The 59,873-nt window shown below is 45.1% G+C and overlaps 4 protein-coding genes across 4 annotated transcripts in view; 3 read left to right on the forward strand and 1 right to left on the reverse strand.

Annotated features, from left to right (window-relative positions):
- Positions 1-11,819: 11,819 nt before the first annotated feature.
- Positions 11,820-31,765, forward strand: LOC116968445 (zinc finger protein 239-like). Its single transcript, XM_033015209.1, has 2 exons — positions 11,820-12,904; positions 31,692-31,765. Exons 1-2 carry the CDS (start codon positions 12,025-12,027, stop codon positions 31,763-31,765), a joined length of 954 nt encoding a protein of 317 aa, XP_032871100.1. The 5' UTR covers positions 11,820-12,024.
- Positions 31,766-47,117: 15,352 nt separating this feature from the next.
- Positions 47,118-47,605, forward strand: LOC116968479 (histone H2B-like). The gene has a single exon (XM_033015247.1). The coding sequence runs from the start codon at positions 47,142-47,144 to the stop codon at positions 47,544-47,546; it is 405 nt and encodes a 134-aa protein (XP_032871138.1). The 5' UTR covers positions 47,118-47,141; the 3' UTR covers positions 47,547-47,605.
- A 756-nt stretch (positions 47,606-48,361) lies between these two features.
- Positions 48,362-49,177, forward strand: LOC116968481 (histone H2AX-like). The gene has a single exon (XM_033015249.1). It carries the CDS (start codon positions 48,630-48,632, stop codon positions 49,008-49,010), a length of 381 nt encoding a protein of 126 aa, XP_032871140.1. The 5' UTR covers positions 48,362-48,629; the 3' UTR covers positions 49,011-49,177.
- A 5,703-nt stretch (positions 49,178-54,880) lies between these two features.
- Positions 54,881-59,873, reverse strand: part of LOC116968446 (histone H2B-like) — a 5,831-nt gene continuing 838 nt past the window's right edge. The window contains exon 2 of the mRNA XM_033015210.1: positions 54,881-54,924. Coding sequence (XP_032871101.1) covers positions 54,881-54,924 — 44 coding nt within the window. The remainder of the gene's footprint in view (positions 54,925-59,873) is intronic.

The raw sequence follows: 59,873 nt of genomic DNA on the forward strand, positions 1-59,873 counted from the left end.
GACAGAGAGAGAGACAGAGAGAGAGACAGAGAGAGAGACAGAGAGAGGGGAGGGGAGAGGAGACAGAGAGAGAGAGTGTGCTGGAGTAACTCAGTGGGTCGTGCAGCATTTGTGGAGAAGATAGACACAAAGTGCTGGAGTAATTCAGTGGGTCAGGCAGCATCAGTGGAGAGAATGAATGGGTGACATTTTGGGTTGAGACCCTTTGGTTTAGTTTAGTTCAGAGATGCAGCGCGGAAACAGGTCTTTCGGCCACGGAGTCAGCGCCGAGCAGCGATCACCCCGTACACTAGCACTATCCTCCGCACATTAGGGACAATTTAATAATTTTGTGGAGGCCGATTAATCTACAACCCTGAACGTCTTTGAAATGTTGGAGGAAACGGAGCACCTGGAGTAAAAACCCACGCAGGTCAAGGGGAGAACGTACAAACTCCACACAGACTGCACCTGTAGTGAGGATCGAGCCCGGGTCTCTGGCGGTGAGGCAGCAGCTGTACCACTGTGCCACGTAGAATTATACTAGACTAAGGGGGACCCGTTGAGTCCCAGCATCACACGGGAGGGCTGGTCACCAACGCAATACTCCACCTCTCCACCAATTCCAATATTGCTCGCCATTGGGGGGAGTGTTGGTTGTTGCGGGCCGAAGGTACTGGTTTCCAGAGAGCTAGTATAGGCATTGTGGGCCTAATGGATTCTTGGACTGGCAGCCAACGGTTGCAACGGTTTTAAAAGGCAAACAATTGGGCAGCAAGCTGCCACCTGACAACCAAAATTCATTTTGTGAACACTAACTTTTTTTAACAACAGGCGAGGCAAACAATTGGGCAGCAAGCAGCCACCTGACAACCAAAATTCATTTTGTGAACACAAATATTTTAAACAAAAGGCGAGGCAAACAATTTGTCAGCAAGCAGCCATATAACCACATAACAATTACAGCATGGAAACAGGCCATCTCGGCCCTTCTAGTCCGTGCCGAACACTTATTCTCCCCTAGTCCCATCTACCTGCACTCAGACCATAACCCTCGATTCCTTTCCCGTCCATATAACTATCCAATTTATTTTTAAATTATAAAATCGAACCTGCCTCCACCACCTCCACTGGAAGCTCATTCCACACAGCTACCACACCCCGAATAAAGAAATTCCCACTCATGTTACCCCTAAACTTCTGTCCCTTAATTCTCAAGTCATGTCCTCTTGTTTGAATCTTCCCTACTCTCAGTGGGAAAAGCTTATCCACGTCTACTCTGTCTATCCCTCTCATCATTTTAAAGACCTCTATCAAGTCCCCCCTTAAACTTCTGCGCTCCAAAGAATAAAGAACTAACTTGTTCAACCTTTCTCTGTAACTTAGTTGTTAAAACCCAGGCAACATTCTAGTAAATCTCCTCTGTACTCTCTCTATTTTGTTGACATCCTTCCTATAATTAGGCGATCAAAATTGTACACCATACACCAGAATTGGCCTCTCCAATGCCTCGTACAATTTTAACATTACATCCCAACTTCTATACTCAATGCTCTGATTTATAAAGGCCAGCACACCAAAAGCTTTCTTTACCACCCTATCTACATGAGATTCCCCCTTCAGGGAACTGTGCACAGTTATTCCTAGATCCCTCTGTTGAACTGCATTCCTCAATTCACTACCATTTACCATGTACGTCCTATTTTGATTTGACCGGCCAAGATGTAGCACCTCACACTTATCAGCATTAAACTCTATCTGCCATCTTTCAGCCCACTCTTCCAAATGGCCTAAATCTCTCTGTGGACTTTGAAAATCTACTTCATTATCCACAACACCACCTATCTTAGTAAAATCTGCATACTTACTAATCCAATTTACCACACCATCATCCAGATCATTGATGTACATGACAAACAACAGTGGACCCAACACAGATCCCACTAGTCACTGACCTCCAACCTGACAAACAGCCATCCACCATTACCCTCTGGCGTCTCCCATTCAGCCACTGTTGAATCCATTTTGCTACTCCACCATTAATACCCAACAATTGAACCTTCTTAACCAACCTTCCATGAGGAACCTTGTCAAAGGCCTTACTGAAGTCCATATATACAACATCCACTGCTTTACCCTCATCAATTTCCCGAGTAACCGCTTCAAAAAATTCAAGAAGATTAGTCAAACATGACCTGCCAGGCACAAATCCATGTTGACTGTTCCTAATCAGACCCTGTTTATCCAGATGCTTATATATAGTATCCTTTCCATTAATTTGCCCAACACTGACGTCAAACTAACAGGTCTATAATTGCTAGGTTTACTCTTAGAACCCTTTTTAAACAAGAACAACATGCGCAGTACGCCAATCCTCCGGCACTATTCCCGTTTCTAATGACAATTGAAATATTTCTGTCATAGCCCCTGCTATTTCTACACTAACTTCCCTCAATGTCCTAGGGAATATGTCAGGACCTGGAGACTTATCCACTTTTATATTTTTCGAAAGTGTCAGTACTTCCTCTTCTTTGAATCTCAGTTTCCATAGCTACTCTACGTGTTTCCCTTACCTCACATAATTGACACCTGACAACCAAAATTCATTTTGTGAACACAAACTTTTTTAACAAAAGGCGAGGCAAACAATTGGGCAGGAAGCTGACAACCTGACAACCAAAATTCATGTTCTGGACACAAACTTTATATAAAAAGGCGAGGCAAACAATTGGGCAGCAGGCAGCCATCTGACAACCAAAATTCATTTTGTGAACACAAACTTTTTTTTAGTAAAGTATATTAACTAACAATATGCTATCTCCAAAATTTTACTTATCAAGGGGTAATAGGCAAGGTTGTGCCTTATCACCATTGCTATTTGCCCTTATGATAGAACCGCTGGCCGAAAGGATTAGAAATCACCCGAATATGCACGGATATAACACTAAGGACTCAAAGAATAAAATTTCATTATACGCTGATGATATCCTTTTATATATTACTAATACACAAACGAATATACCCACATTAACACTAATTGAGGAATTCGGCTCTTTTTCAGGATATAGAATAAATTGGAATAAAAGCGAAATTATGTCTTTAAAACCACAGGATTCGAGACACTTACTAAAATTCCCCTTCAAAATTGCAACAGAAAAATTCAAGTATCTGGGTATTCAAATTACGAGAAGACAAATCATTATTTAGTGCCAATTTTATGCCACTATTAAATAAACTGAATTATATGATTAAATTTTGGAAAACGCTCCCGCTCTCATTGATAGGTAGAATTAACGCTATAAAAATGACTTTCTTACCACAATTAATATATTTGTTTCAAGCGATCCCAATATATATTCCAAAATACTTTTTCAAAAAACTAGATTCTACTATCACTAATTTTATATGGGATTACAGAGCACACAGAATTCAACGAAAGATTTGTGTAAACCTAAAGAAGTTGGGGGTTTATCATTACCTAACTTTATGTATTACTACTGGGCAGTGCATATTAAGAACATAATGTACTAGTTGGATAGTTCCACTCAGCAGTTGGAGTGGATAAGAATGGAGAAAGAGGAGTGCTATCCGCACGATATAGGAACGATCTTGCTCTCACCGATAAAATTGAATAGTACAATATATAAGAAGAACCCAATTATTCACAATACAATAAGAATTTGGACACAAATAAAAGTATCCTTGAAATTAAATAATTATCAGTACTAACCCCACTATCGAACAACCCCGCATTCAAACCATCTCTCATCGACAACACATATCAACAATGGGATAGACTGGGGATTAGGAAAGTAGGGGATATGTATGAATTGGGCAAACTGTTATCATTTCAACAATTAAAATTAAAATTTAAACTGAAGGATAATCAATATTTTAAATATATACAGATATGTGACTTTATGAAGAAATATACACATAGATTTCAAACTATATTTTTAGACCCTTTAGAAGAAGCAATGAATATTAAGGCTGATTCACAAAAACTAATATCGTACTTTTATAATAATATATTAAATAGAGAATTACCCTCAACAGAAGCACTAAGAGAAGATTGGGAACATGAGCTAATGATAAAGATCTTTTTTTTTAATATATTTTTTTATTAAAGGTAATCAATTACAATGCTTCAAACAACTTTATATCAAATTAATTCAATTTGCATTAAGTAAAACACTAGTAATACTTATCTACTATTTTTTTAGAAATAATGATAGAGAAAGAATAGAACAGTTATAAATCATTAAGAGAGTGATTAAATAATAATTTGATTATATATAAGAAAGAAAAGAGAAACGGAAAAAAAAAAAAAAAAATGGATTTTTAGTAACCACAATATGTATTATTAATAACACTACTACAAGTGATAGTATCAATAAAGGCATATATGTTAATTCCAATATAAAAATGAATTATTCTCACCAAATCCCGCAGGGTGCACGCCGAGCTGTGTTGCCAAGAACAGCTACTTCTCTAAATACTGTATATATGGAGACCATATCTGTTCAAAAGAATTATACTTGTCCAATAGGACAAATCTAATTCTTTCCAGATGTAACGTCTCCATCATCTCTGTTGCCCACATTTTGGTTGTGGGGGATAATGTTCCCTTCCAAAATTTCAATATGATTTTTTTCCCAATTATCAAACAGTAATCAAAGAAATTTCTTTGATTTACTGTAAGTGATAGATGTAAATCCGGAATTCCAAATATTATTAGCTTTGGGTTAGGGTCCAATTTAACTTTGATGACTTCAGAAATAACTTTAAAAATTTCTGTCCAGTAATAATTCAATTTAGGACATGTAACGAAACTATGTATTAAATTTGCCTCTGCTTTCTTGCACTTATCACAAATAGCGGAGAGATTCGGAAAAATACTATTTAATTTAGTTTTCGAATAATGTAACCTATATAATACTTTAAATTGTATCAGTATATGTCTGGCGTTTAATGAACACCGGTGTATTCGTTGTAGACTTTCTTCCCAGTTTTCTTTTGTTATAGCCAATCCCATTTCATTTTCCCATGCTTGACGATATACTTCCGTTATTGGATTCTCCTTATCCAAAATGATGTTATATATATAGGCTATTAATTTTTCTGTATTTGGATATAAATTAAACAGTTCGTCTAACAATCCTGCTTCTTTATTTTTATAATCTTGTGTATTGGATTTAATATAATCTCTAATTTGTAAATACCTAAACAAATGTTGTGGAGACAATCCATAAATATCTTGTAACTCCTGGAATAAAAGAAATTTTCCTTTTCTATACAGGTGTTCTATCCTTGTAATTCCTAAATCATCCCATTGTTTAAACCCCCCATCTAATATAGCAGGTTTAAACGATGGATTATTCATAATTGGTAATCTAAATGAGAGATTATCCAAGTGTAGAGTCTTAACTATTTGTTTCCAAATACGTCTATTATTATATATTATTAGGTTGTCTTTATAATATTTTTTTTGTACTTCCGTTGGTGCAAAAATTATCGAACCTACATTGAAAGGTAGACAGTCCTCCTTTTCTATATTTAACCATGTCGGTTCATGATCCATATTTACCCACCAGAAATTCATATTCTTAATCTGAACAGCCCAAAAATAATATAAAAAGTTTGGAAGTGCTAATCCTCCATTTATCTTAGCTTTGCATAGATGTTTTTTATTTATTCTGTGATTTTTATAATCCCAAATAAAACTATTGACAATATTATCAATTTAAAAAAAAAAGTTTTCGGAAGAAAAAAAGGAATAGCCTGAAACAAATATAACAACTGCGGTAGAAATACCATCTTTATGGCACTTATTCTACCAATCATGGATATAGGAAGTGTTTTCCAATATAAATATTTTTTCTAAGTTTATCTAATAGTTGAGGATAGTTGGATTTTATTAATGAGTTATGAGTTTTAGTTACGTTAATCCCTAAATATTTAAGTTTGTCTGTAACTACTTTTAATGGGTATTGTTGTAATGTATTTAGATTTATTCCTGTTATTGGCATAATCTCGCTTTTATCCCAATTAATCCTATACCCAGAAAATGCACCAAACTTAGTTATAATGTTTAGCAGGTTGGGAATACTAATTTCCGGTTTTGTAATATAAATCAAAACATCATCTGCATATAAAGAAATTTTATTAATTGTTGTATCAGTATTATAGCCATATATTTCAGGTTCAGATCTAATTTTTTCCGCCAATGGTTCTATCACCAATGCGAACAATAAGGGTGATAACGGACATCCCTGTCTGCATCCCCTAGAGAGTTTGAATTTGGCTGATAAAATTTGGTTAGTCAAAATTCTTGCCATAGGATTCGAGTATAAAATTCTTACCCATTTACAAAATCTATCCCCCAATTGAAACTTTTCCATTATATTAAATAAATACATCCATTCCACCTGATCAAACGCTTTTTCTGCATCTAGTGATATAACCGCTAGTTCCGTATCTCGTATTCTTTTTGAATATATAATATTAAACAAACGTCTGAGATTATGGGATGAGTAACGTTTTGGGATAAAACCTGTTTGATCATAATGTATTAATTTAGAGATCACTAAACTTAATCTCCTAGATAAGACCTTAGTTAATATTTTTTGGTCTGTATTTAAAAGGGCAATCGCTCTATATGATCCAGGATCTTCCAAATCCTTATCTACTTTAGGGATGAGTGTAATTGTGGATTCATTTAAAGAATCTGGTAATTTTCCTTGGTCATATGCATATCTATACATTATTTGTAATCTTGGGGAAATCAGATCTTGAAATTTTTTATAAAATTCTGCACTCAGGCCATCTGGGCCCGCTGCTTTTCCGTTCTTTAGCGAACTAATTGATTCTATAATATCTTTTACTGTTATTTCAGCATTTAACAATTCTCTACCTTCCTGATCTAAGCTATTGATTGACATTCTTGTAAAAATATTTCCATACTATCTGTTTGTCCTGTTAGTTTTGACGAATAAAGATTTTTATAATATTGTAAAAATCTATCATTAATATCTTTTGGAGTAATTAATATATTTCCATACTCGGATCTAATTCCGTGTATCATCTTCTCATCTTCTAATTTTCTAAGCTGTCGTGCTAGTAATTTTTGTGGCTTATCTCCAAATTCAAAATACACTTGCTTAGTTTGTTGAAAAAGTTTAATCACTTGATTAGAATATATTTTATTTAATCTATATTTTACTGATGCAATTTTATTACTTAACTCTTTGGAAGGCTGTTTTATATTTTCATTATCTAGACGTTTTATCTCATTTTCTAAATTTTGTTCTATTTTTCGATTTTCTTTATTGAGATGTGCTTGTGCGGATATTATTGCGCCACGCATGAATGCCTTAAATGTGTCCCAAAATAGTGATGGAGAAGTTTCAGGATTATCATTAGTTTCAAAAAATAATTTAATCTGATCCATCACATATTTACAACAGTCATTGTCCTTTAATATCTGAGGGTTAAATCTCCAGGTAGTAGTTTTATTAGATATATCTTTTAATTTTATCTTAAATGTTAATGGCGCATGATCCGAGATGATAATATTATGATATTTTGCATCATACGTAAAAGGAAGTAATTTAGAATCTATTAAAAAATAATCTATCCTCGAATAGGTTCCATGTACGGGCGAGAAAAAAGAATATTCTCGTCCGGATGGATTATCTAACCTCCAGATGTCTTTAATATTAGATGTATTGATAAAAGCATTTATGAATTTACTTGATTTCGAGGCAGCTTTCCTTTTTGCAGATGATCTATCTAGATAATTATCTAAAGTACAATTTAAATCACCTCCAATTATTAAATTGTGTTGAGTGGATATAGGAATATTATTAAATATTTTCTTAAAAAATAATGGATTATCAAAATTAGGGGCATATATATTCATTAAAATTACCTTTTTTGAATATAATTCCCCTGTAATTATTACATATCTGCCTTCTTTATCCTCTATAATAGAACTTTGTATGAAAGGTATACCTTTGCGAATAATTATTGCAACTCCTCTAGATTTATGAATAAATGTAGAATGATACACCTTAGAAATCCATTTAGCTGTTAATCTATGTTGAGCATCTTTTTTAAGATGAGTCTCTTGAAGGAAAATGACATCTGTCTTCAATCTGTTCAACTGAGCTAACACCTTTCCCCTTTTAATTGGTTCATTAATTCCTTTTACATTCCAACTACAGAAGGTTACTCCATCACCCCCAGTCTTCACCTTTATATCATGCATTTTACTATTAGGGCGGCTTTTTTTGGAGTAGCCTTCTTGACTCCCCCAGCTCCCCGTTGCACCCGAACATCAATCCAATGAGAATTTCTTTCCACCTTAATCCACATCTATGTCTTCTTAAACTAAATACACAATATCCTTCACATCTACATTCAAATAATATATAATATAAGATCAATAAAAAACAAAAACAATAAGAAATATCAATAATAAAAAAAAAGTAAAGGGTGTTAATAGGGTGCTCAGAAAAAAAAGAAACTACACTTGTATAGTGTGTAGTATGTGAAGGTGAAAGCCACACTAACGTGGCCATTAATCTAAAGACTTCCGTTTTTTTAATTAAAAAAAAAGATGTTGATTATACCAGCTCCTATCTCAAATGCTATATATATTGGGGTGGGGTACTAACTTTATATACTTAGTACTTAGTAATTATTTCTATTATTCATATTACTATTTGCTAATTACTAATATCAATTGTATTTAATACTATAATATGTAATACTATTATCATGGAATAATTAAATATTTTCTAATAATTAATACAGAACTACTACTAAATGCCCATTATTCCACTTCCTTCTAAGTGAGTATTTCATAACCACAGGTCGATGATAAAAGTTCAGTCCTCTCCTTCTCCCTCGGGTTCTTCCTCCGCATCTTCTCTCTCTTCATCTTCTGGCTTCTGCTGTATGTCTCGGGCGAATTTCAATGCTTCAGTATGCTTAACGAAACGATATTCCTTGTCATCATAAGTTACTCTCAGTATTGCTGGGTACATCAAGCCATATCTCAGATTCTTAGTATTCTGTAAATTCCTCAGGATACCTTTTGTTTCTTTAAATAGTGCTCTTTTCTTGGCCACTTCTGCTGGGAAGTCTCTAAAAATACTGATGTTGTCTCCCTCGTATTTCAGGTTTCTCTTTTTTATTATTATCTTCATCATTTCTTTGAAGACATGGTCAAAGGCCACTTTTACAATCATTTGTCTGGGCGATGAACCTATCCCAGGGGCCCGTCTTAGAGCCCTATGTGCACGGCTCAACAGGGGTTCATGATCCAAATTCAAAATATCCATTAAAAGTTTTGCAACAAATTTTCGAGGATCTTGACTCCCCTCACGACCTTCGCTCAGACCAACTATACGCAAATTTTTACGGCGTTGGCGTCCCTCCAGATCAATACATTTCTCGTTTGTTTTATGTAATAATTCTAAGAGGCGTTTGTTCTCGGCACGGAGTTTTTCGGTCTCCTTAGTATTCACTTCAGCAATTTTAGTTAGCTCTTTAATTGCTTCGCCTTGTTGGTCTAGCGAAATTATAGTAGGATCTATCTTGTCATCCAGCTTTCTTTCCATCCCAGCAGCTATTTCCTTTACATCCTCAAATTGAGTTTGTAACTCGGCATTAGCCTTTTCCTTCCACTCATCCATCATACTTTTTACCGTCGTTATAACTTGTTTTATTAAGTCTTCTTTATCTTCTTTATTTTTCTCGTGAGACACCAGCATATCCGCTTTTAAACTTTTTATCTCCTCCATATACTCCTTCCTCTGCTTCTTTATCTCCTCCATATACTCCTTCCTCTGCTTCTTTATCTCACCTAGAATGGTAGTCTTAAGTTCCTCCATTTCAGCTTTCCTCTGTGAGACATCTTCTTGAGAAGCAGCAGCTGCACCCGAGCTGAGGCCAGTTTCCCTTCTCGTAGCTTTTTTTCCAGTGGTGGGGGGAGGGGAGCGCTGGGTCATAATTTCTTCTTAAAATCGCGCGCCTGATGACGTCACGCACCTTTTAAACGCTGCCGGAGCCGTTCGCAATCGATCTCCTGTGGTAAGTGCGTTTGTTTGACCCTTTAACCCCCGTTTTAAATTCAGTTTTTTGCGGAGCTGTAATGGCGCGATTCCACTCACATCGTGGCGCCAACCGGAAGTCAATGATAAAGATCTTGAAGGATAGATGGGAAAAGTATCTGATGAACACACATAATGGTTCTAATAATGCAAGACATAATTTAATTCAATTCAAATTATTACATAGACTATATTATTCAAAAACGAGGTTGAATAAATTTTATCCAAACGTCTCTCCCAGATGCGATAAATGTTTGTTTCAAAACGCTAATATAACACATTCATTTGTAGGATGTACAAAGTTGAATACATTTTGGAGCGATATATTTGATATATTTACAAAGCTTTTCAAGTCAAGAATAGAACCAAAAACGGAATGGATTATATTTGGAATAATAGGAGAAGATATCAATTTAAATAAAGACCAAAACTTTTTTTTTAATTATGGGTTAATAATTGGAAAGAAATTGATACTTAAATTTTGGAAAAATACAACCATACCAACTGTTAAAATGTGGATTAGGAATATGATGGACATAGCACGCCTTGAAGAAATGAGACTCCGACTAATATGACCAATTCTTAAGGAGTTGGTCTCCTTTCATCGACTTTTTGGAATCATGTGATGCAGCGGTACCGTAAAGATTGCTGATTTCAGTTCATGCCGCGGATAGTTTTACATCTCCGAATAAAGATTTGAAAATTTCTCTTTTAAGGGGCCTTCTCTCCTATTTCTACTTTCCACTTTTTCTTCTTTTTTTTAATATATACACACTTTACGTTTTTCTATTCTCTACCATCTATTTTTCCTCTTTTTCCCCTTTCTATTGTTTTCTTTTTCTTGTCTTGCTTACTTCCTTCTCAAAACATAAAACTAGAGGTTGTACATAGAATGGATTACGGTATGACATAATCGGCACCTAAAATTAGGTTCCACTGTACTGTTTTGTACTGTATTAACTTCTAATAAAAAAAAATTTAAAAAAAGAAAAAAGCGAGGCAAGCAATTGGGCAGCAAGCAGCCACCTGACTACCAAAATCCACTTTGTGAACACAAACTTTTTTTTAACAAAAGGCGAGGCAAACAATTGGGCAGCAAGCAGCCACCTGACTACCAAAATTCATTTTGTGAACACAAACTTTTTTTTAAAAAGGCGAGGCAAATAATTGGGCAGCAGCCACTTTACAGCCGCATTGTGGGGACTCACCGTGGAGTAGACGTGCGTTCAGTGTTATTCGCAGCTCAGAGAGCGGTGACCCTCTTGCTTCCTGAGTTTGGCAGAGATTGAGTGAGGCACGACACATCCGGGCTTTATAGTCCCTCCCCCTGATGCCAGCAGGGGGAAGCAGACAGAATGGGGAATTCTGTAAAAACATTAATATCTCCCTCATTTTTCATCGACGGGAAAAATCCTCCGCGGAGGGGGGCACTTAGCGAGGTGACCAAAAGCGGTCAAGATCAGAGTTTAAGTAATATAGATAACGGTTTCCTCCGCCATAAATGCACCCAATACGTGCTAGTAATGTCCCGTTTGCCAGCTTGTTGACCCTCTGTGTTCCCCTCCTGCAGTGTTTAGGAGCCGTTGTTGTGGACGGAGAGACGGGGACGTGAGCGGCCATTGAGGGCGGCCAGGGCGCCGTTGAGCCCCTCCCCCCATCTGCTCGGTGTGCGGGCTGAGCTTCGAGGGGCTGGGCTTCGATGGAGGACCACATGACGGGACACAACAAGGAGAAGCGTTATGAGTGCGACGTGTGTGGCAAGGCCTACCAGAAGCCGAGCCGGCTGGAGACCCACCGGCGGGTGCACACGGGAGAACGCCCCTTCGACTGCTCGGAGTGTGACAAGAGCTTCATCCGCTACGACAACCTGCTGCAGCACAACCGCGTGCACACCGTCGAGAGGCCCTTCACCTGCTCCGACTGCGGCATGAGCTTCAAGACGACGAATGACCTGAAGGCCCACCGGTGGCTGCACACGGGCGAGAAGCCCTATTGCTGCTACACCTGCGGCAAGAACTTTGCCCGGATGTCGGGGCTGCGGGAGCACTGGCGGGTGCACAGCAGTGAACGGCCCTTCACCTGCTCTGACTGCGGCAAAGGCTTCAAGTCTGCCACAGACCTGAAGGGGCACAGGCGCGTGCACACCGGGGAGCGGCCCTACACCTGCAGCGACTGCGGCAAGGGCTTCACCCGCTCCAGCAAGCTGCTGAAGCACCAGCATACCCACAGTGGCGATCGCCCCTACACCTGCAGAGATTGCGGCGAGGGCTTCACAAAGTCCAATCACCTGCTGAAGCACCAGCGCACCCACACCGGCGAGTGCCCCTACACCTGCGCCCAGTGCGGCAAGGGCTTCACCAAGCCCGGCACCCTGCTGGTGCACCAGCGCATCCACACCGGCGAGCGCCCCTTCACCTGTGCCCAGTGTGGCAAGAGCTTCACCCGCTCCAGCAACCTGCTGAGGCACCAGCGCACCCACACCGGCGAGCGCCCCTACACCTGCAGGGACTGCGGCATGGGCTTCACCCAGTCCCACAGCTTGCTGGTGCACCAGCGCACCCACACCGGCGAGCGCCCCTTCACTTGCGCCCAGTGCGGCAAGAGCTTCAACCGGTCCAGTCACCTGCTGGAGCACCAGCGCACACACACCGGCGAGCGCCCCTTCACCTGCGCCCAGTGCGGCAAGGGCTTCTCCCGGTCCAGTAACCTGCTGGAGCACCAGCGCACCCACACCGGCGAGCGCCCCTTCACCTGCGTCCAGTGCGGCAAGGACTTCACCCGGTCCAGTCAACTGCTGGAGCACCAGCGCAACCACACCAGCGAGCGCCCCTACACCTGCGCGCAGTGCGGCAAGGGCTTCACCCGCTCCTCCAAGCTGCTGTCCCACCAGCGGGTGCACACCGCCGACCGTCCCTGCCCCAGCCCGGTGTGTGGAGAGCGCTTTGCCAGGGCCTCCCACTCCCTGTCTCACCAGCGCGTGCACACCAGTGTCCAGCCCTATGACTGCCCGTACTGCGGTGAGGAGTTTGACAGCTCGCGGGGGTTGCGGCAGCACCGGCGGGCCCACGCCAGCGAGCAGCTGCTCTCACTGTGACAACAGAGCACGGAGGCTGCGGGAGCACCAGCGGATACACACCGGAGAAAGACCCTTTGTGTGCGCTGAGTGTTCAAGGGTTTCACCCGCATGTCCAGCCTGTGGCAGCACCGGCGTACCCACAGCGGTGAGCGTCCGTTCACCTGCCCGTCCTGTGGTAAGTGCTTCACCCGCCTTGACCACTTGCTGGAGCACCGGCGAGTCCACACCGGCCAGTGCCCCTTCACCTGCCTGCTCTGTGGCAAGGCCTTTGCCCACTCCTCCAGCCTGCTGGCACACCGCCACGTGGATGGATAGGCGCTGTTTAGGTAAACACAAAATGCTGGAAGGAATGGGTAACGTTTCTGGTCGTTTCTTCAGTCACCCATTCGATCTCTCCAGAGATGCTGCCTGTCCCGCAGAGTTACTCCAACACATTGTGTCCTTTTTGTAAACCAGCATCTGCAGCTGCTTGTTTTTAAACCATTCTGATTAACCATCTCTGCGCCTTCCCCAAAGCCTCCACATCACTCCTGTAATGGAGTGACCAGAACTGTACACAATACTCCAAATGCTATCTGACCAATGTCCCTTAAAGCTGCACATATACATTCCTCTCTCCCCTCTCCCTCCACTCTCTCCACCCACTCCTACACAAATTCTCTCCACTCCACCCTCTCGTGCTCTCCCTCCTCTCTCTCACACACACCCTCTCTCACTCCCTGTCTCTCTCACACACTCCCTGTGTAGCTCCCTGTCTCTCTCACATACCCTCTCTCACTCCCTCTCTCTCACACACACTCCCTCTCTATGACACACACACTCCCTCTCTGTCTTGTTCTCCCTCACATAGATAAATGTGAGGTTATCCACTTTGGCAGCAAAAACAAGGGGGCAGATTATTATCTCAATGGGGTTAGGTTAGGTAAGGGGGAGGTGCAGCGAGACCTGGGCGTCCTTGTACACCAGTCACTGAAAGTTGGTGTGCAGGTACAGCAGGCAGTGAATACGGCTAATGCAATGTTGGCCTTCACAACAAGTGGATTTCAGTATAGGAGTAAAGAGGTTCTTCTGCAGATGTATAGGGCTCTGGTGAGACCACATCTGGAGTATTGTGTACAGTTTTGGTCTCCTAATTTGAGGAAGAACATGCTTGTGATTGAGGCAGTGCAGCGCAGGTTCACGAGATTGATCCCTGGGATGGCGGGACTGTCATATGAGGAAAGATTGAAAAGATTAGGCTTGTATTCACTGGTGTAGAAACATATAACATTATAAAATGACTGGTCAAGCTAGATGCAGGAAAAATGTTCCCAATGTTGGGCGAGTCCAGAACCAGGGGCCACAGTCTTAGAATAAAGGGGAGGCAATTTAAGACTGAGGTGAGAAAAAAACTTTTTCACCCAGAGTGTTGTGAATTTGTGGAGTTATCTGCCACAGAGGGCAGTGGAGACCAAATCACTGGATGGGTTTAAGAGTTAGATAGAGCTCTAGGGGCTAGTGGAATCAAGCGATATGGGGAGAAGGCAGGCACAGGTTATTGATTGGAGATGATTAGCCATGATCACAATGAATGGCGGTGCTGGCTCAAAGGGCCGAATGCCTTCCTCCTGCACCTATTTTCTATGTTTCTATGTTATCCACACACACCTTCTCTCTGTCTCTCTCTCACATGCACACACGCACTCCCTCTCTTGTTCTCTCACACACACACTCCCTCTCACACACACGCACACCCTCTTTCTCTCACACACATTTCCTCTCACACAAGCACCCCTCTCTTGCTGTCTCTCACACAACCTCTCCCTTGCTCTCGCGCGCACCCTCTCTCTCTTGCTCTCTCTCACACACTCGCTCTCTCTTACACACTCCCTCTCACACACACTCCCTCTCTCACACACACACACACCCTCTATCTTGCCCTCTCACAAACTCACTTCCGCTCTCTCACACACAGTCCCTCTCTCACACACACAACACTCCCCCATCTCTCTCAAAGTCCCTCTCTCACTCACATACGCACTCTCTCTCACACACACTCACTCACACTCTTACGCACACATGCCGAACACCTCCGCTCGGTTCGCAATAACCAACCTGATCTCCTGGTGGTTCAGCACTTGAATTCCCCCTCCCATTCTGTAATCCGACCTTTCTGGCCTGGGCCTCCTCCATGGCCAGAGTGAGGACCACTGTAAATTGGAGGAGTAGTACCTCATGTTTCGCTTGGGCAGTTTGCACCCCAGCAGTATGAACATTGACTTCTCTAATGTCAGTTAGTCCCTACTTTCTCCTCCCCTTCTCAGCTCTCCCTCAGCCCACTGACTCCACATCTTCCTTTCTTCTTCCCACCCCACCCTCAAATCAGTCTGAAGAAGGGTTTCGACCTGAAACGTTGCCTATTTCCTTTGCTCCACAGATGCTGCCTCACCCGCTGACTTTCTCCAGCATTTTTGTCTACCTTCGATTTTCCAGCATCTGCTGTTCTTTCTTCGGCATTTTAAAGTGTTTTCTTAAATAAAGTTTTGACGCATTACGTAATAAATAAAGCAAGTTTATCCTGTCCTCACTGTGAAAGAGTTTAATTTGGTCAGGTTTGGTTCGTAAATTGAAAATGGAGATTTGCTGAAAAACAGAAAACAGTCAAATTTAAAAGAGAATTTTCCCAGCAGAATAAAGCCTGGGGAAATCATGGAAACTTGGTTTATACTAATCATTGAAGCAATGTATTAACATAGAGATGTATTGTCTGGGCACAGCACCATATAAGATATCTGTCTGAACTGCCTGTCCCATCTAAGGACAAGGTAATGGCTTTCATCCAAGTCTTACAAGCTTGTTTTAGTTCACAGACGGATGCCCATTCTGGTACCAAGATGGAAGTCATTTGAAAACAAAATGTAGTTGTCCTTCCGAAATGGGCAGCTGTACTGAAGCTATTCCAAGATTTGAGAATAAGGCTGACATTGCAAATATATGAGTCTAGCCTCCCTTGTTTCCCCTTAGATAATGGATCTTTCACTCAGATTTAAAAGGTGTTTTATTGATAAGAAAATGTATAATTACACTAACTTTCCTTTGTTCTTTGAGTGGAGCCCGAGAAGCACTGAGCAACGTGTGTGCTCTTTGTAGAGCTCGCCACTCCCGTCTGGCAAATTGATTAAAAGTTTGTTTTGGTTTACTTTTAACAATTTTGTTGCTGTCTGCTTTCTTTAAGAGTCGAACTTTGACAACTGTGGTCTTTGGAATTCTTCAGAATTCAGGTTGTGCTATCAATAATGAAAGAAAATGCCAACCATCTCCGGAAATGATAAGAAATTATTCTCGCCTCTATACATATCTGTAGCCGTAGGGCAGTCGGACACCTCCCCACTACTTCAAAGATAGTTCCTGCACTTGCCAATATCGTTTGGTGTGTAGCGGCTGAAACGCAGCGGCGGGGGCGGGGGGGGGTGAATTACCCCGGCGTGTGGGTCAGGGGGGTTATGGCCACTTGTGTGCACTGGCCCATTCTACCCGGCCCCGTGTGTGAGTACGCTGCCGTCCCACAGCCAGCTTGTGGGAGTAAGGGCAATGGGAGGTAGCCAGCATGGTGGAGTTAAGGATGGGAGGTGTCGTGGTTTCCAATACTCAAAATTAACTCGGGCAATGCGGAGAATTCTTCAGAAGAAGTTTAAACTTGTATTTGCAAACAAAAGTTGGATCCCCCACGTCATCAGTCCACGTGGAGCTTTTTGAGCCACAAACAAAAGATCATCTCTTTTTATATCATGTCCAACTCTGCATGCCCCACCCCTGTTACATATCCATATCCAATCATTTGCCAACATTCCCTCATCATCAGCCAATCACTTGCTCCCACTTATCTCCTCCTTCACAGTATTTTTTCATGCTTACAATATTTATAGACACATGACTCCCTTTTTATGGCCTCTGTCAGCCATGTGCTCTTGACTTCTTTGTTCAGAGTTGTCTCATTTTAACAAAGTGAAATCAAAGAAAAGTGGACTCAATTCCCAGAACCCACTTCTCAAAATATAAGAGATACAGTGGTCACTCATTTTATATACACAAGACTCATTGTTCCCATTAAACACTGTACGTGTAACGGGTATAGCTTGGACCCAATAGCAGCACAGAATCAGGCAGGTATAGTTGGTAACGAACTTTATAACGATACTGTAACACAGGAATGGGTACACCGTACTCACACAGAGGCTCAGGATTGAGCGAGGGTTCCGAAGAGGGGCAGGCAGGAGACGTAGTCGGGGTAGCGGAAGGTCCGGTAACCAGGAGATCCAACACACGATGCAAACAAACCAGCGAGGGACAGACGAAAGGAGAGTCGAAGCCAGGCAGGAAGTCGGGAAATCGCTGGAGAGTCTTGCATGAATGCTAAGAACAATCTGGCATTGTGTGAACGGTGAGGAGAGTCTATATACCGGGTTCATTGGTGATCAGAGGCAACTGAGTGAAACAGGTGAGGAAAGTTGACCTGATGAGAGGGGAGTGGCAGGCAGGCAGGTGAGGAGAAGGAGGGACCGGTGGAAAAGTACTGGGAGGTGAAGTGGATGAGAATGAGGAGAGGGAAGACTGTGACAGAACCCCCCCCCCCCCTTCAAGGGACGGCTCCTGACGTCCCAAAACAAAAAAAAACAATAAAGAATATAAACCCAATCCCACGCAGAGTTGGGTGGGAGGAGGGGGACCGGAGGAGGGCTAATATTCGTCCGAGACCTCCATGTCCACATCCTCCATAGCATCAGAGGAAAGCTCCGTCTCGTCATCACTGGGCGCCTCAGACGGAAGAGGGGACAGAGTCTCGGGGCGGCAACCCCTCTAGGAGTGGCGTACTTGGACGGCTGGTCGGGATGACGCCGGTGACACTCCCTGATGAGGGAGGCATCCAGGATGTGTCGAGCAGGAACCCAGGACCACTCCTCTGGACCGTAACCCTCCCAATCGACCAGGAATTGGAGACCCCTCCCGCGACGGCGGGAGCGCAGGAGGCGGTGCACCGTAAAGGCGGGGCCTCCGTCGATGAGACGAGGAGGTGGAGGAGGAGGGACTGCGGGGACCAGGGAGCTCTCCCGGACTGGCTTTACTCTGGACACGTGGAACGTAGGATGGACCCGCATGGAACGAGGCAACTTGAGTCTCACAGCCGCTGGGTTGATGACCTTCTGGATCTCAAAGGGACCGATGAACTTGGGTGCCAACTTCTTGGACTCCACCCTCAAGGGAAGGTCCCGGGTCGACAGCCACACCTTCTGGCCCGCGAGGTAGGTGGGGGCCTGGGTGCGGTGATGGTTGGCAGCCGTGGCGTAACGGTCCACGTAGCGGAGAAGAGCCGCCCTGGCTTGGGGCCACGTCCTGCGGCAGCGACGAATGAAGGCCTGGACGGACGGGCAGGAAACCTGTCTCCAGCGCCGGGAACAGTGGAGGCTGGAACCCGTAGGCAAACTGGAAAGGGGAAAGCCCAGAGGCCGAGCTTGTCAGGGTGTTGTGGGCGTACTCCACCCACAACAACTGCTGGGACCAGGAGGAGGGATGCTTGGACACCATACACCGCAGCGCCGTCTCCATCTCCTGATTCTTCCTTTCAGTTTGGCCGTTGGACTGCGGATGAAAACCGGACGACAGACTCACGGTGGCCCCCACAAGCGTCCAGAACTCCCTCCAGAACACAGGCAAACTGGGGTCCCCGGTCGGAGACCACATCGACTGGGAGACCATGGAGCCTGAAGACGTTGAGTAACATGAGCTCGGCAGTCTCCTTGGCTGACGGAAGCGTGGGCAGGGGCACGAAGTGAGCCATCTTGCTAAATCTATCGACCACGGTCAGGATGGTGGTGTGACCACTGGATGGGGGCAGGTCGGTAACGAAGTCCAGGGAGATGTGGGACAATGGTCGATAGGGTACAGGCAGTGGAAGCAGATGACCCGCAGGAGCTTGGTGTGAGACCTTGTGCTGGTTGCAAACGGCACAGGCGTTGACAAACTCCCGAGTGTCCTCCTCCAGCGATGCCCACCAGAACCTCCGTAGCACCTGCTCCTTGGTCCGCTGAATGCCGGGATGACAGGTGAGACGAGAGCTGTGGGCCCACTGAAGGACGTCGGACCGCAGGGCAGAAACCACAAACAGGCGATCAGGAGGGCATGCACTGGGTCCCGGCTGGTTCTCCAAGGCCGCCTCAACCCTCTCCTCCACTTCCCAGGTGAGGGAGGCAACCCTGTGCGAGGACAGGAGGATGGTGTTGGGGCCAGAGGCAGTCTCCTCCTTCGCCAAGAACTGTCGAGAGAGGGCATCGGGCTTCACGTTGTGGGACCCAGGTCGGTAGGAGAGGGAGAAGTTGAAGCGGGTGAGGAAGAGAGACCAGCGGGCCTGACGAGAGTTGAACCTCTTGGCTGACTGGAGGTATTCAAGGTTCTTGTGGTCAGTCCAAACCAAGAAAGGCTGCTCGGTTCCCTCCAGCCAGTGACGCCATACCTCCAACGCCAACTTAACCGCCAACAGTTCTCGGTTGCCAATGTCATAATTCCTCTCAGCAGGGGTCAGGCATCGGGAGAAGAAGGCGCATGGATGGAGCTTCTGGTCCCCGGCAGCCCGCTGGAACAGAACAGCTCCCACCCCCACGTCGGAGGCGTCCACCTCCACCACGAACTGTCTCTCTGAGTCCGGAACTTGGAGGATGGGGGCCGATGTAAACCGTGTCTTGAGTGTCTGAAAAGCTTTGTCGGCCGCGGCAGACCACCGGAATGGAACCTTGGAGGAGGTGAGTGCCGTGAGGGGTGCGGCCACAGTACTGTAGCCACGGATGAACCGTCGGTAAAAATTGGCGAACCCCAGGAACCTTTGGAGCTGCTTGCGGGAGTCAGGAACAGGCCAGGTGGTGACAGCAGAGACCTTGGCGGGGTCCATCTTGATGTTCCCTTGGCCAACGATGTATCCTAGGAAGGAGACTGACGGGGAGTGAAACTCGCACTTCTCAGCTTTAACGAAGAGCGAGTTCGCCAGGAGCCGATGTAGAACTGCCTGGACGTGGTGTACGTGTTCCTCCTTGGTCCGTTAAAAGATGAGGATGTCATCAATATATACTTGTTCAACATGTCTCTGAGAACGTCATTGACCAAAGCCTGGAAGACGGCTGGGGCGTTGGTGAGGCCAAAGGGCATCACCAGGTATTCATAATGTCCCGTGGGAGTGTTGAAGGCGGTCTTCCACTCATCTCCCTCTTTGATGCGGACCAAGTGGTAGGCGTTGCGTAGATCCAACTTCGAAAAGATGGTGGCCCCTTCCAGGAGCTCGAAAGCAGAGGAGATGAGTGGGAGAGGGTAGCGATTCTTCACCGTGATGCCGTTGACCCCCCGGTAATCTATGCAGGGACGCAGAGATTTGTTCTTCTTCTCCACGAAGAAGAACCCAGCCCCAGCAGGAGACGAGGAGGGACGGATGAGACCAGCAGCCAAGGAGTCGTTTATGTATTTCTCCATGGCGCCTCTCTCAGGGGCGGACAGGGAGTAAAGGCGACCCCTAGGAGGAGCGGAACCAGGCAGGAGGTCTATGGCGCAGTCATAGGGCAGATGAGGAGGAAGGGAGGTGGCCCTAGACTTGCTAAAAACCTCCCCAAAGTCATGGTACTCGGCTGGGACCCCCGTCAGATCTGGAGCAGAACTGGAGCAGGTGGCCGGTTGAGGAGCTGAGGCTTGCTTCAGGCACACTTGGTGGCAGGAAGGGCTCCAACCCAAGATGACCCCCGTCCTCCAGTCGATGTTGGGGTTGTGTCGCCGAAGCCAGGGGTAACCCAGGATGAGGGGAAGACGGGGAGACTGCAGGATGTGGAACTGGATGGTCTCATGGTGATTACCAGACAGGAGCATGCGCACTGGGACCGTCTGGTGAGAAACAGTCCCCAGGAGATGGCCGTCGAGGGCGTTGGCGGGAACAGGTTCAGGCAGGGGAACACAACTGATGCCAAGCTGGCGGGCTAGTTCCTTGTCCATAAGATTAATGTCACAACCAGAGTCTATGAAGGTGGCGAGGGTGTGAGACCCATCAGACAACAGCAGACGGGCATGACAAAGAGGGCGTCGGGCAGAGGAAAGTTCAGAGGTTCGACTCACCAGTAATTCCTCCGCTACTGGCGAGTCTGGCCTTTTACTGGACACTTGGAGATGTGATGACCCGCCAGGCCACAGTAGAGACAGAGGTTCCCCCGACGCCGATGTTCCCGTTCCTCGGGGGTGAGACTGGTGCGACCCACCTGCATGGGTTCGGGTTGCCTCGACGGTTGCCCCGATGAGGGTAGTCCAGTCTCCGGAGGAAAACGAGCTTGGGTGGATTGCTGGCGGACCGCCTGTCCCTGTCGCCTCTCCCGACGTCTCGCCAGGATGCGTCGGTCCAGACGGGTCGTTAGCTCGATAAGCCCATCCAGAGAAGAAGAAAGCGTCACACTGGGCCGGGGCATTCCACCCACTCTGACGGGCCCTGGTGTGAAAGTCGATGGCGAAGTCAGCGACGCTCTGGTTCCCCTGGCTCAACCCCAGCAGACTTCCCGCAGCGTCCGGACCCATCGAAACCTCACCGGACACCTTGCGAAGCTCCGCGGCGAAGGTCTGGAAAGAGGAGCAAGCCGGCGTGCGTCGCTCCCATTCAGCCGTTCCCCACAGCCGAGCTCTGCCAGTCAGGTGATTAATGGTAAACGCCACTCTCGCCGCTTCCTGGGCGAAGGTGTAGGGCTGTAGGGCGAAGAGAATGGAACAGTTCGTGATGAATGGGTTGCAGCCCTCCGGGTCTCCAGCGTAGCGCTCCGGGGTTCCCACCCGGGGCTCAGGTGATGGTCCTGGCGGACCAGGAGCTGGTGCTGTCGGAGCCGGAGGCGAAGCATGGGTTGTAGCCTGGGCGAGGGTGGTCATCAGCTGTTGGACCTGGGTGGCTAGTGCAACCAATGCTTGCTCTTGGTTTGACACAGCCTGTCGAACCTCGGAGTTGGAGGCAGTGAGCATAGCTTTGTGCTGCAGGAGCGTGTGCTCAATCCTCTCGAAGCGGTTTGACGGAGACGTTGTGTGCGCTGAGTCCATTGTTGGCCAGATTGTACTGTAACGGGTATAGCTTGGACCCAATAGCAGCACAGAATCAGGCAGGTATAATTGGTAATGAACTTTATTACGATACTGTAACACAGAGTAGTAACACAGGAATGGGTACACCGTACTCACACAGAGGCTCAGGATTGAGCGAGGGTTCCCGAAGAGGGGCATGCAGGAGACGTAGTCGGGGTAGCGGAAGGTCCGGTCACCAGGAGATCCAACACACGATGCAAACAAACCAGCGAGGGACAGACGAAAGGAGAGTCGAAGCCAGGCAGGAAGTCGAGGAGCCGTTGCAGGGATACACCAAACAGCCCAGGAGAGAGGCAGACAGAAACCAGGAGGTACGGGACGAAGGCCGTGGTCGGGGACAGAAGGCTGAGGTGATATCCAGGAAGACGACAGGACGGAATGGTCAGGGGCAGGCAGGTTCGAATCCGTGTAGGCAGTCGGGAAATTGCTGGAGAGTCTTGCATGAATGCTGAGAACAATCTGGCACTGTGTGAACGGTGAGGAGAGTCTATATACCGGGTTAATAGGTGATCAGAGGCAACTGAGTGCAACAGGTGAGGAGAGTTGGTCTGATGAGAGGGGAGTGGCAGGCAGGCAGGCGAGGAGAAGGAGGGACCGGTGGAAAAGTACTGGGAGGTGAAGTGGATGAGAATGAGTAGAGGGCAGACTGTGACAAGGGGTTCCCGTTTGTGTCCTGTTAACCCCAAGGAGGGGAACCCCTGACCCCCCTATTCCTCTTCCATCAGGGCATACGACTGAACTTCTCTCCTCATTTTAGGGCACTCTCTTTTGAAATGTCCTTCTTCATTGCAGTAATAACACCTGGAAGGTCCTGTTCTCCATGCCCGATCTCGTCCCATGTCTCTCTATTGTGGGAGGGTAACGCTGGATCTAGTATTGTGGAAGGGTAACGCTGGATCTAGTATTGGGAAATAGGGAAAATTGGGAAGGGCAAGTTAATGAAGTGTGTGTGAAGTAGCCTGTTGGGACCAGTGACCAGTTTGATTAGGTTTAAGATAGTTATGGATAGGGATGGAGAGGGTCCAAGTATTAAAAAGCTCAACTGGGGTAAGGCCAACTTTGAGGGTATGAGAGAAGGTCTCGCTCAAGTTGACTGGAGCAGGTTGTTAGAGAGGAAAGGAACATCAGCCAAGTGGGATGTTTTTAAAACTGTACTGAAGAAAGCTCAGGATGTTTACATCCCCGTTAGAGTGAAGGGCAAAGCAGACAAGTGTAAGGAAGCTTGGCTGACGAGGGAAATTGAGACGTTAGTCAAAAACAAGAAGGATGCATGGCACAGGTATAGGCAGCTGGAATCAAGTGCATCCCTGGAGGAGTTTTGGGAACTAATGAGTAAACTTTTTTTTTTAAATCACAAATGCAAAAAGGGGCCAGGAGATGGCCCTAGTGGTTAGCATTAAGGACAATCCCAAAATATTTTATAAATACATAAGGGGGAATGGGGCAACTAGACGGAGAGTGAGACCTCGGGAATAAAAGTGGTCACCTCTGTGTGGAACCACAGGACATGGGCAAGGTCCTAAAAGAGAAATTCTTCTCTGTATTTACCGAGGAGAAAGACAGTAGGACGGAGGAAATTAGAGCAGTCACTGGAAATGTCTAGAGCAGTCAGGGTTACTGTCGAAGAAGTACCGAAGATACTGTCGTGTTTGAAGGTAGACAAATCTCCAGGGCCTGATCTGATCTATCCGAGGACATTGAGGGAAACTAGACAGGAAATTACGGGAGCCCTGGTTGAAATTTATGAGTCGTCCTTAAATACAGGACAGGTGCCGTGAGACCGGAGTGTGGAAAAATGTTGTGCCTCTTTTCAAGAAAAGGCTGCAGGGAAAATGCTGGGAACTACAGGCCGGTGAGCTGAACATCTGTAGTTGCTTAGTTACGGGAGAGTATTCTGAGGAATAGGATATACAGGCATTTGGATGGGCAGGGGCTGATTCGGGATAGTAGGCATGGTTTGTACCTGGGAGGTTATGTCTCCCAAATCTGATTGACATTTTTGAAGACATGACCAAAAAGTTTGATGAGGGCAGAGCAGTAGATGTTGTGTACATGGACGTCAGTAAGATGTTCGACAAGGTTCCACATGATAGGCTGCTCTGGAAGGTTAGATCGCATGTGATCCAAGGAGAGATAGCTGAATGGATAGCAAATTGGCTCATTGGAAGGAAGCAGAGGGTAATAGTGGAAGGTTGCTTCTCAGACTGGTTGCCTGTGGTGAGTGATGTGCCTCACAATAGTGCAGGGTGTGTTGTTGTTTGTCATCTATGTCAAGGATTTGGATGAGAACATACACGGCAAGATTAGCAAGTTTGTTGATGATACAAAAGTTAGTGGTTTTGCAGATAGTGAAGATGGTTGTGAACGAATGCAACAGGATCTGGATCAATTGGCCAGGAATGATGGATGGAATTTAATACAAAGAAGTGTGAGGTGTTGCATTTGGGAAGTCGAACAAGGGCAGGACCTACACACTAAATGGTAGGCCTCTGGGTGGTGTTGTAGAGCAGAGGGTTCTAGGAGTACAGGTGCATGATTCCATGAAGGTCGAGTGGCAGGTAGATAAGGTGGTCAAAAAAACATTTTGCACTTTGGCCTTCATCAGTCAAAGTATGGAGTATAGAAGTTGGGAGGTCATATTGCAGTTGTATAAGACGTTGGTGAGACTGCAATAAGAGTATTGTGTTCAGTTCTGGGCACCATGTTATTGGAAAGATATTGTCAAGCTTGACATGGTTCAGAAAAGATTTATGAGGATGTTGCCCGGACTAGAGGGTGTGAGCTTTAGGGAGAGGTTGAGTGGGCTGGGCCTCTATTCCATGGATCGCAGGAGGATGAGAGGAAATCTTATAGCGCTATACAAAATCATGAGAGGAATAGATTGGGTAGATGCACAGTCTTTCGTCCAGAGAAGGGGAATCGAGGACCAGAGGACATAGGCTCAAGGTGAAGGGGAAGATATTTAATAGGAATCCAAGAGGTAATTAAATGTTTTTCACACAGGTGGGTGTATGGAGCAAGCTGCCAGAGGAGGTTGTTGAGGCTGGGACTATCCCATCATTTAAGAAACAGACAGATACATGGATAGGACAGCTTTGGAGGGATATGGACCAAGCGCAGGCAAGTGAGACTAGTGTAGCTGGGACATTTTTGGCCGGTGTGGGTGAGTTGGGCCAAAGGGCCTGTTTCCACACTGTATCACTCGATGACTATAATATTCCCTACTCCTTCCCCGCAGACCAATATATAACATTCTGAAAATTAAAAAAACTAAATGCAAAATCCGGAAATCTGAACTAAAAATAGAAAACGATGAGAAGGTTCAGTGGGGCTGGGGCAGCATATTATGGAATCATTGTTCGTCAGTGCGGCAATAGACCTTTATTCCCAGTGTTCATGCTGACCAAGGGCCTTGCTGAGCGAGTCGCATTTCTGTACTATTGCCCCTTTAACGATTTGCTAATGATCTAGCTGTCCAAATATGATTTTAAAATGTGAACTATACTTGCCTCTACATCTGGCAGCTCGTCCCAAACACCCATCTACCTCTCTGTAGTCATCCCTCAGCCTGTGTTGTTTCAAGGCAAGCAGTCTCTGGGGAAGGTAAAACAGATAATGATTCAGGGCATAGATCCTTCATCAGTTAACATTCCGGTCACTTTCCTAGTTGGTTATGTACCAGTCTATGAGCCATTGTATTTCAGGGACCAGGAGCCTGATACGTCTAAACCTCAGAACTCTGTCATGTCTCGCATTTTACATAACGTGCTTCTGTTTTTCCCAAAATGGCCAATTCTACATTCAGAGCGACAGAAAGCTGCAGCCCAGAAAGGGGAACTTTGCCCTCCATGTCCATGTCCATCTCTTTTCCTCATCTATATTAATCCCATCTGCCTTCTTTAGGACTGTGGCCTGTAGGACCTTCCTATTTAACTGTCTAATTGCCTCAAACACGGTGATGGCACCTGATTCCACCATCTCCTCTAGCAACATGATTCAAGTGTCAACCATCAAAACAAAACTCTGCTCTCTTGTTTTAAATACACATGGAAGGGGGAATAAGTGTTGATGATCTCATCTATCAGTGGATATTACAGCCCTATATACTTTCATGTGGTTCATAATCAATCTCCTTCACTGCAGGGAAAACAAAACACGAAACTGAAATGTTTTCTCACAACTGAATGTCTCCAGTCCAGGCAAGATGCTGGTGAATCATCTCTGCACTCACTCCATCCCAACCACATTCTTCCCATAGTGTGGTGACTAGAACGGTACACAATACTGCAGATGTGGATGAACCAGTGTTAAGTGAAGTTGCAATATTTATACCATTACTTATATTCCTGCCCTAACCTCGGAAGGGAAGCATGCCATAGACCTTCTTCACCAGCCTATCTACTCAATGCAACCTTCAGGGAACTGTGTACTTTACTCCATAGGTATGGCAACACATTGAGGATAAAATATGCCAGATCTCTACCCACTTACCTAACCTAGATACACTCCATTGCATCCTTAAGTCCCCTTCACAATGTACTTTCCAACTTCTCTTTGAATTATCAATGTTCAGTAATCAAATATTCAGTCTTCAGAGGAGTCGGTGACATTAATTTTAAGACGTTTGGGCCCCAACCCTGTTTGCTGTGACACACCACTAATGTCAGTGGCCAACTCGAGAAGGATACATTTGCTGTATGTTCATTCTCTATCAGACAATCTTCAGTTCAAACCAGCTTGTCATCTCCCAAACACTGAACTTTAATTTTCCACAAAAACTTTAATATGAATCTAACCAAATGCCTAATGTATGTCTGTGTGCTTTCTCCTGTGCTGCAATACATGTCACATCAAAAAAATTAGGGCACATTGTATTGGGTGTAGAGTGCTGACATAGAAACATCGAAACATAGAAAATAGGTGCTGGAGTAGGCCATTCAGCCCTTCGAGCCTGCACCGCCATTCAATATGATCATGGCTGATCATCCAACTCAGTATCCTGTACCTGCCTTCTCTCCATATCTTTAGCCACAAGGGGCACAACTAATTCCCTCTTAAATATAGCCAATGGACTAGCCTCAACTACATTCTGTAAAAAATGTTTTTCTCATCTCAGTCCTAAAAGATTTCCCCTTTATCCTTAAACTGTGACCCCTTGTTCTGGACTTCACCAACTTCGGGAACAATCTTCCTGCATCTAGCCTGTCCAACCCCTTAAGAATTTTGTACGTTTCTATAAGATCCCCCCTCAAAATTCTAGTGAGTACAATCCGAGTCTATCCAGTCTTTCTTCATATGAAGGTCCTGATATCCCAGGAATCAGTCTGGTGAACCATCTCTGTACTCCCTCTATGGCAAGAATGTCCTTCCTCAGATTAGGAGACCAAAACTGTACGCAATACTCCAGGTGTGGTCTCACCAAGACCCTGTACAACTGCAGTAGAACCTCCCTGCTCCTATACTCAAACCCTTTTGCTATGAATGCTAACATACCATTCGCTTTCTTCACTGCCTGCTTCACCTGCATGCCTACTTTCAATGACTGGTGTACCATGACACCCAGGTCTCGTTGCATCTCCCTTTTTCCTAATCAGCCACCATGCAGATAATAGTCTACTTTCCTTTTTTTGCCACCAAAGTGGATAACCTCACATTTATCCACATTATACTGCATTTGCCCACTCACCCAGCCTATCCAAGTCACCTTGCAGCCTCCTAGCATCCTCCTCACAGCTAACACTGCCCCCCAGCTTCGTGTAATCCGCAAACTTGGAGATGTTGCATTCAATTCCCTCGTCCAAATCATTAATATATATTGTAAATAGCTGGGGTCCCAGCACTGAGCCTTGCGGTACCCCATTAGTCACTGCCTGCCATTCTGAAAGGGACCCGTTTACACCTACTCTTTACTTCCTGTCTGCCAGCCAGTTCTCTATCCACATCAATACTGAAACCCCGATACATAGAAACATAGAAACATAGAAATTAGGTGCAGGAGTAGGCCATTCGGCCCTTCGAGCCTGCACCGCCATTCAATATGATCATGGCTGATCATCCAACTCAGTATCCCGTACCTGCCTTCTCTCCATACCCTCTGATCCCCTTAGCCACAAGGGCCACATCTAACTCCCTCTTAAATATAGCCAATGAACTGGCCTCGACAACCCTCTGTGGCAGAGAGTTCCAGAGATTCACCACTCTCTGTGTGAAAAAAGTTCTTCTCATCTCGGTTTTAAAGGATTTCCCCCTTATCCTTAAGCTGTGACCTCTTGTCCTAGACTTCCCCAACATCGGGAGCAATCTTCCTGCATCTAGCCTGTCCAACCCCTTAAGAATGTTATAAGTTTCTATAAGATCCCCTCACAATCTCCTAAATTCTAGAGAGTATAAACCAAGTCTATCCAGTCTTTCTACATAAGACAGTCCTGACATCCCAGTAATCAGTCTGGTGAACCTTCTCTGCACTCCCTCTATGGCAATAATGTCCTTCCTCAGATTTGGAGACCAAAACTGTACGCAATACTCCAGGTGTGGTCTCACCAAGACCCTGTACAACTGCAGTAGAACCTCCCTGCTCCTATACGCAAATCCTTTTGCTATGAAAGCTAACATACCATTAGCTTTCTTCACTGCCTGCTGCATCTGCATGCCTACTTTCAATGACTGGTGTACCATGACACCCAGGTCTCGCTGCATCTCCCCTTTTCCTAGTCGGCCACCATTTAGATAATAGTCTGTTTTCCTGTTTTTGCCACCAAAATCGATAACCTCACATTTATCCACATTATACTGCATCTGCCAAACATTTGCCCACTCACCCAGCCTATCCAAGTCACCTTGCAGTCTCCTAGGATCCTCTTCACAGCTAACACTGCCCCCCAGCTTAGTGTCATCCGCAAACTTGGAGATATTGCCTTCAATTCCCTCATCCAGATCATTAATATATATTGTAAATAGCTGGGGTCCCAGCACTGAGCCTTGCGGTACCCCACTAGTCACTGCCTGCCATTGTGAAAAGGACCCATTTACTCCTACTCTTTGCTTCCTGTTTGCCAGACAGTGCTCTATCCACATCAATACTGAACCCCCAATGCCGTGTGCTTTAAGTTTGTATACTAATCTGGGACCTTGTCGAAAGCCTTCTGGAAGTCCAGATACACCACATCCACTGGTTCTCCCCTATCCACGCTACTAGTTACATCCTCGAAAAATTCTATAAGATTCGTCAGACATGATTTACCTTTTGTAAATCCATGCTGACTTTGTCCAATGATTTCACCACTTTCCAAATGTGCTGCTATCCCATCTTTAATAACTGACTCCAGTAGTTTCCCCACTACCGATGTTAGACTAACTGGTCTGTAATTCCCCGTTTTCTCTCTCCCTCCCTTCTTAAAAAGTGGGGTTACGTTTGCTACCCGCCAATCCTCAGGAACTACTCCAGAATTTAAAGAGTTTTGAAAGATAATTACTAATGCATCCACTATTTCAGGAGCTACTTCCTTAAGTACTCTGGGATGCAGCCTATCTGGCCCTGGGGATTTATCGGCCTTTAATCCATTCAATTTACCCAACACCACTTCCCGGCTAACCTGGATTTCACTCAATTCCTCCAACTCCTTTGACCCGCGGTCCCCTGCTATTTCCGGCAGATTATTTATGTCTTCCTTAGTGAAGACGGAACCAAAGTAGTTATTCAATTGGTCCGCCATATCCTGTGCTTTAAGTTTGTATACTAATCTCTTATGTGGGACCTTGTCGAAAGCCTTCTGAAAGTCCAGATATAACACATCCATTGGTTCTCCCTTATCCACTCTACTAGTTACATCCTCAAAAAATTCTATAAGATTCGTCAGACATGAGTTACCTTTCATAAATCCATGCTGACTTTTTCCAATGATTTCACCACTTTCCAAATGTGCTGCTATCCCATCTTTAATAACTGACTCTAGCAGTTTCCCCACTACCGATGTTCGACTAACTGGTCTGTAATTCCCAATTTTCTCTCTCCCTCCCTTTTTAAAAAGTGGGGTTACATTAGCTACCCTCCAATTCTCAGGAACTACTCCAGAATCTATAGAGTTTTGAAAAATTATCACTAATGCATCCACTATTTCTGGGGCTACTTCCTTAAGTACTCTGGGATGCAGCCTATCTGGCCCTGGGGCTTTATCGGCCTTTAATCCATTCAATTTTCCTAACACTACTTCTCGGCTAACCTGCATTTCACTCAGTTCCTCTATTTCATTTGACCCCCGGTCCCCTGCTATTTCCGGCAGATTATTTAAGTCTTCCTTAGTGAAGTAGTTACTCAATCGGTCTGCCATGTCCTTGTCCCCATGATCAATTCACCTGTTCACCCATTTTTCTCTTCACATATCTATAAAAACTTTTGCAGTCAGTTTTTATGTTCCCTGCCAGTTTTCTTTCATAATCTATTTTCCCTTTCCTAATTAAGCCCTTTGTCCTCCTCTGCTGGACTCTGTATTTCTCCCAGTCCTCTGGTAGGCTGCTTTTTTTGGCTAGGGGGAATACATTTTGATGATCTCACATATCAGTGGATATTACAGCCCTATACTTTCATGTGGTTCATAGTCAATCTCCTTCGCTGCTTGGGATCAAAACAAGAATCTGAATTTTTTTCTAACAACTGAATGTCTCCAGTCCAGGCAAGATGCTGGTGAATCACCTCAGCACTCACTCCAACCCAATCACATTCATCCCATAGTGTGGTGACTTGAACGGTACACAATACTGCAGATGTGGATGAACTAGTGTTATGTAAAGTTGCAATTAAACGTACCATTACTTATATTCCTGCTCTAACCTCGGAAGGGAAGCATGCCATAGACCTTCAGCAGCCTGTCTACTCAATGCAACATTCAGGGAACTGTTAACTTTACTCGACACATTGAGGATAAAATATGCCCACTTACCTAACCTAGATATACTCCATTGCATCCTTAAGTCCCCTTCACAATGTACTTTCCAACTTCTCTTTGCATTATCAATGTTCAGTAATCAAATATTCAGTCTTCAGAGGAGTCGGTGACATTAATTTTAAGAAGTTTGGGCCACCAATTTCAATTTCATAGCATTTCAGGCAGGGCGCAGACCACCAAATTCAGTTTCATAGCATTTCAAGCAGGGCGCAGGCCATCAAATTCAATTTCATAGCATTTCAAGCAGAGTGCAGGCCACCAAATTCAATTTCATGGCATCTCAAGCAGAGTGCAGGCCACCAAATTCAATTTCATTGCATCTCAAGCAGAATGCAGGCCACCTAATTTAATTTCATAGCATTTCAAGCAGAGTTTAGGCGACCAAATTCAATTTCATAGCATTCTCGTACACGACCCGGACCAGGCTGTCGGCCTAAGGCTTGTCCTTGGTTCCAGCGGCAGCCTCCAGCCCAGCCGCCGCCTGGACTCCATTGAAGGTTCCGACTTCACCGTCCCTGACCCTGAATTGACCCAGGCTCGTCCTTGGTTCCACCGGCCGCTTCTTTCTCGGGCCCGGTCACTGCCCCATCCCAAGCCCTGGGCTCGGCCCTCACTCCAGCTCCAGGCTCGGCTCCAGCCCAGGCCCAGTCTCCGGGCTCGGCCCGTGGCAGCAGCCTCCATAGCCCAGACTGGCATCCACCGCCACTCCTCGTTCACCTCGAGCGCTGGAATGCCGCTCCCTCCCAGAGACTCCTGTCCTGCCTTGCCAGTGCATTGTGACGTCTCTCAGGCGTAGGGCACCGGACCGCGAGCGCTGGAGTGCCCCTCCATCCTGGAGTGTCCCGACCTGCCTTGCGAGTGCATTGTCACATCGGTCGGATTTTTTTTTCTAAAAAAGAGTGAGATTGAGCTGTTTTTAATATTTCAAGGATCAAAAAATTCAGAAATGTAGGTGGAAATTCGACGGGAAGATGTTTATCGTCTCCAGGGGGAAAATGTAAGATCTGCGAAAATGGGTAAATTAACCAGATTGTGCTCAAATGACTGACACACACACACACACACACACACACACACACACACGCACACGCACACGCACACGCACACGCACACGCACACGCACGCGCGCGAAGAGTTCTGGTAATATAGATTTTCTCAATGGCAGGATCACAATCAAGCACATGACTAAGCGGTGACATTTGCAAAGTTTCAATAACCCTACGACCTTGCTACAGGCTAATCTACAGTCAGCTACCTGTAAAGCTACTGTACTGACACTTGGTCAGCAAACCTACACCATAACGCTTCAAGTACGCATCCAGATACTTCTCACATTATGTGAGTGTCCTTGCAACATTGCAACCAACTGAGGTGAAAGAAAAATCTTCTGGTTTTTCTCACCCTCTCTTTCCTCGCCTGAAAATGATGTCAACAGGTTTCAAATATCTTCGTTTATGGGGAAAGATTTCTCATTATCCATGCTACTTCTACCCACATAACCCATAGCTCGCATTAACCAGATTCCAGGGCTGCCAACGTTGGGTGAGAGTTGGCAGTGAGAAATTGCGAGAGACCAAGACCGAGGGAGCATAGTGACCCGGGGGGTGGGGGGGGGGGGTGGGGCATAATGACCCGGGGGGGGGAGGGGTTTCCCCTCCGATTGGTACGGAACATTTGCATTTTTCAGCTTGGAATTGTGAAACATGGAGCATACTGTAGCGAGTCTTATAACTAACACTTGAATGCAATATATATGCTTTAAACTGGATTGGAGTATTTTTGAAGGGGGGAGGCTGTGCGATCACTGATCACTGGCCTTGGGGGTACCCGGAGAGGGAGTAGAGCAACCGAGTGGGGAGAGGGTGTGGAAGAAGGGTGTCCCCGCTCCCAGGGTAGGAACGTTTTGAAATTTGATGTATCATGTTTTAGTGCACTGTAGAAGTATGATTTCAATGTTTTTTGTATGAAGTATTTTTAAGAGGTAACTTTTTAAGGGATAACTTTATCCACACAAAGGGTGATGGGTGTATGGAACAAGCTGCCAGACCATCCCAACATTTAAGAAAAAGTTAGATTGATACATGGAAAGGACAGGTTTGAAGGTATGGACCAAAAGCAGCTGGGACATGTTGGCGGGTGTGGGCAAGTTGCGCCGAAGGGCCTGTTTTCACACTGTATCACTCTATGACTACATTATGCCTCCACCATGCATGAATGCTTCAAAATCAAGTGATCGAGTTTTATTGCCATATACTCAAGCATAGAAACATAGAAAATAGGTGCAGGAATAGGCCATCGGCCCTTCGAGCCAGCACTGCCATTCAATGTGATCATGGCTATTCATCTAAAATAGTAAGATTAAACGAGAACTTACCAGTTTGAAGTTTGATCTGTATTTTATGAGGAGTTACGATGAGGGATTACGTGAAGAACCCGCTCAGTGCGCAGGCGCGGCATACTTCCAAGCAGCGGTGTGGAATCACAGATAGACACAGTTATTTGAAGTAAACATAGTAAAGATAAGGAGACATCAATTTATTAGTTTGATCCATATAATGAGGGTGGGAGCGGAGGGCACGTAATCCCTCATCGTAACTCCTCATAAAATACAGATCAAACTTCAAACTGATTAGTTCTCGTTTAATCTTACTATTTTACTTCGGAGTCACGTGAGTGACTACGTGAAGATTTCAAAGCTCTGTGATTTCAAACCGTGTAACAGTTTCATTTCACTCACTGCCGAAGTTCTTGAGGGAGGAAGTGTTATCGTAATCAACCAATGAGTCTATTTGTAGAAAAACACAATGGTATTTTTTAAACAATAACAACAAAGAATTAAGTTGCTCCCCTGGGCTTAAATTAAATATTTGCAGTTCGTAAATCTTTACTGCAAATAAACCAGTTTTTGCCAACGGCTTATTATAAAATTTCTGAACAGTCTTTTCCCCCCCACCATCCTGCTGTAGCCAGGATGTGGTCTATAGGCATGTCCATTCTTTAGCCGTCGACGGATGCTGCCCTGGTGGAATAAACTTTTGTACATATTAGTGTTTATCCCAGCAGTTTCTAGCACCTGCTTGAGCCATCTCGCAATGGTTTGGCTCATCACCCGACCAAAACCTGGTAAATTCTAGAGAGTATAAACCAAGTCTATCCAGTCTTTCTTCATAAGACAGTCCTGACATCCCAGGAATCAGTCTGGTGAACCTTCTCTGCACTCCCTCTATGGCAATAATGTCCTTCCTCAGATTTGGAGACCAAAACTGTACGCAATACTCCAGGTGTGGTCTCACCAAGACACTGCAGTTGTACAGGGTCTTGGTGAGACCACACCTGGAGTATTGCGTACAGTTTTGGTCTCCAAATCTGAGGAAGGACATTATTGCCATAGAGGGAGTGCAGAGAAGGTTCACCAGACTGATTCCTGGGATGTCAGGACTGTCTTATGAAGAAAGACTGGATAGACTTGGTTTATACTCTCTAGAATTTAGGAGATTGAGAGGGGATCTTATAGAAACTTACAAAATTCTTAAGGGGTTGGACAGGCTAGATGCAGGAAGATTGCTCCCGATGTTGGGGAAGTCCAGGACAAGGGGTCACAGCTTAAGGATAAGGGGGAAATCCTTTAAAACCGAGATGAGAAGAACTTTTTTCACACAGAGAGTGGTGAATCTCTGGAACTCCCTGCCACAGAGGGTAGTCGGGGCCAGTTCATTGGCTATATTTAAGAGGGAGTTAGATGTGGCCCTTGTGGCTAAGGGGATCAGAGGGTATGGAGAGAAGGCAGGTACGGGATACTGAGTTGGATGATCAGCCATGATCATATTGAATGGCGGTGCAGGCTCGAAGGGCCGAATGGCCTACTCCTGCACCTAATTTCTATGTTTCTATGTTTCTATAAGGTTTTTGTGACTGACCCACAAGGCTTTTCATCTCCCTCGAATATTTTGGTTGTGTCTATGTAGGATAGTAGGTGGGTCATGGCACATAACCGTGGTTCTGGTGGGTAAACCCGGAATTCCACGACTGGATTAGGTGTTCCTGGGCTGCTCTGTTTGATCGGTCGCTGGATAACGACAGATCTGGTCTGGAGCTGTGATCATGTTGTCCAGTCGCAATAGGTGTAGTGACTGGACCCTCTGAGCGGATACAAGTGCCATCAACATGAGCGTCTTTAGTGTAGCTTGCTCGAGGCCGAGGGATCTGGCTGGTGGCCATTCCCTGAGATATGTCAGGACCACACTGATATCCCAAATATGGGTATACCTGGGCTTAGGGCTTGATATTGTAAATGCCCTACATCAGTTTTACCACCAGTGGATGGGATCCCATCGCCTGTTGTCCTGGCGCTGGTCTGAGATAAGCAGAAAGAGCACTCTGCGCTGTGTTGATGGCACTGTAGCTGATCCCGACATCGTGGTATAGATAGGCCAGGAGCTCCAGTATGTTGGTGGCTGTGGCTGTTGCGTATGTTGTCCCTGTTTCCTGGCAGTACTTCTCCCTTTTTTGATGCTGGTTAAGTACTGCCTCTTGGTGGATGTTCGAAGGGATGCCGACATGGTGGTGATGGTTTGTTTGGACAATCCCAGTTCCAGGTAAGGTCTGTTCAAACTTGCAACCCAGGCGTTTAATTTTCTCATGGCATGGGTGTTTAGCTTACCTGGTAGGTAAGTAGCTGATAGCCAAATATGTCTTTCGACACACCATTGCCAAATCATGTTGACCAATTTGTCGCATGATAATGATTTTATGCCACCCATATGGTTAATATAAGCCATCATCGTAGTATTTATCAATTTGTAACCGAACATGCAAGTGCTGCATATTAGATACATATGCTTTTAAACCATAAAAGGCGCCCAACATCTCTAGATAGTTAATGCCCAGTGTAAGTAGTAATGATGACTCTAGGTTAGTCCATCTACCACCTGTGCTGCATATGGAGTTAGTCGCTCCCCAGCCTTGAGCACTGGCATCTGTTTGAATAACTAAAGTAGGGTTAGTGATAAAGATAGGGCTGAAACTATGCCAAACGTTTTCTGCCCACCACTGTAGCTCTGATATTGCTTCAGTGGGTAAGTTCATGCCACGATCATAGTGACCTGTATGTCGTTTTATTGCCTGTACCTTTGCTCTCTGTAATTTTTTTGATAGTGCAAAGGTCCGAATTGTGTAGCCGGAAATGCTGCTACCATTTCCCCAATTACTCTTGCTATTTGTCGAATAGTTGGTCGCTCGTTGACCATTAAATTGTTGCATGATTGTGCTAATTCAACCATTTTTGCCTTTGGCAAGGTAACAGTCATATGGACTGAGTTAATTGTGAAGCCCAGGTAGTCCATGATAGTGGATGGCTTCAACTTAGATTTATCTGGATGTAGGACGAACCCCAGAGTTTCGAGGAGCTGTTTTGTAGCTGATACTGCTGCCACAGCCAATTCCATCGTTTTCCCTACTATCAGAATATCATCCAGATATGCCATGACAATATGTTTTTGTTTTCTTAGTATTGCCATGGCTGGGTTCAATATTTTGGTGAATAATCTTGGGGCTGAAGTTAGCCCACAGGGCAATGCTTTGTACCATCCAGATAAATTTTAGGTATCTGCGATGATCCTTGTATATGGGTACTAGATAGTAAGCATCTTTAAGATAAATGTTTGCCATGAAGTGTCCTTTGGAATTCAGTTGTTTGGCAGTAACATATGTCTCCATTTTGAAATGTATATACTTAACAAATGTGTTTAGTGATGTTAAGTCAATGATGATGCGACAGCCACCATCTTTTTTGGTTTTAGTGAATATATTCGATACAAATTCCAAAGGTTCATGTTTGGTCTTTTCGATGACCCCCTTTGTGATAAGTCTCACCAGTTCAGCTTGTCCCTCACGTTTCTCTTTGACGGAGGGAGAAATACCCTTTGGGGCCAATGTTGAACTGGCGGCATTTTTTCTGACATGAATTGTATTTTATATCCACTAATGCTGTTGAGTATATACTTGTCACTCGTGACCATACCCCATGCTTCTTTAAACAAGTGTAATCTCCCCCCTGTTAATAAAGCACCCTTATTCTCTATATGCTGGTAGGGACCAGACCCACCTACCTCCATGGTTATTGGCGATTCTGTTTCTTCATTTTCCTGAAGGTTTTGTTCTGACGTGCTGGCGATGTTGGGGGGAGGCGCATTTTCCAGAGGGTCCGCTGCGGCCCTGATCTAAAAAGATCTTTGGGGATAATGTGCGGACCCCAAGCGTTCACCAGTCCCATATTGCGGACGTCGACTGGTGGATGCCGTGGGGTGCTGCCGCTTGGGTATCGGAGGTCTTGGTTTGCTCGTCCCGGGGCCTGCCCTCATTAGGCCAAAGGTTTTTGATGCTTCCTCCATCTCCTTCAGTTTTTTCTTGAGATCTTTCCCAAATAGCAGCGCTTCCGTCTCCGCAGCTGGGGCTTTACACAAGCCAGCAAATTTGGGATTGAGGGCAGGTCTTATGTTTCCCTCCGGAGATTGTTGATCTCAAATTGTGTGGTACACATTAATGCCAGCACATCCTGCTGGCAGGTATCCATCTCCGTGGTCTCCACGGAACGAGCAAAGGCTGTGATGGCCGACGTCAGGAGCCTTAGGATCCGCTGTAGCTTGAGTTCTTGGGTCCGGATGTGTGACCCCACATGCCCCCAGATTTGGCTGTTGACACTTTTTACTTTGAGGACCTCACAGTTTTCTGGTGCTGTGTGTTGTTTCAGCACCTCAGCGAGCACCTTTTCCAGTAATGGTTTATTGGATAGATGGTTGATGATCTTGGGGCTGAACCATCCCCTCCGTGGCCAAACCATCCCTTCCGTGCGTCATCAATCATTCCATCCGGGGGGGGGGGGGGGGGGGGTTAAAATGCAGGCCTGTATTGGTTGTCGGAGAGGAATTTGCTCGGACTTCTAGCTGATGAAGAAAAATCGTTCCCGCTTCTGTTCCAGGGTTTTTTTATAATTTGCTGGACTGAAGTTAAACGTGACTTCTAATGCCTTCAACAGCTTCAACATCACGGATCGCAATATCAGGACAAAACAAAAGGTATGTCGATTATTTTACATATTGTCTTTTTGGTGTGGCTTCATGATGCGAAAAATGTTATTTAGGCCCACATTCGAATCGGCCGTGCCTTGCCTGCCAATATGGGCTTAAAATGAATGGCAACAGCAACATTCCAATCGATCACATTCCAGAAACATCCACTCTCAAGATAATCAAATTCTTTTTTTTTTGCACAATCATGTCATAAGAACATCTAAATCATCTATATTTTGTGTTATTGTCTATCCATGATCAATATTTTCATACTAAATATCCACAGCACAGTTTTAGTCAGATGTATTGTTCAAAAAATATTGATTTTAATTATCTTGAGAGTGGATGTTTCTGGATTAATTTTTGGGAATTAAACATTAAATTCCTTCCATTTGGCATATAGATTCATGACAAAGTGAGATTTAAAAATCATATATTGTAAATTCTTGTGTGAATGGGATCAGTTTGTTATTTGTTATTTGGATACTTAGGCTATTTAAAAATGTTAGCCTTTTAAATGGATTGATGTTTAGATCTAGTAATTGAATTTAGATGAATTTGACGATTGATTAGATGAATTTGTGAGATATAATGTTTGTGCTCACAATCACTACTCAGAGACTAAATCGTGGAAACAAGAAATGCTTTATTTGCGAGTCTGCAGAATCGGGTGCCTCTCCAAGTTGAGACACACCGAGCAAAGGAAAAACGTCTATTTTTATACAATTCAGTATACAGTCTTTATTGATCGGACGCCTCCCCTTCTGACCCCTTCCAATCAGGGTACCGAGTTTCACAATCTTCCAACCCTCCCCTCCGTGCGTCATCAATCATTCCCTCTCCTCCCACATCATACATCGCATGTACATTTAAATTAGGTTCTTTGTCATGAGGGGCGTAAAGTTAATATTCATTTATGTTATTAAGCATGCTCAGTAGCTGTTGGCCTAACCTACTTAATTGCCTTTGACCTAAAGAATAGCTTCTGTGTTGTCAGCTACATCCCTTACCTCATCTTGTTATTCTACAATGTTATCAACAGCTCTGAAGGTCTGACTGTTTGTTCGAATCACAAGGTTGGTGATTCCAACTTCTCGGCCCATCACAAGGTCGGTGACTTCAATCATTCGGCCCCTCACAATGATGGTGGTTTAATCATCTTATCCCTCGCAATCCTCCCTTTTTCCTTTTGCTACGCATCCTGTATTAAACCCCATTCCTAGACTTCCTGCTGTTCCAAAGCTAATAACATTCTTTTTATCTCTCTTTCCTCTGGGTCCTCTCTCGGCCGCATTATCATTATCTTCTGGACGCCCCCTTTCTCCCCCATGGGGACTACAACTGCCTGCATTTGGCTTATACTTCTAGTTATAAGAACCCTGAGACATGGTATACAACAGGGGATAATGATCAATGCAGCTAATGCCCATAAAATCACCAGTCCCACCGCTTTCCACCAGGCTCCTCCTAAAATGTAATCCCACCATCCTGCTCCCATGATTGTGTTCCATCTCTGTACCGGGACATGTGCTGTTTTTCTGATTCCTTCTGATATATCCATTACTGCTTGCCCGTTGTCATCTATGGTTAGGCAGCAATTAGAGAGGTTGAATTTTCCGCATACTCCTCCCTCTTCGGCTAGTAAGTAGTCTAAGGCCAAACGGTTTTGGTATATCGCTGTTCTCATCTGTGTCTGCTGCTTCGCCAACATCTCTAGTGCAGATGCAGTCTGGTTAGTAATTACTTCCAGCACTGCCTGTAGTCTTATGATCCGATTTAACATATACACTGGGGTCCGGTAGCCCCAGGATCCGTTCTGTGCCCAAGTGGCTGGTCCATAATATGAGATGATTCTTGCAGGTGGCCACTCATCATTTTCCCATTTTCCGATGTCCATTCTTCTCTTCGTTCGGTGTAGATCGTCAAAGATGGGTGTTGCTAGCGACCGCCCCTCCTCAGTGGTCAACAAAAAAAAACCCTGGTTGTACCAGTCCAATTAAACAAGTCCCACTCCATTTTTCTGGCAATACCGAGTATGCCTTGTGTCCGCAATTCCATAGCAGTCCTTCAGGGGCCGGTCCACTAGAGGTAACATTGTTCCATATGTCCTGCAACACTGGGATTCCCTGGTAAGGGTTGTTCCCGGTGCAATTCCATAATCCAGTCGATTCGCTTCCATCAGTCTTCATCCAGATAGTACAGTTTCCTTCATCCTTTACAGTGGGATACCATTGAGGTCCCTCTGGCCACCACACTCGGGATTGATTTGGCCACTGGGTGATGATGCGCTGGCAGGGGCTGCTGCCTACTAGGATGGCATCCTTTGCCCAGGGCCTGGCGATACACTCAGTTCCAACCGGGGTGTGTGTCAGGACCCATTCCTGAGGACTTCGATCTCTTCCCACCGACAAATTCCACTTTATCAGGTCCCATACCTCAATGATAGATCCTCTCCATGGCCAGCGTGAGCTCATCAGCGGTCCTCCACAAACCCAACAGTTAGTCACATTCAGGGTTCTGGCTATCCGGAGGGCCAAGTCCACAAACAGGTTTCTCCCCACTTCCGGGATCTCAATCTGCTGCTTTATTTCATCATACATAGTCTGGTGCAGTTGAGTAGAAGGCTGGGAAGGTGGGGGAGGTTTGTTGACTACTGCTTCTGCGAACTTCCCTATCACTACCTCCTTAATTTTGTCTAATGTTTCCTCCCTGGCTCGGGAAAGGATGCCTAACTGTCCTCTCTTGGTCATGCAGACCCATTTCTCCCCTTTTTGGCAGGTAATGTGCCCAAAACTTCCTACATGTCCCTTATTTTCTACTACATAATACCCCCTCCCTCCGTCCTGACAAACAGCTCTAGTCCTTAGGTCGTAGCAATCATCACTTACATGGGAATGATAGGTAAATGATCTGGTTGTTCGCCCTCCATATCTGATAGGATGGTAGCACTTATCACAGTTATTAACACTTCTTATAATGGTTACATACATAGTTAGTAATACTACAACTGCTCCTTTCATGCTGTTAGTTTCATACACTTATTTCTTACTGAAAGTTAATGCCAGGGGCTTATTCCCTGGTTTTACCGTCCACTGATCGTCTTTCTCAGGAACTGACGGCGGGTCAACGGGTCCTTTAACCCGGGTCACATGTGTCCACCCTTTTTCTTTTGTTCGTACTGCTGTCTCCGTTGTCAGCAATGCCAGGTATGGGCCAGTCCACCGGGGCTGCAGTTTCTCCTCCTTCCAACTTTTAATCAGTACCCAGTCACCGGCCTTTATAGCGTGTATTGGAAAGTCGAGTGGTGGACTTTGTGCCAACAGTCCTTTTATTTTTAATTCTGCAAGGGAACGAGACACTGCCAGTAAATAGTTCCTCAGGAACACATCGCTGCCTTCGAAGGTCGGCGTGCCCTCTACCTTTCCAAGATAGGGGAGCCCAAACAACATTTCGTAGGGAGACACCGCAATATCTTTACGGGGTGCCGTTCGTATTCTTAATAATGCAATTGGTAAACACTTAGTCCAGGGTAGTCTGGTTTCCTCCATTAACTTAGTTATCTGTGTTTTAAGGGTTGCATTCATCCTTTCCACTCGCCCAGAACTCTGGGGGTGCCAGGGTGTATGCAATTTCCAATTTATTCCCAAGGTACTGCAAACCAACAGGTGAACCTTAGAGGCAAAATGTGTTCCTCGGTCGGAATCTATGGATTCGATGACCCCATATCGGGGAATGATTTGTTCTAATAATATCCGGGTTACTGCCTGAGCGGTGGCATTTATCGTGGGAAATGCTTCCACCCACCTGGTGAAATGGTCTACAACTACTAGGAGGTACTTCCACCTTTGTATTCTTGGAAGTTCTGTAAAATCTACCTGTATTCTCTGGAAGGGTCTTATAGCCAATTGTTGTCCTCCACCAGGGACAGCTCTCATTACCTTCTTGTTAACCCTCTGACATAACACACAACCGGACACTGTCTGCTTAGCCAAAGTATAGATACCTCGGCAAGCGTAGGTCCGTAGTAGTGTGTCACACAGGGCCTGCGCTCCCCAATGTGACTGGGAGTGCAGTTGTGTCATCAAATCCCGAGTTAATCCTTTGGTTAACATTTGTTTCCCATCCTGCATCCACCACCTCCCGTCAGTGGAACGCCGAGCCCCTAACTCATTCATTTTATCCTCCTCCTCCTGTGAGAATACAGGTATCTTTCCTACTCCTTCCCTTAATGGTATTAAAGACAACATCCTCACTGTTCCTTCTGTCGCTGCCTTTTTGGCGGCTCCGTCTGCCGCTTCATTTCCCCTTGCTTCTAATGAGTTCCCCTTTTGGTGTCCCGCCACATGGACCACCGCTATCCTTTAGGCAAATGTAATGCTTCCAGCGCCTTCTCAATTAATTGCTCATGTGCCAACTCCTTTCCTCTTGCTGTAATCATCCCCCTTTCTTTCCATATTCTCCCAAACGTGTGCACTACTCCAAATGCATATTTGGAGTCGGTGTACACCGTTCCTTCCTTCCCCTCCAACAATTCTAACGCCCGTATTAAGGCATACAATTCACATGACTGAGCCGACCAACTACCTGGCAACCTGCCCGCCTCCACTCCTTCAAATCCTTCTCCTCCTATTATGGCATACCCACTATATCTTTTTCCATTTATACAGCGGGAAGAACCGTCTATAAACCACCTTTCTCCCTCTACCAGATGCTGCTCCTCCAAATCCTGCTCTTGGTCTGTAGATCTATAACTTCGCGACAGTAGTGTTCTGGTCTCCGCCCTTCCTGCTCGTCATCCGCCGAGTATAAAAACTGGGAAGGGTTTAAATTCTTATCGGTCAGAATGGTCAAATCGTCTTTTTCCATAAGTATCATTTCGTACTTTAGGATCCTGGAGTCAGTCAACCACCGGTTGGACTTCTGAGTTAGTATTGTCCGGACCGTGTGGGGAGTAGATACTACCAGGTCACCTCCAAATGTCAATTTTCTACTTTCTTCCACTAATATTGCTGTTGCTGCGACCGCTTGAATACATACAGGCCACCCTCGTGATACCGGATCCAAGAGTTTAGAAAGGAATGCGACTGGCTGTCGCTTCCCTCCTCTCTTTTGTGTCAGTACCCCCAATGCAATTCCATTCTCCGCATTAACAAAGAGATGGAATGGTTGATCGATGGACGGGAGGGTCAGTACCGGTGCGGTGATCAGGCTATTCTTTATTTCTCTAAATCTCTGTTCGTCCTCAGAATCCCATTGTACTTTATCAGTCTCCTCACACAATTTATCATACAAGAACTTGGCTTGTCGGGTGTAATTGTCTATCCATAATCTACAGTATCCAATTAACCCGAGAAACTTCCTGATTTCTTTTTTGTTCCTTGGCATCGGCAGCCCGGTGATCCCAGCTATTCTTTTGGGGTTTATTCTCCTTTTCCCGTCACTAATCAGGTGTCCTAGATATTTAACCTCCTGTTCTACAAATTGTAGTTTATTTTTGGACACTCTCAATCCATTTTCCCCTAAAAAGTTTAAGAGGGTTATGGTTGCATCCCTTACTGGCTCTTCTTCTCCGCCTGAGAGTAACAAATCATCTACGTACTGCAATAATTGTGTCCCATAGGTCCTGGGAACATCCTCTAATACTTGTTCTAATATTTGCCCGAACAGGTTCGGGGATTCAGTAAATCCCTGAGGGAGCACAGTCCATCGATACTGTTGCTTCCTCAGTGTGTCTGGGTTTTCCCACTCGAATGCAAAGAGGTCTCTACTTTCCTCAGCCAGGGGGCAGCTCCAAAAGGTGTCTTTCAGATCTACCACACTGAACCACCTGTGGTTAGGGGGTATACGTCCCATTATGGTATAAGGATTTGGGACTACCGGGTGTCGAGCCCTAACTACCCTATTCAATTCTCTTAGGTCCTGGACCAGTCGGAACGTTCCGTCAGTCTTTCTTACAGGGAGTATTGGCGTGTTGTAGGGGGACATACAACTCTCCAATACTCCATCCTTCAGTAAGTTTTCTATAATTGGCTGCTGCCCTTTCCTTCCTTCCATTGAAATCGGATACTGTCTTACTTGTACTACTTCACTTCCTTCTCGCAAGGCTATCCTCAGAGGTGGTATTCTTAGCCCTCCCCTATTTCCCTCTCTTGCCCACACCTGTGAGACTATTCTTTCTTCATCTTCGGTCATCAATTTATATAGTTGTACTATAATCTGTCCACCTACGGGAGCTGTGCCCATTCCTAATTGAACTTGTAAGTCCCTTCCCATCAGATTTATTCCTGCCTGGGGCACCAGGATTAAGTCTTCCATGGCCTCTCGATTTTCATATCTTACCATTACTCCTTCTATCTCGGGAGCTGTCATTACCTTTCCCCCTACTCCAGAGATGTTGACTTGCTTTTCCCCTAAATCCATTCCCTCTGGTATCCTGGTTACACTTGATCTTTCCGCCCCTGAGTCCACCATAAATACCGTGTCTTCTCCTTGGGGACCTAATTTTAAGTTTACCAAGGGTTCCCGTGTACGCCCTACACACCCCAAGGAGGGGAACCCCTGACCCCCCTATTCCTCCATCAGTGTGTACGATTGTACTTCATGCCTTATCTTTGGACATTCTCTTTTAAAGTGTCCTTCCTTGTGACAATGATAACACCGGGATGGCCCTGTGTGCCATCCCCCTGATCCTTGTTCTTTATTTCCCGGGGGACCCCAACCTTGGTCCCTCCATTCACCCCTTCCTCTTTCTCTTCTTTGAAAGTTTGGGGTCCCTGGTTCTCGGCCCCCCTCACGGTAGGAGCAGATGCCCTGACCACGGGGGTTCTTTGGGTTGGGTTCCAACGCCACTTATTTCTCAATCCGACAACTCTTCGGATGTCTCAATAAGCTAGACGCAAACCTCACCCCCCCCCCCCCCCCTCACCCCATCCGTGCAACATCCACCCCAATGGACTATCAGGCGGAATGTGCGGCTCTTCACCAGTTTGAGCCTTTTTCCCCGGGCCCTTACTTTGCCCGTTCCGGTTACCCATCCCTGTCAGACCTTTTCCCGTCCAACAGAACCCAATCGCCCGAGTAATACTTAATAGTCAATATTCTTACCCGAGTCCTGTGCACTGGAATTGCTCGATTGATTGATCCCTTTCACCGGATTCCCTCTTGTTTCCAGAGTCTCTTGTCCGAATATCACTCGCTCAAACCACTGACGGCAAGCAAGGATATCAGAGACTGCTGAAATCAGCAGGGTGCACCTTCCCTTCCTTTCGTGCCTCCGTCAAGCGGCCGGAGTGGCGATCGCGGACGAGCCCCCAACTTATGAGATATATTGTTTGTGCTCACAATCACTACTCAGAGACTAAATCGTGGAAACAAGAAATGCTTTATTTGCGAGTCTGCAGAATCGGGTGCCTCTCCAAGTTGAGACACCCCGAGCAAAGGAAAAACGTCTATTTTTATACAATTCAGTATACAGTCTTTATTGATCGGACGCCTCCCCTTCTGACCCCTTCCAATCAGGGTACCGAGGTTCACAATCTTCCAACCCTCCCCTCCGTGCGTCATTAATCATTCCCTCTCCTCCCACATCATACATCGCATGTACATTTAAATTAGGTTCTTTGTCATGAGGGGCGTAAAGTTAATATTCATTTAACTTATTAAGCATGCGCAGTATCTGTTGGCCTAACCTACTTAATTGCCTTTGACCTAAAAAATAGCTTCTGTGTTGTCAGCTACATTCCTTACCTCATCTTGTTATTCTACAATGTTATCAACAGCTCTGAAGGTCTAACTGTTTGTTCGAATCACAAGGTTGGTGATTCCAACTTCTCGGCCCATCACAAGGTCGGTGACTGCAATCAATCGGCCCCTCGCAATGATGGTGGTTTAATCATCTTATCCCTCACAATGTGCATAGCCTAAAGTTGGCATTTCATACCATCATCCCCTCCAAGCTGGTTACCAAGCTCTCAGATCTGGGTCTCTGCGCATCCGTCTACAATTGGATCCTCGAACTGATTGTGGTCCCAGCACACTGATGCAATTATAAAGAAAGCACATCAGCGCCTCTACTTCCTGAGAATATTACGGAGAGTCGGTATGTGAAAGAGGACTCTCTCGAACCTCTAAAGGTGTACAGTAGAGAGCATGCTGACTGGTTGCATCATGGCCTGGTTCGGCAACTTGAGCTTCCAGCAGCGGAAAAGAATGCCCCTTCTCTCTCCCCCTTCTCTCTCACAGTCCCTCACCTGTTTTGGGCAGAATTTCTGGCAGTTTCCCACCAGGCCTGAGTGACTGAGCTGCCAGTCCACTAGGCCTGAGTGACTGAGCTGCCAGCCCAAGAATATATTCGGCCGACAATGTCCATACTAGCCCTCTGGAAACCAGTCCCTTCAGCCCACAACACCCATACTAGCGTTCCAGAAAGCCCCCCTCCCCACTGGCCACCAATATTGGAATTGGTGGAGAGGTGGAATATTGCGTTGGGGGACCAGCCCTCCCATGTCAACATGGGACCCAACGGGTCCCACTTCGTCTAGTATCCCTATAAACCTTTCCTATCCATGTAAATGTAGTGTCACGCCAAAGATTCTGGAGCTTGGTGTGACGCGGACGGGGCAGTGGAAGCGGCTTCTGATTGGGGGAGCGAGGGATTGCAATGTTTCACCGCAGATATCCAATCAGAAGGTTTATAGCGAAGTGTGATTCATGTCACCGACCACCCAATGACGATCCGTTCCTGCTCCATCCTGCATTAGCATAGGGTGACGTCGCTGCCTATATAAACCGCGCTCCGACTCCGAGCTGGTCACTTTCGTGTTTGAAATCCACCGAGGAAATGCCTGATCCGCCGAAAACCAAGGATGCTGCAGGATCTTTGCCGAAAACAGCCGCCAAGAAGGGCGCAAAGAAAGCTTTGCCGAAGTCCACAGTCAAAGGGGGCAAGAAGCGCAGGAGGTCGAGGAAGGAGAGTTACTCCATCTACATCTACAAAGTGATGAAGCAGGTTCACCCGGATACCGGCATCTCCTCCAAGGCCATGGGCATCATGAACTCGTTCGTGAACGATATTTTCGAGCGTATCGCGGGCGAGGCTTGCCGTCTGGCGCATTATAACAAGCGGGCGACCATCAGCTCCCGAGAGATTCAGACCGCCGTGCGCCTGCTTCTTCCCGGGGAGCTGGCCAAACACGCCGTGTCGGAAGGGACAAAGGCGGTGACCAAGTACACCAGTTCCAAATAAAGATCCACACATTGTTGAGAAAACACCCAAAACCCAACGGCTCTTATAAGAGCCACCCACATCTTCGCAGAAAGAGTTGTACTAATGTTTCGACATTGAATCGCAGCAGAATTGTTTCATGATATTTTTGCTTGGCGAATTATTTCACATTATTTTTAGTGATTAAATGTTGTTCCAATATACGCGGAATATTCCCGGTATTCATGTTGCGTTCCTGTCCATCAAACAGAAGTAAAACCCCTTTCCCTCACGTCAGCTTGTCCCAGTCATCATAAGCCAGAGTCTGAAGAAGGGTTTCGACCCGAAACGTTGCCTATTTCCTTCGCTCCACAGATGCTGCTTCACCCGCTGAGTTTCTCCAGCATTTTTGTCTACCCAGTCATCTTAAATTGTGCCCACGTCCTGCCAATTAGTGCTGTCGTTGATGTTTTATTGTCTTCATCTCTGTAACTGTTCTGAATTGCATTTCTACTCGGCAATTCGTCCAGTCTTTCAAGGAGGAACGTTTCACACTTTCGCCCATATTCCGATTCTTGTGAAAATGAACCAGACTATAATCCGACACCGTTTACACAGTGACCGATCGCTAATTGATGCCGATGATCATTTTTTTGTAATCGGTTATCGGTCCAAATAAATCGTAAATTAAATGTGTTGTGCTGTATTGCCCGGGGTTCAAGGTGGTCAACAATCAAGAGTATTTAATTGTCATATGTACCGTGAACGGAACAATGAAATTCTTACTCGTATAATTAACATCTTAACGCAATGCACTTACATAGAAAATGATAATCAAAAGAGCAATGATTATGTGATGTAGCAAATTGTATTGACATACAGATTTATAGTTTGGCGGCTATTTCAAAGTTCGAGTTTTGGAGGGACTGGCAGTTATTTTCAGCGCTTTTCTGTTGTGGGTTTTGATTGGTAGATAAAACAGTTCTGTGATTGGGTCATTCTTCACACCAATGAGATCATGTCCTTTTTCACCAATCACCAGCGGTTCTCTGGATTCCTCAAACAGGTATAAGAAAGGCGAGTCTGTGATCATTTTCTCATTCTGCGTGTACAAAACATCAGGAGATGTCTGGACGAGGAAAAACCAGCGGCAAAGCTCGGGCCAAGGCCAAGTCTCGCTCGTCCCGGGCTGGACTGCAGTTCCCGGTCGGTCGTCTTCATAGGCACTTGAGGAAAGGCAACTATGCTCAGCGGGTGGGTGCAGGAGCCCCTGTCTATCTGGCTGCTGTGCTCGAGTATCTGACGGCTGAAATCCTCGAGCTGGCCGGCAACGCGGCCCGGGACAACAAGAAGAGCCGCATCATCCCCAGACATCTACAGCTGGCCGTCCGCAACGACGAGGAGCTCAACAAACTGCTGGGAGGGGTGACCATCGCTCAGGGCGGTGTGTTGCCCAATATCCAGGCCGTGTTGTTACCCAAGAAAACCGGCGCAGCGAGCAAGTAAGCGAGAGAAACTCAACATAGTGACCCAAAGGCTCTTTTCAGAGCCACTCACAATGTCTGTGGAAGGGCTGATCATCGATTATGTTTAGTGCGGGACAAGTGTTCCTTGTCGTTGTCGAAAACTGACTGCACATTGAATTGTCTACACGGTGGCGTAGCCAGAGACCCTGGTTCGATCCAAGTTCAAGTGAGTTTATTGTCATGTGTCCCTGTATAGGACAATGAAATTCTTGCTTTGCTTCAGCACACAGAACATAGTAGGCATTTACTACAAAACAGATAAATGTGTCCATATACCATAATATAAATATATACACACATGAATAAATAAACTGATAAAGTGCAATAACACAAAATGGGTTATTAATAATCAGAGTTTTGTCAGAGCCAGGTTTAATAGCCTGATGGCTGTGGGGAAGTAGCTATTCCTGAACCTGGTTGTTGCAGTCTTCAGGCTCCTGTACCTTCTACCAGAAGGTAGCAGAGATGAGTGTGTGGCCAGGATGGTGTGGGTCTTTGATGATACTGCCAGCCTTTTTGAGGCAGCGACTGCGATAAATCCCCTCGATGGAAGGAAGGTCAGAGCCGATGATGGACTGGGCAGTGTTTACTACTTTTTGTAGTCTTTTCCTCTCCAGGGCGCTCAAATTGCCAAACCAAGCCACGATGCAACCGGTCATCATGCTCTCTACTGTGCACCTGTAGAAGTTGGAGAGAGTCTTCCTTGACAATCCGACTCTCCGTAATCTTCTCGGGAAGTAGAGGCGCTGATGAGCTTTCTTGATAATTGCATTAGTGTTCTCGGACCAGGAAAGATCTTCAGAGATGTGCACGCCCAGGAATTTGAAGCTCTTGACCCTTTCAACCATTGATATAAATGGGGCTGCGGGTCCCCCTCCTACTCCTTCCAAAGTCCACAATCAGTTCCTTGGTTTTGCTGGTGTTGAGGGCCAGGTTATTGCGCTGGCACCATATGGACAGTTGCTCGATCTCTCTTCTATACTCTGACTCATCCCCATCAGTGGTGCGCCCCACAACAGTGGTGTCGTCAGCGAACTTGATGATGGAGTTCGCACTGTGACTGGCTACGCAGTCATGAGTATAGAATGAGTACAGCAGGGGGCTGAGCACGCAGCCTTGAGGTGCTCCCGTGCTGATTGTTATCGAGGCTGACACATTTCCACCAATACGAACAGACTGTGGTCTGTGAATGAAGAAGTCGAGGATCCAATTGCAGAGGGATGCGCTGAGACCCAGTTCTGCAAGTTTGGTAACCAGCTTGGAGGGGATGATTGTGTTAAATGCCGAGCTGTAATCGATAAATAACAGCCTAACATATGAGTTTTTGTTGTCCAAGTGGTCTAGAGCGGAGTGGAGGGCCAGCAAAATTGCATCCACCGTTGATCTGTTGTGGCGGTAAGCGAACTGCAGTGGGTTCTGACTACGGGCGCTTCCCTGTACACAATTTGTAGGTTCTCCCCATTCCCCCCCACACTCAAAAGATGTCCAGGGTTGTAGGTTAATTGGTTTGATAGAAATGTTTAAAGATATATGTTTTTCAAACCTTTATCATTTGTAGGATAGTGTTCATGTGTGGGGATCGCTAGTCGGTGCGGACTCGCTGGTCCGAAGGGTCAGTTTCCGCGTTGTACCTCAAAACTAAACATGAAACAGCGGTTGGCTTATGTGGAAAGATACATTGAGGCAGATATTCCTCAGAACATTGGCAGCGACCTACAGTAAGAGATCCTCTTCGAAACCAACTCCGTTTCCCTCTCACCTACAGAACAATTAACGCAGCAACACTAAAATCGACTCGACGTTTTTATCCGAAAACAGCGACTAATATCCATCCTCGGGCATAGCTGAATTCCTTCAGTTCTGCTAGTGGATCAGTAAATCCGCACCGCATACGATTTATTGGGACATTAAAGTCGATATAAATTGATGGAAACAATATTATGATAACATTTGTCTCTGTTCTTGTTTGCACTTAAAATGGCAGGCAATGCGAGGAGGAAAAAATTAGTTAAGACAACTGTGGGTCCCTTGTAGACAGAAACAGGTGAATTTATACTGGAAAACAAGGTATTGGCAGACGAGTTGAACAGGTACTTTGGATATGTCTTCACTATGGAAGGCACAAACAATCTCCCAGATGTACTGGTGGCCAGAGGACCTAGGGTGATGGACGAAATGAAGGAAATTCACATTGGGCAGGAAATGGTGTTGGGTAGACTGATGGGACTGAAGGCTGATAAATCCCCAGGGCCTGATGGTCTGCATCCCAGGGTGCTTAAGTAAGTGGCTCTGGAAACCGTGGACACATTGGTGATCAATTTTCTAATGTTCTATAGATTCAGGATCAGTTCCTGTGGATTGGAGGGTAGCTAATGTTATCCCACATTTGACGAAAGGAGGGAGAGAGAAAACAGGGAATTATAGACCAGTTAGCCTGACATCGATGGTGGGAAGAAGCTGGAGTCAATTATAAATTATGACATAGAGGCACTTCTGGAGAGTAGTAACAGGATCGGTCTGAATCAGCATGGATTTACGAAGGGGATATCATGCTTGACTAATCTTCTGGACATTTTTGAGGTTGTAACTAGGAAAATGGACAAGAGAGAGACAGTGGATGTAGTGGCCTTTTCAGAATGGCAGGCAGTGACTAGTGGGGTACCAGAAGGCTCGGTGCTGGGACCGCAGCTATTTGCATGATTTAGTAGATGAAGGGATTAAAAGTAACATTCGCAAATTAGTAGATGACACAAATATGCGTGGCAGTGTGAACTGAGGGGAGGATGCTATGAGGATGCAGGTGGGGTGAGGGTGGATGCATGGCAGTTGCAGTTTAATGGGGATATATGTGAGGTTATCCACTTTGGTGGCAAGAATAGGAAGGCAGATTATTATCTGAATTATGTCAAGTTAGGAAAAGGGGAAGAACATCGAGATCTGAGTGTCCTTATTCAGCGGTCACTGAAAGTAAGCATGCAGGTAAAGCAGGCAGTGAAGAAGGCTAATGGCCTTCATGGCCTACACCTATTTTCTATGTTTCTATGTTTCTATAACAAGAGGAGTTGAGTATAGGAGCAAATAGGCCCTTCTACAGTTGTACAGAGCCCTAGTGAGACCACACCTGGAGTATTGTGTGCAGTTTTGGTCCCCAAATTTGAGGAAGGACATTCTTGCTATGGAGGGAGTGCAGCGTAGGTTCACAAGGTTAATTCCCGGGATGGCAGGACTGTCATATGTTGAAAGAATGGAAGGACTGGGTTTGTATACACTGGAATTTAGAAGGATGAGAGGGGATATTATTGAAACCTACACGCTACACGCTAGAGGCAGGAAACATGTTGCCGATGTTGGGGGAGTCCAGAATCAGGGGCCCCAGTTTAAAAATAAGGGGTAGGCCATTTAAAGCAGAGACGAGGAATAACTTTTTCAGCCAGCAAGTTGTGAATCTGTGGAATTCTCTACCTCAGAAGGCAGTGGAGGCCAATTATCTGGATGCTTTTAAGAGAGATTTAGAAGGAGCTCTGAAAGATAGCGATATGGGGAGAAAGCAGGAAAGGGGTACTGATTGTGGATGATCAGCCATGATCACAGTGAATGTGCTGGCCCGAAGGGCCAAATGGCCTACTCCTGCACCTATTGGCTATTGTGGGAGGGCAACTCTGGACCGAGTATTGGGAAATAGGGAAAATTGGGAAGGGCAAATTAATGAAGTGTGTGTGAAGTAGCCTGTTGGGACCAGTGACCACAGTTTAATTAGGTTTAAGATAGTTATGGATAGGGACGGAGAGGGTCCAAGTATTCAAATGCTCAACTGGGGTAAGGCCAACTTTGAGGGTATGAGAGAAGGTCTCGCTCAAGTTGACTGGAGCAGGTTATTAGAGGGGAAAGGAACATCGGCCAAGTGGGAACATCGGCAAGCTCAGGATGTTTATGTCCCCGTTAGAGTGAAGGGCAAAGCAGGACAGGTGCCGGAAGACTATAGTGTGGAAAAATGTTTTGTTTTTTTTTTGTTTATTTTATTAGAAGTTAATACAGTACAAAACAGTACAGTGGAACCTAATTTTAGGTGCCAATTATGTCATACCGTAATCCATTCTATGTACAACCTCTACTTTTATGTTTTGAGAAGGAAGTAAGCAAGACATGAAAAAGAAAACAATAGAAAGGAGAAAAAGAGGAAAATAGATGGTAGAGGATAGAAAAACGTGAAGTGTGTATATAAAAAAAAAAGAAAGAGTAGAAAGTAGAAATAGGAAAGAAGGCCCCTTAAAAGAGAAATTTTCAAATCTTTATTCGGAGATGTAAATCTATCCACGGCATGAACTGAAATCAGCAATCTTTACGGTACCGCTGCATCACATGATAAAAAAAGTCGATGAAAGGAGACCAACTCCTTAAGAATTGGTCATATTTATCTATTAGTCGGAGTCTCATTTCTTCAAGGCGTGTTATGTCCATCATATTCCTAATCCACATGTGTGGAAAAATGTTGTACCTCTTTTCAGAAAAGGCTGCAGGGAAAATGCTGGGAACTATAGGTCAGTGAGCTGAACATCTGTAGTTGGTAAGTTACTGGAGAGTAGGCATGGTTTGTACCTGGGAGGTTATGTCTCCAAAATCTGATTGAAATTTTTGAAGACATGAGCAAAAAGTTTGATGAGGGCAGAGCAGTAAATGTTGTGTACATGGACGTCAGTAAGACGTTCGACAAGGTTCCACATGATAGGCTGCTCTGGAAGGTTAGATCACATGTGATCCAAGGAGAGATAGCTGAATGGATAGCAAATTGGCTCATTGGAAGGAAGCAGAGGGTAATAGTGGAAGGTTGCTTCTCAGACTGGTTGCCTGTGGCGAGTGATGTGCCTCAGAATACGGTGCTGGGCCCGTTGTTGTTTGTCATCTATGTCAAGGATTTGGATGAGAACATACACGGCAAGATTAGCAAGTTTGCTGATGAAGCTAAAGTTAGTGGTTTTGCAGATAGTGAAGAAGGTTGTGAACGATTGCAACAGGATCTGGATCGATTGGCCAGGAATGATGGATGGAATTTAATACAGAGAAGTGTGAGGTCTTGCATTTTGGGAAGTTGAACAAGGGCAGGACCTACACAGTAAATGGTAGGCCTCTGGGTGGTGTTGTAGAGCAGAAGGTTCTAGGAATACAGGTGCATGATTCCTTGAAGGTCGAGTGGCAGTTAGATAAGGTGGTCAAAAAGGCTTTTTGCACTTTGTCCTTCATCAGTCAAAGTATGGAGAATAGAAGTTGGGAGGTCATATTGCAGTTGTCTTAGATGTTGGTGAGACTGCAATAAGAGTATTGTGTTCAGTTCTGGGCACCATGTTATTGGAAAGATATTGTCAAGCTTGAATGGGTTCAGAAAAGATTTACGAGGATGTTTCCCGGACTAGAGGGTGTGAGCTTTAGGGAGAGGTTGAGTGGGCTGGGCCTCTATTCCATGGATCGCAGGAGGATGAGAGGAAATCTTATAGCGCTATAAAAAATCACAAGAGGAATAGATTGGGTAGATGCACAGAGTCTTTTGCCCAGAGTAGGGGAATCGAGGACCAGAGGACGTAGGTTCAAGGTGAAGGGGAAGATATTTAATAGGAATCCAAGAGGTAATTTTTTTCACAGAGGGTGGTGGGTGTATGGAGCAAGCTGCCAGAGGAGGTAGTTGAGGCTGGGACTATCCCATCATTTAAGAAACAGTTAGACAGGTACATGGATAGGACAGCTTTGGAGGGATATGGACCAAGCGCAGGCAAGTGGGACTAGTGTAGCTGGAACATTTTTGGCCGGTGTGGGCGAGTTGGGCCAAAGGGCCTGTTTCCACAATGTATCACTCGATGACTATAATATTCCCTGCTCTTCCCCGCAGACCAATATATAACATTCTGAAAATAAAAAAACGAAATGAAAAATCCTGAAATCTGAACTATTTCCTTTCAACCGAACAGGGACATAAAGATTCTGTACTCTTAAAATTTCCCCTTTAAATGTCCTCCATTTCTCTTCTATATCCTTCCCATAAAACAAAATGTTCCAATTCACTCCTTTTAAATAATTTCGCATCTCATCAAAGTTAGCCTTTCTCCAATCAAAAATCTCAACCCTAGGTCCAGTTCTGACCCTCTCCATAATTATATTGAAACTAATGGTATTGTGATCACTGGACCCGAAGTGCTCCCCAACGCATACCTTCGCCACCTGACCTGTCTCATTTCCTAACAGGAGGTCCAGCACTGCCCCTCCTCTAGTAGGTACCTCTATGTATTGCTGCAAAAAACTATCCTGCACACATTTTACAAACTCCAAATCATCCAGCCCATTTACAGAATGTGTTTCCCAGTCTATGTGTGGAAAATTGAAATCTCCCACAATCACTATCTTGTGCTTACTACTAATATCGCTATCTTCTTACATATTTGCTCTTCCATTCTCGCTCCCCATTTGGCGGTCTATAATACACTCCTATAAGTGTTGCTACACCTTTCCCACTTCTCAGTTCCACCCAAATAGCCTCCCTAGGATGCCATCTCTCTGGCTCTTCACACTGTCCTGACTCACCTGGACAGACAGGGCACGTACGTGAGGATTCTCTTCATTGACTATAGCTCTGCATTCAATACGGTCATCCCCACCAAGCTCACACCAAACTCCACCAGCTAGGCCTCAACTCGCCGATATGCGATTGGATCCTGAACTTTCTGACGGAGCGACCGCAGGCAGTGAGACTGGGCCCGCACCTGTCCTCCACTATCACCCTGAGCACCGGCACACCACAGGGCTGTGTACTAAGCCCCATGCTCTACTCCCTCTTCACTCACGACTATGTTCCTGCATTCGACACCAACACCATCGTGAAGTTTGCATACGACACAACAGTGATTGGGTTGATCACCAATGGCGATGAAACAAAATACAGAGCGGAGATGCAGAACCTGGCGGACTGGTGCACACGTAACAACTTGTCACTAAACACCTCCAAGACCAAGGAGCTGATTATTGACTTCAGGACGTCCCATAATGGAGAATAACCCCCAATCTCCATCTACGGGGAAAGTGTGGAGAGAGTGTCCAGCTTTAAGTTTCTGGGCACTCACATTCTGAGGACCTCACATGGTCCACCAACACCGCTGCGCTGGTCAAGAAGGCACAGCAATGACTGTTGTTCCTGAGGACATTAAAAAAGACTGGTCTGCCCCAACAGCTGCTGACAACGTTCTACCGCTGCACCACAGAGAGCATATTAACGTATGGCATCTCTTTGTGGTATCTCAGCTGCACGGAGACGGAGAGGAGAGCTCTTCAGCGCGTCGTCCACAGAGCGCAGAGGATCATTGGGACACAGCTACCAGCCTTGGAGGGCATCTACCACACACGGTGCCTCAGGAAGGCCGTCAGCATCCATAAAGACTCCTCACACCCTTGTAATGGACTGTTCGAACTACTTCCCTCCGGCAGGCAGACGTTACAAGGCCTTCTACGCCCGAACCTCCAGACTCAGGAACAGCTTCATTCCCAGAGCTATAGCGGCTCTGAACCGGCCCTGCTGAGTGCCCCCCACCCCCCCCCTGGACTGTCTCCCTCGGATGGTCACGTCGCACAGACACATCTGCACTTTAGTCTGTTTGAACTGTTTTGACTATTTTACTGTTCTTTTACAAACCATGTTCTCGGCGTATCTAAATCTAAATATTATTAGTTATTTATGTTATGACATCGGATGGAAGCTGCATACCAAATCTCGTTGCACTTATGTGTAATGACAATAAAATATATTATTATTATTATTATTATTATTATTATTATATGCCACCTATTTATCCATCTGTCTAAATGTTTCTTAAACACGGTGACTGTATCCGATTCCGCCACCTTCTCTAGCACATGATTCAGATATCAATCTATCCCTTTGTAAAAATAACCCTTTGATTTCCTTTAAAACTCCATGTGCCTTACCTCAAACCTATCCCTCATGTTTTTGAAACACAGACCATGCTTCTCCAAGCTCCCCCCATGGCTAAAGTCCTCCAGTCCAGGCAACATCCTGCTGAATTTCTTTGTACTCTCTCCAGCAAAACCACATCCTTCCAACAGTCTGTTCAAAAGGGAACTGCAGATGCTGGAATATCGAAGGTACACAAAATTTCCCCACCCCCCATCAGTCTGAAGAAAGGTTTCGGCCCGAAACGTCGCCTATTTCCTTCGCTCCATAGATGGCTGCTGCACCCGCTGAGTTCCTCCAGCAATTTTGTGTACCTCCTTCCAACAGTCTGGTGACATTTGCTGTGCAGCCAAAATGAAAAACTATGCACTTGTTCAAGTTAAGTTCCATCTGCCATTCCTTGGGCCTCTGTCCCAGCTGATTTAAATCTTGTGGCAATCTTAGATAACCTTATTCACTGTCGACTGTACCACTAATGTATTATCCATCAACTTACTAACCAAGGCAATCGCATACTCATGCAAATCATGGACATAGATGATAATCAACAGTCGACCCAGCACTGATCCCTGCAGCACACCACTGGTCATATGCCAAACTCTAAACAGCTCGACACAACCACGTCTATAGCCAGTTTTCTATCGATTGAATAGCTCACCCTGGATCCCTTATGGTCTAACTTCTGGACCTGTGTACCATACATGACCATGTCAAAGGCCTTGCTAAAGTCCATGTGGCAACATCTACTGCCCTTCCCTCGCCAATTTCCATGGTCCCTTTTTTGAAAAACCCAGTCAAATTCGTGAGGCATGATTTCTCATGCACAGAACCATCATGACTGTTCCTCCTCAGTCCTTGCCTTTCCAATTGCAAGTGGATCCACTCATAATCCCCACCAGTAACTTTCCCACCACTAACATTAGGCTCACTGGTCTGAAGTTCCCTGCCTTTCCCAAACTGTCTTTCTTAAGTAAAGGCACCACATAGTCTTCCGGTATCTCAGCCATGCCTAACAGTAATACAAATATCTCTGCAGAGCCTCTGCATTTTCTTCCCTGGTTTCACACAATGTCCAAAGATAGCCTTGATCAGGCCCCTGGGATTTACTCTTCTTTATGCAGTATAAGACCACCAGTGCCTCTTTCCAGATTGAACGTAGAACAGTACGGGTCCTTCAGCCCACAATGTTTGTGCCAAACATGATGCCTAATTAAACTGATTTCATCTGCCTGTACATGATCCATACTTCTCTATTCCCTGCACTCATGTGCCTATCTAAAAGCCTCTTATACACCACTATTGTATCTGCCACCACCAACGCAGGCAATGCAAACAAGACCCCCACTATTCTTAGTAAAAAACCTGCCCCACATAGTCCTTTATGCTTTCTCCCTCTCATCTTACAGCTATGCCCGCTGGTACAGGACATTTGCAACCTGCAAAAATGTTTTGACTGTCTACCTTATCTCTGCCTCTCAATGTTGATATGTTACCAGACATCGTAGTTCTCTTCACTGAATCCCTCAGTTCATGTAACTTTTAGCTCTTAATATACACAAATCCACCCCTTTTATAACCTACTCTGCCAAAGATATCTAGTGTCCTCTTTTTGGTCTTTTGCTTTTCCAGTTACTAGATTTGCTTCATCTCAGCTGTCTACACATGATATATACCTCTTTTACCCTTCCTCTATTTCCTAAAAGGATTGATCAATTCAGTTACCATCCTAGCTACCATTGGTGGCTTTTTTTAATAAGATATCGCTTTTTTGATAACTTACACTCACTTTTTTTGTTTATTCACAATTATGTGTTTTATGACTTAACAATTTTTATGTACACTTTATGTTATGTTTTTCTCTTTCCCTTAATTATGTTTAATAGTGTCAGGAGATTTAAAACTACTGCAGAAATTATGAAGGACAACCCTGGAATCGGGATTCCGAGGTACTTGGCTGCATCACATGAATCATACAGTCTGGTAATAATAGCCAATGCAAGATAATAGTCGAATAAATATCGGAGGTCTCACTTTCTGTAGTTGGAACATCAGAGGTGCGAACGAGCCAAAGAAGAGACACATTTGAAACAACAAACTCAGATCAGATTAAGGGCAAACTGGATAGGTCAAACCTATTACTCCTCATTCACCTCTAAAGCAAGAGGCACGGCCATTATAATTCGGATGGGTATACCTTTAAAATTAAAGAAATCCATATCTGATAAAGAGGGAAGATACGTTATAGTCACGGGAGAAATTTACAATACACCATTAACTATGATAAATATTTACGCGCCTAATTTTGATAACCCACAATTTCTTAAGAAAATAATAGATTTAATCGCAGAGCATAATTATCAAAATATAATAATGGGGGGAGATTTTAACTGTGTTATAGACCCATACTTAGATAAATCAATAAAGGTAGGGAAGCGTCTTGTTAAAACTAAGACCTGTGAATTTTTAAATACTTATATAAAAAATAACAACATAGCTGATGTTTGGAGAATAGCAAATCCAAGTGGTAGGGAATATTCATTTTACTCATCAGTTCATAAAACTTATTCACGAATTGACTATTTCTTATTGGACACAAAATTAATCCCGTATATGAATAAACCATCATATCATAATAGTATTATTTCTGATCATTCACCATTGACTTTTATACTTAAAATTGAGGGAATGCCAGGTATAAAACCTTTTTGGAGATTCAACGCACACATATTAAATAACCCGCAGGGCTATGAGTATATAAAAGAACAAACAAAAATTTTTTTTGGAAATAAATGACACGCCGGGTATTTCTGCACCGCTATTATGGGAAACCTTCAAGGCATATATTCACGGCGTCATAATCTCTTACCAAAATTTTCAAAATAAGGAAAATAACAG

The sequence above is a fragment of the Amblyraja radiata genome, chromosome 45 (genome assembly GCF_010909765.2).
Source record: "Amblyraja radiata isolate CabotCenter1 chromosome 45, sAmbRad1.1.pri, whole genome shotgun sequence".
Taxonomy (NCBI): Eukaryota; Metazoa; Chordata; class Chondrichthyes; order Rajiformes; family Rajidae; genus Amblyraja; species Amblyraja radiata.

Bases quoted from the DNA above. Each gene is read 5' to 3' on its own strand.
- LOC116968479 (XM_033015247.1), top strand. From the start codon at position 47,142: ATGCCTGATCCGCCGAAAACCAAGGATGCTGCAGGATCTTTGCCGAAA.
- LOC116968481 (XM_033015249.1), top strand. From the start codon at position 48,630: ATGTCTGGACGAGGAAAAACCAGCGGCAAAGCTCGGGCCAAGGCCAAG.
- LOC116968445 (XM_033015209.1), top strand. From the start codon at position 12,025: ATGAGCTTCAAGACGACGAATGACCTGAAGGCCCACCGGTGGCTGCAC. The intron at 12,905-31,691 runs GCAACCACACCA...CCTTGGTTCCAG, and splicing joins TCAACTGCTGGAGCACCAGC to CGGCAGCCTCCAGCCCAGCC.